Source organism: Anastrepha obliqua, chromosome 4, assembly GCF_027943255.1.
Source record: "Anastrepha obliqua isolate idAnaObli1 chromosome 4, idAnaObli1_1.0, whole genome shotgun sequence".
Taxonomy (NCBI): domain Eukaryota; kingdom Metazoa; phylum Arthropoda; class Insecta; order Diptera; family Tephritidae; genus Anastrepha; species Anastrepha obliqua.
The window spans coordinates 32,569,711-32,641,799 of NC_072895.1; the positions used below are offsets into that span (position 1 = coordinate 32,569,711).

At 37.3% G+C, this 72,089-nt stretch overlaps 3 protein-coding genes across 3 annotated transcripts; 2 read left to right on the forward strand and 1 right to left on the reverse strand.

Moving 5' to 3' along the window:
- Window positions 1–14,233: 14,233 nt before the first annotated feature.
- Window positions 14,234–16,078, forward strand: LOC129245925 (juvenile hormone epoxide hydrolase 1). Its single transcript, XM_054884370.1, has 4 exons — window positions 14,234–14,572; window positions 14,660–14,859; window positions 14,937–15,141; window positions 15,220–16,078. The coding sequence occupies exons 1-4, from the start codon at window positions 14,384–14,386 to the stop codon at window positions 16,015–16,017; spliced, it is 1,392 nt and encodes a 463-aa protein (XP_054740345.1). The 5' UTR covers window positions 14,234–14,383; the 3' UTR covers window positions 16,018–16,078.
- Window positions 16,079–32,548: 16,470 nt separating this feature from the next.
- On the reverse strand, window positions 32,549–48,690 carry LOC129245298 (juvenile hormone epoxide hydrolase 2-like). Its single transcript, XM_054883380.1, has 4 exons — window positions 48,339–48,690; window positions 47,475–47,674; window positions 33,573–33,771; window positions 32,549–33,474 (listed from the first exon to the last, which is right to left on the reverse strand). Exons 1-4 carry the CDS (start codon window positions 48,540–48,542, stop codon window positions 32,683–32,685), a joined length of 1,395 nt encoding a protein of 464 aa, XP_054739355.1. The 5' UTR covers window positions 48,543–48,690; the 3' UTR covers window positions 32,549–32,682.
- Window positions 48,691–62,115: 13,425 nt separating this feature from the next.
- LOC129245170 (juvenile hormone epoxide hydrolase 2-like) lies at window positions 62,116–70,695 on the forward strand. Its single transcript, XM_054883192.1, has 4 exons — window positions 62,116–62,465; window positions 63,135–63,334; window positions 69,473–69,671; window positions 69,770–70,695. Exons 1-4 carry the CDS (start codon window positions 62,262–62,264, stop codon window positions 70,559–70,561), a joined length of 1,395 nt encoding a protein of 464 aa, XP_054739167.1. The 5' UTR covers window positions 62,116–62,261; the 3' UTR covers window positions 70,562–70,695.
- Window positions 70,696–72,089: the final 1,394 nt, after the last annotated feature.

The following is a 72,089-nucleotide window of genomic DNA, read 5'->3' on the forward strand; positions in this document are numbered from 1 at the left end:
AAATGGGCCGCCCAAAATCAGTAATCACCGAAAACTCCATCGAAATTGTTCGTAAATTTATTAAAAATGAACCGAAATCATCATTGAAATTCAAGGAATCGGAGTTGAATATCTTCAACACATCAATTTGTCGCATTTTAACTGATCATTTGGGCTTACGAAAGGACTGTGCGCGTTTCATTCCGCACAAGTTAACTGAGAACCAAAAATTGCTCAGAATTCAACATTCGAAAGACCTCTTTATAGAGGCGATAAAAGACGAGAACTTCCTTTACAACATAACTGGTGATGAAACGTGGTGGTGTTTCCAATATGAACGTGAAATTAAGCGTCAAAGTGCCCAATGGAAGGCCCCAGATGAGCCACCACCCAAAAAATCGCGTTTGGATAAGTCAGAAATCAAGTCGATGCTCATTTGTTTTTACCATTCCAAGGGAATTGTGTACAAGAAATTCCTGTCAACGGACAAAACCACCAATTTTCTTTCTTGACTTTTTGAAGCGTTTGTTGCTACGCATTCGTCGAATTCGCCCTGAATACCGCGAAGAAAGAAGCTGACGCTTATTGCATGATAATTCACCATCTCATCGATCCACTCTTGTGACTGATTTTTTGACTAGAAATCGCATTTCAACCAACAATGACTCACCGTATTTACCTCATATGGCTTCCTGTGACCTCTACCTATTCGGAAAATTGCATTTGGCCATGAAAGGAAAACATTTTGCGTCCGTAAAGGCCATCCAAAAGGCTTTTACCGACATCCTCAAGGGCAATCCGGTCAATGACCTGAAACAGTCTTTCGGAAAGCTTTTAGATCGCGCAAAACAGTGTATCGAGGCCAGAGGAGACTACTTTGAATAAATAAACACGAAGTTATCATAACATTTGTAGTTTCTATTTTAGATCAGTCTTGTTTATTTTGGACTTCACCTTGTAATAATAGTCTAAAACTGCTTGAGTAGGCTACATGGCTGCACAATATGAATATCTTTTTAGGTCGCAGTGAACAAATAGCCATTTTATAATAATAATAATAGTAAGCAAATATAGGCTCACTGGTTCGCTGTAGGTATTTCAATACAACAGTCAACCGTGAGCGGAATGAATCCAAAAAGTCTCATCTATCAACACTTCAAAGAATCTACGAACAATTAATCGAAAGACAAAACATAAGAAAACAGTGACAAAAGGCAAAATGTAAGTGAACGAAATAAATTTTAAATTTAATTTTCATGAAATAGAAAATTTTTAAAAATAAAATCACATTAATTCGATTCCGCATTATATTCCGACTAGGAAAGGTTCGAGTTCTCTTGACTTAATCCATTCATTGAGCAATTTTGCGATGATCTCGTAAGAAGTGAAACGCTCTCCAATAAGGGCTGACTGCATTGATCGGAACAGATGGTAATCCGAAGGTGCAATGTGAGTGGGGCAAGATTTCCCAATTCAGTCCATCTAAATATTTCTGGACCGATTTGGCAATGTGTGGCCTGGCAGTGTCATGCAGAAAAACCAGTTTGTGTTGTCTACCGTCCCATTCCGGCCTTTTCCACTTTTCTTTGCGAGCTCGATTCAAACGCATTAGCTGAGGTCGGTAACGATCGCCGGTTTCAGATGGAGGCCATAATAAATGACACCCTTCTGACCTTCGGATCCCACCAGATGCACAATATAGCCATATCATGAATATTTTTTTTCGCTGTCGATGGGCCTGATTCATCTGGCAGGCTCCAACTTGTTTAACGCTTAGGGTTATCATAATAGATCCATTTTTCATCGCCAGTGACGATGAGATGCAGAGAACCTTTTCTTTTCTGCCGTTCAAGAAGCATCTCACAGGTCACCAAACGTCTCTCGATATCCCTCTCCTCTCCTATGGCACCCAGTTACCTGCTTTCTGGACCTTTGCCATTGCGTGCAAACGTTTACCGGCGTTTTACCTCTTTAGACATATCACCAAGGGTTCGACATGCGTCTGCATCCAATAATTGTTTTAGTTGAGTATCTTCGAATTTTTTCGGTGGCGCTTCGTGATCTTTATTTCTCACGTCGAAATTTCCACTTTGGAAGCGTCCAAACCATTCTTTACTAGTTGTATTTGATGGAGCGCATTTTTCTTTAAAAGGTAATCATGAAACATGACTTCCCGCAAATGTTGTTTTTTCGGCACGAACGTAGACATTTTGACATCAGATAAAAAAGGATCTTCGCGCTTCAAACGAATGTCAACTACTGCGTTCGAGACCTCACGATACACCTTCAAATCAGCAGTATATTATTAAAGAGAACACAAAAATACTATCAGCAGCGACATCTCTTTTACGAGGACGGAAATTTACTTCCATACCCAATTTTTTTTTTTTGTATTCAATTTATTGTCAAGGAAATAAAAAAAATTAAAAAAAAGTCGGCAAACAAATTTAAAGATAAAAAACAAGTTTGTGTTTTAATTCATATCCCTACTACTTGAGTCCCCTGTTCTATCCTATAATTCTCGGCTAAAGCTAATTAATTTAGAATCTCTAGAAAAGAGAAGGACAGTCCTTCCAATTCGTTCCCTTTTTAGGGGAAAAACTTTGAGACTACATTTGGGAGTAATGCACTTCGAGATCATAATTCATCATTCAGTCCCAGCCGGCTTGATTTCACTTTATCTAAATCTAATTTTGTAAAAATTTAAAGTTAATTGCTTAATATTGTATTTGTATTGATTGCTAATAATTTAGTTGCCAATTTGGTTTTTTTCTTTACATTTTTGTCTAGTCTGTAAGGTAATTTGTGCTATGGGATATTAAAATAAATAAAGAATTAAAATATTTTTGCAGCATTCGTTTAGCAATTTTTATCACAAATTGGACTAAAATTGTGTTAAAATCTTAATACAAACAGTAAGGTTTCGACTCTTAACCTAGATTTTAGTACCTACAACTTCTTGAAGAAGGTTAAGGTTGTTATGGTGGCCTCAAATATGCGTCAATTCTTCTGAGACGTGACGAATTGACGGTATGCAACAGCGATTTGGGTGGTGTCTCTCATCCTTTGGTTTTGTTGGATTACTGCTATTTCTGCTGCCACTAATGGAACATTTAGGTCTCGATAGATATTTTCATTGGTTATGTACCACGGCGCTCCAGTAACCATCCTTAATATTTTAGATTGCCTTCGTTGTATAATTGCAATATTGCCCCACAGTTGTGACGCATACGTCCAGATTGGCTTGATGATTGTATTGTAGAGGAGGGTTCTGTGATCAAGGCTAGGCCCGGAATGGGACTTAATTAGACAATGAAAATCTTTCCTTTTTAGCTTCATCTCTCCACTTTTGGCGTGAATGTGCTTTTTCCATGTTCCATACGAACTCCAAGCTATGTAACTCCTTTAGAATGAGGTATGGGTGTGGAGTTTAGATATACATACACTGGAGCTGTCGCTTCTATTTAGCGTAAGAGACACATGTTTACACTTTTGCTCATTCACTTTGATGCACCAGTCTGTCCACCACTTTACTATGTATTTCAAATGACTATTGAGTCATGATCTAAATAAACCAAAAATCTCATATATCGGTCAGTAGTGAATAATTTGTAGGCGGTAAAATTATGCCATTTTTGACATTTATAAAGTAGACAGATGTACAAGGCATGAAAAATATTGAAATTTATTATGAAAATAGTCGATCTTCGAAAAAATTTCAAGAAGTTGGTTCTGTTGAGGATAGAAAATGGACTGGCAGACCAAAAACGGGACGTTCTATTGAGAATTGTGCTATTGTAGCGCCAAGTGCTGCTGAAAAATCTTCCACACCGATATCTCGACATTCTCAACAATTTCCTGAATCGATGTTTGGTGGATTTTATCGGTAAACATCCGCATGCTGGACATTTGAACGAAGTCATTTTTCACATATAATTGTTAAGAGCCGCATTTGGAATAAGAATAGAAAGAAATCTAAGCATCTGAAAGAATCTAAATTTCTACATATTTTATTTTAAAACAACATCTAGGAGCGTCTTTTGAAAGACCCTTTAGTTCATTAACTGGTGTCATACTGATGCAGTCCATTAATTTATAATAAATAGTTACAGCAACTAGCTGTTGTGTTGCGATGTGCTATTTTTGCTTTTCTAAAAAAAACTGAAAAACAACAACAATAAAAATTAATAAAAAAAACAACAAAAATATTAACTTTATGCAGAACTTTTTATTTTATCAATATTTATTGCTATTAGAACACGTATGTGGCATATAGCTTCCGCCTGATAAAATTACACAGTGCGACAAAATGAAAATTAATTTTAAACCTTGGGGTCTTGTAGTATTTTTTCATCGACTAAACTTTTTATTCATAATTTCTAGAAAAATTTTGGTGCAACAAAATGCAAGTCTTAAGTACCTCCAGAAACGCCTTTATTTTTGAATTTTTTTTTTCCTGGTGGTCTCGTGCTTTTTCCCCATATAACGAAGCCGCGATATTTGCGGCTGGGTCATGTCCTCCAAATGGATACAAATGGTCCGGCTCTGAAAGCATTCGATGCGGTACCAGCTGGTGGTAGCAGAGGAAGTGGAAGACCTCCTCTGCGTTGGAAAGATCAGGCGGGGAAGGACTTGGCTGTCCAACTGGCGCTCTTTGTTAAAATCGGCCAAAATCGCTTAAGCGGTTATCGCGCCAGTTAAGAAGAAGAAGAAAAATATAAGACATTTAGTTGGTCTTATTATTTTTTCGTGCGCTGTATTTCAATGCCAAGAAGAAGTTAGTTGCCATTGGTTTGCTTGTTTCTGGAAGTAGTGCTTTTTGCGGCAAAGCCTTGTGTAATTATCGTTCAGATTTTATCCTAAAACTACTGATGCACTTGAAGCAAATTTTCCCGCCTCATCTCTCTGAGCTCATTTCTGCTTAAGCTTATAGAGCTGGGTATTTGTATGAAGATTTTTTAGGATATGTCGATGGAAGTGCATTTCGTATAAGCGGCAGGTCATATCTGCTATTGTAAAGTTGGCTATTACTCCGATTAAAGAAAATGAGGGAGTAAGAGGGAGTAGCTCTACATTTGACATTTTATCCGATGTGACGCTTTAGCTTACGATTTCATTGTGCTTTGAGCCGTTGGTAAAATTGAGTTACTTTCCGTTTTGGAAAAATCATCACAAGCTAATAAAGGTAAATAAGCTACTGTTGCCCGTATCTGTGGTAAACACTAATCGTACAATATAACAAATGTACGAGTGAGTAGACCACAGATCGGGAGTATCGTTAAGGGGGATCACCACTGTGAACGCGTGAAAATTAAGTGATTTTCATGAATTTTTTTTATAAGTAGGGATGATTATTTGAGGATCGGACAGATTATAATTTATTTGACATACACTGCTGGTCTTAGGTTGGACGCACGTTTAGTTGCATACAACTTTGCTTCATATTTATTTATTAAAGGACGATAGAAAAGAAGTTAATATGCAAAAACATTTAATGATACTTTAAATATAATATTCAAATGATTATACATATTTAACAAAATTGTGTTTTTCAAACATTTTCTTAAAGCTACTCAAAATAAGGCGAATTTTTCTTGGTCATTAGAATAGACGCACTTTGGCTTTTTAATTTTTATAAGAAAAGTATTTGGATTTTAACTTAAATTATTATTTGATTTATTTGATATAAAAAAAAATAATTTCAGTAATGAATACTGCCTCCTTTGTTAGTAATAACTTCATAAATCCGGTCCTTCATAGAATGATACAAAGAATCTATGTAGTTCAAGGAAATCTCGCTCCAAGCACGTTTAATATCTGCAGTTAATGTTTCTTTATCTTCGTATTGCTTTCCTCCTTCGTATACCTTCCGTGTTAGTCATCCCCAAACATTTTCAATTACGTTAAGATCTGGAGAATATGGTGGTCAGGTCATGATATTAACGTTTTGACTCGAAATAAAAGATTTTACTACTCGAGAGTTATGAATAGGAGCATTGTCTTGTTGAAAAATCCAAGGAATTGGTCCAAAGAGATCTTTTAATTTTGGAAATACGGACTCCAACAATGTTTTTGAAGCGATCGCCGTTCATCTTTTGATCGATAAAAATCAAGTCAATTGTTCCACAAAATGTGATAGCACTCCACACCATTATTCCCCCTTCTCGGCTATGGTGGCGACTTTAATATAGCTCATCTTTCCGCAAATCGTGATAATACTATTGAAATCCATCAGGGCCATCTAGTTTAAAACGTTTTTCATCAGTAAATACAACTGCACGCCAATCATTTAGTCGAGTGTCAGATTGAATAGTCCACGTCATGTATTCTTTCGCGAATTGAAGCCGGTTTTCTTTGCGTATTGCATTCAAAGGGGGTTTTTTCTTGATTTTTAGACGCTTCAGGTGTTCTGCATTTCTGATAGTACGCTGAACAGTTGATAGGCTTGCTTTTACTCCGGCCAGTTCCTTGATCTTAGCAGCAGATTTAGTCGAATTCGAAGCAATTCTAACGATTTGGCGTACTGCTTGTTTTGATAGTGCCTTTTTATCCCATTGAAGTTATTTCTATATGACCCTGGATTCTTCAAATATCTGTCAACAGTTCTGGAGCTGCGATTTATTTGTTTGGCAATGTTCCGATTGGCCAGTCCTTGCGAGTGAAGAAAGTCTACTTTTTGACGTTCCAATAAGCTCATAACAGCAGCTTTTCCCATTTTTTTCTTCAAATGTAGCTCGAAAATACTTTATTTGTTTATTTTTGATATTTTTTCAATACGAAAGTTTACACTTGTCCACGCAATACGAAGAAATTTAAGCTGTGTCTAATTCAATGACCAATGACTAATCTCCGAATATACAGTTATTTTTTCGCAAATCAACCAGATGTCAGCATTTTTTTTTCGAACACTTTGATAAGAAAAGCATTTTGGACAATTAGAACAAGCATGATAATAAATAATTGATTTTGTTTAAAAAAAACAATGGTGCGTCTAACCTAAGACCAGCCGTGTATATGCAACTATACTCACATAAATTTCTATTAAACAAATATTAAAAATTACAATTGTTGTTAATATTAATGCAATGACGTCATAAGAAACTGATGGACCCTGGTGGCCACGATACAGCGGTGAAAAATCATCTGAAAGCAAAAAACCAAAAAAATTCTTAATCTATACATCAATGGATATCGTCGTACGTGGCGGTTTTTTTTTATTTTTTGTTTGGAGAAAATGGCGCAGATTTGAAAAATTAGTTTGTGATTTTACCCTTTTTTTTGTTTTCGAAAGGCTTGAAAAAATATAAATTTTTCGAGTTCTAAAAAACGGCTATGCACAACTGTAGCCAATACATGTACAAAAAAAAATTAAAATCGGTTCATAAGTCTTCGAGAAATCGAGGCCACCGTGTTCAGAAAAGTTTAAAGTTTTCATTGGCCGTTGTAGCTCACTACCTGCACTTATTGTATTGGGTATAACTTCGTCAATTCTCAAGATTTTATATTACGTTAAACTTTTTTTTACATATTTTTGAATATATGTATCTACTTTAAGAAAATGCAAAAAATAAAATCGATTTTTTTTTTTTGATAAATCACAGTGGTGTTCCCCCTTAAAAGCCATACCCGCACAAAATCCCACGTCAACCTCCCAAAATCTGTCATTTGATATCTGCTGAGGTTTGGCTGATATACAACAAACGATTGCATAAATTGGAAAACGTACACCTATAGATTAAAATATTTATAAATTTGATTTATAATTTCAGCAATATTTATAAGAAGCTTTGATAAGATAATAATTATGCTGAGAGCGTTGAAAAGAAATCACAGAGGTAGAAACGGTAAATTGGGAGTACAAATAAGTACGCAGTGTGTGCGTGCATGGGTGTGTGTGTGTGGACAAACACCACACATGAGAATTTAACAAATGCAATAATGGGGGTATTCACACACTGATATAAAATTTGTTATTTACTTATTTCAAGTAGAACTGATGGTAAAATTTCAAATATTATAAAAGGCTAAAAGATACTAAAGCAGATTCATAGTTAACACAGCTCCATAGCGAGATATGGTACTTAATTGTGAGTATAGAATTTATAGGCAAAATCTACTTTGTAATTTTACTCTGAAATTGAAAATTTTACTCTTTAAGCTTTTCCTATATTATATTTTATATTTATACCAAAAAATATTTTCTTATAGGCCATCGAAACCAAGCGCAAAGCACTGGAGGCTGTATAACGAACAGCGGTACTCAGAGTTGCTTCAGCCTACTGCATTGTCTCAGGTGCAGCAGTTTTGGGGAGCAGTGGAGAGATACATACCTATCGACCTCATGGTCCGAGAACGAGTGGAGGCGTGGGTTTCTAGAAAAAAACGCCCCACTAATGTCGCGGAACAAACCATGCAGCGCACAGTGGGGATTTATTGACAAATTTTGTTCAAAAATGCTTACAGGATCCAATTATTGACCGATTTTAATAAATTTTATCTTAAAATGATCGTAAATGGATAATGATTTTGGACTCAGCGACCGCAAAAACGAATACATACATTTTTTCCGGTGAATATTCTTGGTTTGTCCTGGAAAAAAAATAGGTTTTAATTTTTTAGGTAGTTGGGGGATGATTTCACCTCTTAAGGGAGGCTGGAAATTTGCGTACTTGCCGAATTTGAATACATAGATTTTTTTTTTATTTTTAAAGTTTTCCCGAATTTTTCACAAAGATACATAATAAAAAAAATTGAAATTCGGGCCTAGACAATCTCTTCCAAAATCATTTACGAGCATTTTAAGAAAATCGGTCAATAATTGCCTTCTCTAGGATTTATGAATAAAATTTGTCGAAAAATCCCCATTGTGAAGCGGTGGGAAAGCCGAACGCCTGCCCAGGAGGACCAACAATCCAAGTTAGGTCAATGGGCTTGACGCGACACGAAAATGGAATATGTCGAGTATGTATGTAGAGATCCTTAGTATGAAAGTGCAGAGAATTCTGGATAAAATCGATGACTGGTGCACGAGACAAGGACTCTCCGTCAATCCAAACAAAACTACATTAGTCTTGTTCACGAGAAAACGGAAATCGACTGGACTTAGTCTTCCAGCACTGAAAGGTGTGGCACTCAGGCTTGCTGACGAAGTTCAATATCTAAGGGTGCGTGCATGTCAGAGCTGTGATAAGCGATAAGAGCGTCGATAAGAGCGAAGCGTAGAAAATTAATGCATGCATTTTAATAGAAGTGTGCATGTCGGAGCAGCGCGCTAACTCACTCTTCGCTCGCTATCATCGATAAGAGCGTAGAAATTGTAGGTTAGTAATTTCTTCGCTATTATCGATGATCGACACAGAAGATTTTATAAGTGCAGTATTTTTAAAACCTGCAATTTGGGATCAAAAAGATCCAAATCACCACAACAGGTTTATTTTGGATAAATTGTGGCAAGAGATATCCAAACAATTCAATACAACAAGTAAGTGCAATAATATGTTTTCATGTTTTTTATTGAAAAATTGTTGCTCAAATATCAATAATACATAGTAATTAATACTAATAGTAACAACAAAAATTTACCGTTTACTTTCGTTTGAGCATGTACAAGTACATATTTCTTTTTGTTTGTCGCATTAAAACGGTTATTTTTTTGTTATTGTGTCATTATTTCATATTTATTAAATTGGATTATGATAAAAGTACAGTTTGAATATATCGCGAATATTTTCTGCATTGTGATTCTGTCGCCCTACAACAGTTTGGTTTAATGCAATATTTCTAGGTACTGAAGTCCAGTTTTGAGTCAAATGGTGCTCAATTCCTTCTCTATCAATAATTATATTATGCAGTAAGCAAATGCACTTAATTATAACGTCAGCTAAGGTTGGGTTGGTTTGAATGGCTGTAGCTAAAATTCTCCATTTGGAATAAATTATACCAAAAACACATTCAACCGTTCTTCTCGCCCTTGACAGCCTAGCATTATAATATTCCTTGTCCGCATCTAATTGGTTTCTCCTATAAGGCTTTAATAAATAAGGTAAAAGTGGATAAGCTTCATCGTCTATAATTACAAAAGGTGCAATGATGTCAGAATTTGGTAACGCACAGGCATCAGGAATTTTGAGTCTTCCGTCGGTTAAAAATACAAATAAATTCGAAGCCCTAAATGTTCCACCATCACTCTGTTTACCGTAACCACCAACATCAATGCATATAAACTTGTAATTAGCGTCCACTAATGCTTGTAAAACAATAGAAAAAAAATTTTTATAATTGTAGTACATTGTTCCAGAATGTGCAGGGCTGTGTACACGAACGTGTTTCCCGTCTATACTCCCAATGCAATTAGGGAAATCCCACAACTTTTTGTATTCCTCCGCAATTTTTAAAAAATCACTTTCGTTTGGAACTTTCATGTGGCTGGGATGAAGCACTTCCCATATAACGTTAACAACTTCTTTTACAATTTGTCCAACTGTTGAAGCACCCATTCGAAACGAAAATGCTAAACTCCGAAAGGATTGACCAGTTGATAAATATCTTAAAAAAAATTTTTTTTTTTAAATTTAACAAAATAAATTTTAAAATTTGCATTATTGTTTATTTATTAAAAATATTACTTCATTGCATAAACTAGAATACTGGATGAAAGTATTGCAGCTGACACATGAACTGGTTAATAAATCAATACCTATTTATATTGAATGTAACACTGAAAACACCACGGCTAGATGTGATGACAATGCACAAAACAATGAATATCCGATTTAGATTCACAATATTCTAAATGTTTAAAATATTTCATTTTTTTTGTTATTTACCAATGAATATGTTAACTTTTCTCTAATAAAATTATTCGTACGTATGTATCTTATTGTAAGCATCAATCGCTCCTCTTGCCAGATTGGTCTGTTGTGTCAGTTTTGCCAATTATGCTGCAGTCGATCCGAAATTTGAGACAGAATATAATCGAATGTATCGCTTGTCATTCTCATATATTCGAAAAACTTTTTTGGATCCTGTCTCAAACTATTATAGAGATGGTGAAATTCTCCGAGTTCTAGTCTTGCTTGGTTTATAGGATGCGCCGAAAACTGGCGTTTTTCCCTTACAGTATTATGTAGATGATAATATGCAGCAGTAGGTCTCAACAACAACATATTTTCTTCCTCTGAATTACTCATCATTATAAATATTATAACTCTTCACTTTTCAAAACTTAAATTGCAAATGCAACTAACGCTCTTATCGCAGCTCTGTTTTATACACCACACAAAACTAAAGCTCGACGCTATGCTTTTGTCGCTGCTCTTATCGACGCTCTTATCGCTTATCGCATCTCTGACATGCACGCACCCTAAGACTCTATCTTGGATAAGAAACTGACTTGGAAGACACATGTTTCGCTGAACGGGGTCCGTGCTTTAAAGATTTTCCAACAATGCCGTAGAGCCTTTGGTAAAAACTGGAGTCTGAAACCTGCTGTGGGGCTGTGGATACACAAGCACTTATCAAAGCAATCATCTCTTACGCCTCTGTGGTTTGGTGGCGACGGACCATGGCTAAGTCCACACATCAGGAACTATACAGAGTGCAAAAAAAGTGTACGTTTATGCACTGCGGGTGTCATGAATACAACCTCCGGCGATGTCTTAAATGCTATGCTTAATTTGCCCATCTTGGATCTTAAGATACAGCAGGAAGCAATAAAAGCAATGTGTAGAGTGCATAAATATGGTTTCTGGCACTAAGACGGAGTTTCGGCACACAGAGAAATCTTTAAGATGCTATCTGAGGAGTATCCACTGTTTTTGGAACCTAAGGAGGATCTTATTCCAGAGTGCATTCAAAAAAATGTGACGGATATTATCTTTACCGATGGGTCCAAGAATGAAATAGGTTCTGAAGCCGGCCGGTACTTAAACGATATTAATAGGTATCATTACGCTAAGGAAGGAGTGGCAACAGCAGAATACATAATCGAGAGGAGATGGAGCGGGAAGCAGATTTGAGTTTTCAGTGGCAGTTAGGCTGCACTGAGAGCCCTGGAGAGCGCGACGCAAACCTCAAAGATTATTCAAGAATGTAAGAAGAAGCGTAATTCTGTTGCAACACGGAACAAGCTTGTACTTACATATATGGGTTCCAGAATACCGCCGCGTTCAAGGAAATAAAATTGACCATGATTTGGCCAACTGCAGATCAGTGATTCCTCCACAGGTACCAGAGCCCATAATCGGAATCAGTTCTACAGGAATCAAGAATTTAATCAGCGATTATGTATCCAATTTACATAAATAGTGATGGTCCAGTCTAGAACACCGCAGAACTACAAAGTCATTTGTTAGAAGCCCGAACCCAAAATTATCGAACATTCTTCTAAAACTTGGAAGAAAAGAAGTTCGTTTGATGGTCGGTATTATTACAGGACACAACCCATGGGGTCAGCATATGGCCACCATCGGAATCATTGATAACCCAATTTATCTGTCTTGCTTAACGGAGCTGGATAGCGCTGATCATTTTCTTTGTGAGTGCCCTACTTTTGCTAGAGCAAGACTACGAATTTTGGGTTCCGATGCCATGGGAATGAGTAAACTTCGAATGCCAAAGACTCTGGAAAATTCACACAAAACTAACTATTTCTATCTCTTTCTCTATTTATCTCTTCTCATCTCTTTCTCTCTGTCACTTCTCCCTTTTCCTACTTGACTATCTACCTTTTTACTTTCCAGAGCTTCGAATATCGGCTCTTTAGCCTGAGTGTTTCAGGAGTTACCAGTCTTTCGCTGCTTCTTGCCTCGCATTTTTCAAATTTCAATTTCTATGTAGGGATCAATTCTGGATAGATAGGGGCTTAACCTACTTTAGTGTCCGTGCGTGTCTCACAAGGCAACTGAAGCCCTTCGTCTGCTGAGAAGATGCTGTAAAGGAGGTATCCCGTGGCTGCTCTGATGCCAGTCTTTTAGCCGGAGCTTTGGAGCCTTTTCCATTGCGTATCACTAATGCCAGGCGACCAAATGGGTCCTACATAATTCAGAACCGGCCGGTCAATTGCTTTAAATCTCGCCAGCAAAATTTCATTGTCTTTGCCTCAAGTGCTACCGGCTAGTGAAGTAGGGGCATTGCTGCGGTTATAAAAGAGTTGGGCGTATTCGCTGTCCACTCGAATTCATTTCCCAAATCCTGCCTAATCAGAGCAAATGCAATGTGTGTATCGAGTATGCCTGAGTTCGATGTTTACTTTATAAGAAATTTTATTTATTGAACAAACTTTTTTTAATGGTAAACCTACATTTGGTACGTCTAGATAGAGCAAGGCACGGAAGGTTCGGATCGTCTCTTTCTCACCCAGATGGTTTTTGCGGAAGTCAAGTGTTTGCACACCCATCCTATGGGCGTGCCTAACTCTTAAGTAGAGCCCCGTAATAACTAAAATCAGTGTACTAAGACTGCGCATACATATTTTGGCCTAGCAGAGATTCTGGGCGTTCAGCATTGAGGATCGACCACAGTTGTCCGGTGATTCTGCTGATGGTTTCATTACGCCATCTTTCATTCGCTGCGCTTACGATTTCCTCAACGATAAGTAGCCTACATGTAAGGGTAAGCCTATGCCATTGAGCCATTTTATACGATGACTTCCCACAATGCTTTTTTTGCGCATTCTCTTTTGAAGAAGTCTTCGAAAATCTTCGTGCATTCACGCGCGCACTTTTTTTGTGGCTTTCCTTGCGTGTTTTTGACGTTTAAGTGGCTAATTTTCTTTGACCGTTCGTTCGTTGAGCAGCCCAAAGTGCACTTGAATAAAAATACGATGAAATCTGAATGTCAAACATCCCCTCGGAATGACACCCACCCAGGATGGAAAGTCATCGTGTAAATTGGCTCATTGTCTGTGCACTCATCGGTCAATTTGGTGCCGAGTTTCGCTGGTTCATCGGCTCTGCAGTTACCTTCAATGTCATCGGCTCTACATTTACCCAATTTGGTGCCGAATCTCGCTGGTTCATCGGCTCTGCAGTTACCCTCAATGTCTCAATGAGCAGAAACCCAAATTTTGTTTAGACATCCAAATTTTTACATTTCAGACGAATGGAAATAACTGTAATGACTGTAACTGACTCAAAATATAAAATTTTCCTTTTTCACCTGCTATGTGAATACCTTTAACACAAATTAATTAACAAAGAGACCAAAAGAATAGCGCAAAATTGCCGCTAGCCTAACTTATTTAGTGTGCGGACAGCAACCGACGTATGCAGTCGTAGATTTTTTAAGTTCTTTTCTGTTCCATCTTCAAAGTGTTTATCGTGAATTTCGGGCAGCTACTCAGCAACGGGGATTATTGAAATTTAGCAAAATCGAGCGAGCCGAATTGAGGCGAACAATCGTTGATATGAAGGTCGCTTTATGTGTCCTATTTCTTCTTAGCTTCGGCACTTATGTCTACCGCGAAGTAAACGATTTTCTTAAGGCGCTACCCAAACCGGAATTAGACACAAATGCCTATTGGGGGCGGGACGAGGCGAAAGACTATACGGCGCCGAAAGATATTGTGCCTTTTAAAATTGAATACAATCAAACGGTTGGTGCTGTAGCTTGTTCGAGTGTAGCTTTGAATTCGAACCTACCAAACATGGCACACTAATGCGTCCATTTGTATTCTCTACAGATTATCGACGATTTGCGCGCACAGCTCAACCGCACCTGGAAGTACACCGCACCGTTGAACAACACCAAATTCGAATACGGATTCAATACGGAAGCTCTCCAACATGTTGTCACCTATTGGCGTGATTACTATTTGCTCAAGTGGAAAGCACGCGAAGAGTATCTGAACTCTCTGCCGCACTTCAAAACCGAGATTCAAGGGTAAATGGGAAACCAAATGGTTGCTCGTTTTCTACTTTCATTTATGTTTTTTGTTTTTGTTTTTGTTTGCTACTTAGGCTAAACATCCACTTCATACACGCCAAGCCATCAGATGAGGTGCGTGAACAGAAGAAAGTAGTGCCTTTGTTGTTGTTGCATGGCTGGCCTGGTTCTGTGCGTGAATTTTATGACTTTATTCATCTTTTGACCGAGGTGTCTGACGTTCAAGACCACGTCTACGAAGTTATTGCGCCATCATTGGTTGGCTTTGGCTGGTCAGATGTGAGTAATTCGCTGCCATTTCTCTGCTTTGCGCACATTGCGCTGCCATCCCTAAATTCTATTCTTGCTTCTTTTTAGGCCGCCACCAAACACGGTTTCAATGCCGCTCAAATGGCCATTGTGATGCGAAACCTAATGCTGCGCGTTGGGTTCGACAAGTTCCTGGTGCAGGGTGGTGACTGGGGTTCGATAATTGGTGGCAATATAGCAACCCTTTTCCCCGAAAATGTGCTGGGATTCCATTCCAACATGTGCGTGCTGGTCACCCCATTGGCGCTCGTTAAGACGTACATTGCCAGCTGGATGCCAGAGCGGTTTGTGCCGGCGCGTTTCTTTGTCGGGCACCATTTCCCATTAGCAGAGAAATATAAGGAGCTATTCAAGGAGGCCGGTTATTTCCACATACAATCGACTAAGCCGGACACCATTGGCACTGCATTGCAAACCAATCCCATTGGCCTGGCTGCATATATACTCGAGAAATTCCAAACGAATACTGGGCCAGATCTGAATCAGCTGTTCAATGCCATCGACAAGGTGTACAAATTAGACGCAGTGCTAGACAATATCATGATCTACTACCTCACCAATACAGCTACAACCGCGGCGCGCTTCTACGCGGAGAATATGTCCAATGAGTATTTGAGTCTACATTTGGATCGCGTTCCGTCGCCGGTGCCTATGGGATGTGCGCGCTTCAAAAACGATCTGCCAACCGCGCCTGACTGGGCGCTCAGAGACAAGTTTCCGAATTTGATGCTTAGCACATATTACCAACAGGGTGGCCACTTTGCAGCCCTGGAAATGCCGACTATGTTGTATCTGAATTTCCAAGAATTTGTGAAAAAGGCGACGGGAGAGAAGGAACAAGCGTAATTTATTGCTCTTTCTGTTTGTAAATAAAAAGGTTTAATTAATAAATTTTGTATTAAAGAAAGTCTCAAAATAATTGTTATGTAAAGTGTGATCGGATTGGAAGTACTTTTTCCAATAGGGTGTTTTTGACAGATCACGCGTGACTACTGTGAAACTAACTACATACTTTTTTCCGTATTCATTGACATTTCATCATGGAAAGACTTACGTCTAAGCAACGTTTCTCGTTTACAAACCGTACAATCGTATTACGAAAATCGACGCTCTCTGAAAAGTGTTCAACGCGCGCTTAGGCCAATTTAAAGTGTTTAGTACTGAGACTCATTTCTGGCTTAATGGCTACGTCAATAAGCAAAAATGCCATATTTGGGCTGAAAAGCAACCCGAAAGTACTACATTCATTGAAAACAACCGTTTGGTGCGTTCTTGCGGCCTATGGGCTGGAGAAATAATTGGCCATATTTCTTTAAAGACGGGGCTGACGCCAATGTAATAGTGAATAGCGAACGATATCGCGCCATGAAAAAAGACTTTTTGATGCCGGATACTGGAAATTGAAGCCCGTGATCTCCACAACATTTGGTCCTTACAAGACGGCGGACGGGGCTATTTGCCATACAGCCCGTGAAACTTTGTATTTACTGCATCGTCGTTTCGGTGAGTAGTTTATCTCTCGTCTCGAAACCACTGGATTGGCCACCAAAATCGTGCGATATCACACCTTTGAACTTTTATTTGTGGGGGTATGGGGATATGCAAAGTCTAAATGCTTTGTGGATAAACCAGCTTCGTTTGAGACAAGGAAGCCCAGATTACTAAAGTTCTTCACGAGATACCGACCGAAGTCATCTAGCGAGTCATTCCAAATTGGTGTTTACGGATGGCCGAATTATAGCGCAGTTGTGGCCAACATTTGCGGCCTTAAAAAGTGAATGTCATGAGTGGTTCTACAAAAAAATAGTAAAAACTTCCCAATCAATTTGTGTTTTCGTTGTTTTATTTCAATTTAAAATCCGATACCTCTAAATTGATCAACCTTTATAAACTATTTCTTAGTAAAAGTTTTCTTGGTTCTCCTTCATCTGAATTTTGACATATGTGCCTATTTGTCAAGTGATTCTTTCGTGTAGTGGCAACTTTTGTGCAAAGTAGATGGTGTCCAAATCTTCTCATAAAAAATTATCTGCCATTCGGCGACGGCATGCAATTGAGCAATTTCGCGTGAAGTAATCCAATTAAGTTGGGCATTATCGTAAATTTTTGTATAAAGTGGTTGATTTTTATAATAAGTAGTAAAATTAAAAAAATAAAAAATAAATTTAAAAAGTTACAAAAAAAAAATTTTTTAAATAAAGTAAAATAAAAAATAAATAAAAACCAAAATAAATAAAAAACTAATAAAAAAAATTTAGAAAAAAAATTAAGAAAAAAAGTAAAAAAATAAATAAAAATATAAAATAAAAAAAAAAGAATTAAGAAAAAAAATAAAAAATAAATAAAATAAAAATAAAAAAAAAAAATTATAAAAAGTATTAAAAAAAATTTAAAAAAAAAGAAAAAAAAAAAATTTTAGTATTACAATAAAAATGAATAATTTGGGACTTATTTAATGTTGAAAGTTTTAGTGTAGATTTTTTTAAGTGAAATACCGACGATTATTTTTGAAGTTTCTATAAATTATTACCTTTTTCTAACTTTTTAGGATGAAATAAGCTTACAAAATCTTTTGTTTTGGAAAAATTTAAGCTTACATTCTCGCTCAGTTGAGATGATTTTTTAGAACAAATATTTAAATTCATAAATATTTCTATTCATAAAAATAACTGATTTTTGGAAGTATGGAAGTCGGTACTGCTCACGTAAATCTTTATATTTTTCAAAAATATTTAGGCGGTAGTCTCAAATTATGATAAATTTTGTTACTCCGATTTAAAAACTGTATCATTTTTTTTATTTATTTGTATTTTTCTTTTATGGAGAGTGATACACCCTAATGTGAATTATAATAAATTTTATTATTCCGATTTGTAAATAGTATCAAATCTTTTTTTTTTTATGAAGAGTGAGACACCCTAATGTACATACAAAATTTTCACCATTTATAATTTTTAAGTGTTTTAATATTTATTTGAAAATATTTAGGCGAACGTCTTGAATTACAATAAATTTTATTATTCTGATTTAAAAACAGAATCAAATCGTTTTTATCTAGAGAGTGATAAACCCTAATATACATACAATTTATATAATTTTTAAATGTTTTAGTATTTTCAAAGGTATCAAATCATTTAGTTTTTATGTTTTATGATACACCCTAATGCAAATTATAAAAACTTGTATTACTCCAATTTAAAAACAGTATATAACTTTTATTTATTTATTTGTAATTATCTTTTATGGAAAGGCATACACCCTCATGTAAATACACATTTTTTATGTTTCGTAATTTTTAAATATTTTAATATTTTTCAAAAATATTTAGTCGAAGGTCTCAAATTATAATAAATTGTGTCATTCGATTTAAAAACAGTATCAAAGCCTTTTTCTATTTTAAATTTTTTATGGAGAGTGATACACCCTAATATTGTATATGTTATAATAAATTTTATTATTCCGATTTAAAATCAATATCAAATCTTTGTTTTGTATATTTGTATTTATTTATGGAGAGGGATATGCCCTAATGCACATATCATTTTTTATGTTTTATAATTTTTAAATGTTTTAGAATGTTTCAAAAATATTTATGCGGAAATCTCATATTAAGAATAACTATTATTAATCCGATTTAATAAATAGTGTCCATTTTTTTATGAAGAGTGAGACACTTACAAAATTTTCACGTTTTATAATTTTTAAGTGTTTTAATATTTATTTGAAAATAAAAAATTTTATTATTCCGATTTAAAAACAGTATCAAATCTTTTTTATCTGGAGAGTGGCACACCCTAATGTACATACAATTTTGTATCTTATATAAATTTTAAATGTTTTAGTATTTTCAAAGAGGATCAAATCTTTTTTTGGTTTTATGGATAGTGATACACCCTAATGTACATATATTTTTTATGTTTTATAATTTTTAAATGTTTTAATATTTTTCAAAAATATTTAGTCGGAAGTCTTAAATAATAATAAATTTTGTTAATTCGATTTATAAATATGGTACACCCTAATGTACAATGTTTATTCAAAAAAGTTAGGCGGAAGTTATAATATATTTTATTATTCCGATTTAAAAAAAAACAGTATCAAATCTTTTTTTATTTAATTACCGCACTTTTGGCCTGCTTCGCTCGTTAAGTTAAGCATTAAAATGATGTAATCAGATATCCAAGGTCTAAAAGGCGACTGATGTTCTAACAACGGCCTTACCCGAGAGGCTATAATAATAATAGTATAATAATACTTAATAATAACAACTATAACAATAAGTAATTCGTAGAGAATGTATCACAATTATGTCTTCAAATTAAGTCTAAGGGAAAAGCGCGATTTGTTCAAAATATATTTATCTAGCGAATTAAGTCGCTTGTCGATATTCATAAGGCAAGTGATCTTGCAAGCTAAGGTGAACATTCATCGGGTGCTTGTTTTTGAGAGCTGACAACACAAAATGATAATACAAAACTGAATTTTTGCTGGAATGGATTTTTTTATTAACATAATTTGGTTGATAATTTCATATGTCCGCCGCGGCTACGAGTTGCATGGTGCGATGGTAATAAGGCTTCAGTTCTTGCACGAGCTGCATTTTATTGGCACGCAAGCCAAAATCTTTACATAAAATTTTCCACGTAGTCGAAAGACAAAGGCAAAAAAGTTGAGAACGCAGGCGAATCGACATTTCGGCATCTTCGCCAATACTTATTTGTTTTTTGTTCTGGCGTTAAACGATTCATGATGACTTGCCAAACTTTGCTGAACAGAAATGTCAACACAGTTTGCTATTATCAGCAGTCAAATCATAGTTATCGATATCGATAGTTCTCGTGCAGATAAAAAAACAACAATGCAAAATGTGTAATTGTTTAACGTAAATATACCGTTATTTCATCGACGCATAGCAATTTTAAATACCTTGACAACGGGCGAAGAAAGTGAGAATATGAGAGAAATGAGAGCAGCGACGTTAGCGAAGGCAACAACTGCATTGCTGTGAGTGCATGCGATGGTGTGTGCGTGTGCAAAATATTATCATAGCAGAGTCAAGCGGGTGACAATCACTTAAGAAGATGACTTGGTAAAAAGGGGCGGAGACATTCTGCAGCATTGAAAGCTTTGCTGAACTTGAATTGAAAGCTCTGATGGTAGATTCTAATTGTTTTTTATACATTTTTTTTTACATTTTTCAACTACATGGTTTTTTAGAGGTAGCAGATCGTTACTCTAGTGCAGGCGCTAAAGGACATTGAGTATGCAAAATGTGAGGACCGCACTCTATAAATAGTTTTGAACTCAGAAAAGCTTGCAGATTATGATTCTGGATGTTGCCGGGAGATTTGATGGTCCATTTTTTTTTTTACCCCACCCCCTTAGTATTCAAGTAAATGGACTGAACAAGTGCTTGGAAACCATTTCAATGATTGTTTTAGTGATAAAATTCAATTATTTCTTATGATTAAAGATAATTTTAGTTAGTCGATAAAAAAAAATAAAACACATATTTTTGATAAAAAGAGGTTGTCTGTAAAGTCGGTTTACTGACGATAGTTTAACGTGATAACGTCATAAGAAAATACTGATTGAATGGTTGCATTTTTCAAAAGAAAATTTTAATTTTATTTGTTTGATAGATATTTTGTATGAATATAGAGAATGAGTTAACATTAACATAACATAACATAACATAACATAACATAACATAACATAACATAACATAACATAACATAACATAACATAACATAACATTACATAACATAACATAACATAACATAACAAAACATAACATATCATAACATAACATAACATGCTGTTTAAGCAAGGTAACGACGCATGAGCAAGATAACGACGCATTTTTTGGTGCGTGCAGCCGGCTACATAGAATTATAAGACGTTATCACGTCAAAAAATAATAATTACATTAAAACAACAGGTATTATTAACAAACTTGGTTTTATTTTAAATTCTTCAAGTAAATCAAATTAATAATAATCAATAAGAAGGCATTTGCAAATACAAATACGTGAATTTATATGTGTACATACGCGCATATACATACACATATACGCTCACTTAAGTAGGAGAGAGCAAGATGTCGAACGTTGCCGTTCGTTTGCTTTATTTGCTTTGTCGTTCGCTCCGCGCTTTCGCTTGCAGTTCATTCAAGGTAACGGCAATGAGCAAGATAACGACAAATGAGCAAGGTAACGGCAATGAGCAAGGTAACGACACATTTTTTCGTGCGTGCAGCCTGTTAAATCGATTTATAAGACGTTATCACGTCAAAAATGATTTAATAGGAAAAAGAACATTTTAACATAAGTCATACAAAAAAATACAAATAATTAATCTCTTTTATTTTGGAAGTTATTATTAATACACTTGCACAACGAAATACAATTTAGTTGTAACTTTTTGCAAGAACAAGCTTTTGTTTGACAATTAGATGTACATTTGCAGGGTTGAATTAACAATTCCGGTAATGGTCGCTTCGTCAATTGTCGTGGATACAATTTACCATCTTTTTTTTCATAGCCTAATAAGGTGTAATCAATAGGCTGTAGTACTGTTTGGTCAGAATTTATCCATATATATGTTTGTACTGAAGCTCTTAACAAATGTAAATGTATAGCATCTGATGTGCAAATTACTTTTAATAAATGAAGCCGAAGCCGATATTTTGACAAATTAATTTATAGCGAAGTTCACCAGCAGTTAATGTTTTTTTGAGAAAAGATAGGTGCAAATGGTTTCTAATTCCGACAGTTCGCCTGTTAGGTATGGATTTCCTAAATGCCTAAGACCAGAAAAGACCACAAAATCCAACGACGCAGCTTTTAAACTTTTTTTTTTTTTGAGCCCAATCTGCTAGTCGAATCGCAACCACTTAGAGAGTGTAATGCTGGCAAAATACGAGAAATATTTTCGCCAAGGGATTGAGCAGCTAAATGACACCCTGAAATGTATTTTTTCTTATAAGAACCTTCAAACCATAAACCTTTCTTCATTGAAATCATTATTATCTATAGCTCCATGAAGAAATAACGACGAATTTCGAACTATATTTTTAGGAATAAGTAATTTTCTGTCTATATCTTCACACACAATTGACCTTAGTACTTCTTTATCGATGTTTTTTAATACTTTGTAATTAATGCAATGACCAAATTTATTCATCATATTGATTAAATTTTTCGATCGAGTCAAATGATGAATAGATTGAGCTAAAGCAATATGCTTTAGAGTCGGTTTCTCAGTAATCGTGAAGTACTATATATCATGAAATACTGATAACGCTCGTCGATCGTAATTTTCACTTAATTTTTTATTTTTAGCACTTGCATAAAAATTTGTCAATTATTCGGTAAATGATTTTTCTTTAAAAATTGTTCAATTAAAGTTTCATCACATAAAACCCCATTTGGTATTACTTCAGTACTTAATACATATTTCTTTACGAAGATGTTTTGCCACTTGAACAATGGAGTTTGTTGAAGTTACGGTACGAATATGTTCAATGATTTGATCCAGTGATATGTTACCCATAAACACTAATGATGATTTCGATCGATCATTTGGATATGAAAATAAAACGTTTTCACCATACTTATCTATTAGTAGTGATTTAATATCACGATTTTCTACAACTGCATCTTCTATGTCAGTGAGTTCAGCTAGTCGCTTAGCTAATGATGACACTTCAAAAGAGTGAGTTGTTAATTTATATTTTATTTCATTAATCAGCTTCTCAAATGCCTCTATAAGAATGTCATGAGGTATTTTATTTGGAGGTCTACCTGCTTTAGTTGCTGAGTTTCTTGGTAGTCGTAGATAACCACGATAACAGTGTTTATGATACCTTACTTCCATTGCAAATAAATCGGCTGGATGTTCGCAAGTGTCAATTTGTGTAAAAACATCATCTTGTCTTTTTCGGGCAGTATTTAAGATTTGTTCCGCTGCTGACATTTCGGAGCACAAATAAAGTGCTTTGTTTTTATTTCTTGTTTGTTTACCCCAGATTAAACATTTTAGATCTTTATTAAATTTTAAATTTGTTCTTGATGACCTTCGAGTGCCTTGAGTCCTGACACACTAGCTTCTGTAGAGCAGGTAGAAATAGAAAAATTCTCCTGCTTTTGTAGTGCCAAATCTCGACGTCTTATCTTTTCTTCGCTAATGTAACTTGCCATACAAGTTCGATGCCAAGTAAATTTGTATTCAGTAAAGTCTGCATTATTTTTAATTTTCTCACTAATGTCAGCTTTTCTCCGATCTGCTGCTTTCTGAATATTTATAAATGATTGTGGTTTTGGATTTATCACTAAATTACCCTTTCATCACAAAACAAACACGAAATTTCGTATAGTTTTCGTTTCTTTACATTTATCACTTCTAAAGACATTGTCCATGTGTTTATTTAAACAAAACACTAATAAAACACTGAATTATAAGAAAACTTAGCTAAAATAATTATGTGATTACGAAAAAATAAACCGTCATGCGCCACGAAATATTTTCTTCTGACTAATACGAGTGCTATGCCGCAATAAAGCTTGGACAAGGTGAAGGGGGGGGGGAAAGGGAAGGGACCATCACGGCTGCCGGCAACATATTTTTTGTTTTGTGTAGGGTCTCAAGTAAAAGAATTTCAGCATTGTTGCCAGTCCTCACACTTTGCATACTCAATGTCCTTTAGCGCCTGCACTATACTTGAATACTAAGGGGGTGGAGTAAAAAAAAAATGGACCATCAAATCTCCCGGCAACATCCAGAATCATAATCTGCAAGCTTTTCTGAGTTTAAAACTATTTACAGAATGCGGTCCTCATATTTTGCACACTCAACTCCATACAGCCCCCGCTCTACTCGGCTCTGTGACAGAATCTGCCGATGGGCAGAGGTCACTTAGGTCACGAAGTGGTTTGCTTACGAAAAAGCTGAGATTGTGTTGGTGGAGATACGAGATAAAATTGTGCTAGTCATATACGAAAAAAATTTACCAATGGAAACATTTCATTGCCATCTCACCAACGACTGATTGGACGAGTGTGCGAATACGTGTGGAATGTTCGTGCAGAATTCGGTTGCAGAATCTATCAAGTGAAGTGGCAGGCAAAGTTTTCCTCACCAGCATATAGTCCGGGAGCCAGGGGTCAATTTGGACTGCGTTTTTATACCGTTAAATTATTGACTATACTTGTGACTTAGCTTTCATGAATACCGAAAGTGAATGTCAGCTGGCGCACCCGCGGTGGGTGTGATTGTGGGAGGGTACGAAACGTGTCGAAAAAGAATTTCTACCAACTCATTTTATGCCGGCTGAAATTTTTTTCATGTATTGTTGACATTTAGTAGAATAAAAAAAATAGTCAGCTGTGCGGTAGAGGGGGGAAAACACGTCAGCTGGACAGGTGAGCTTGTTAAAAAAATTGAAAAGTAAAACTTCTTTATGCCGATTGAAATTTTTTTACATAATTTTGGACACATATAAAAAAATAATAATGATGGTCAGCTGCGTTTATAGAGGTGGGAAGTCCGTCAGCCGAAGCAAGAATGTATCACTGCGTTCAGCTGACGTATTTTCCCCCTCTATGGCCCAGCTGACTAATTTTTTTATGCTACTAAATATTAACAATACACAAAAAAAAATGCGGCCGGTATTAAATGAGTTGTTAAACATTTTTTTCGACACGTTTCGCAGCATCCCACGCACGTACCCACCGCTACTGGACCAGCTGATGGTTGGTTTCATCATCCATTGGATGGCGTCTGCCTTCAGTATTAAAATCAGTCGGCATGAAATGATGACATCAAAATGACCCCTGGCTCCCGGACTAATAGCTAAATAATAATAGCCTGGTTATCTACCATCCCCGATTCATTTACTTTACTCTAACCCCGCCATCGTCATCACTTCCCCACCCACAAGTCACTACAGTAAATCACTAAAGTCGGGTGACATAGTGTTGCATCTGTCAGTCATGTCGGAATTGTTGCTGGATAGATTGGACGATTTGATGACGGCCCAGAATATTTAAGAAGAAACAAGAAAATTATCTCAAGTAAGTGGACGAAGATATTTTAGATCTCTGGTTATGTGCTTGGCGAATCATATACAGTTCGTTGTTACTAGCGGAAAATGGAATTTGGCGACAGGGTTGCCACTTTGAATTTTTTTTCATTATGAAAACTTTTACGATGCAATAAAAGAAGTTACCAAAAGTTATCAACATTATTCCAAAGTTACCAAAGCTTGCGAAAAATTTTAGAAACAACAAAAGCTTAACTTTTCATCGTTCTAATATCAAGGGAAAAATTACTGAAAAACATAAAAAAAAAATAATTTTAAAAATGAAATGAATAAATAAATAATTGGCGCGTACGCTTCTGTTAGGTTTTGGCCGAGCTCCTTGTTGTTTTTTTTGTAGCAGCATAAACATTCCCCATACTAACATACTGGGAATGCTGCTGGAGTGACAGTCCTTGGCCCGATATAAACCCGGGTCGTTTCGGTAACGTAGAGCCGACTGTCGTGGAAACGTGGCCGAGCTCCTCCTTTTATTTTGTGACCTGCGAATATTGTTCCACAAATGGAGGAACCTACAGTTTTAAGCCGACTCCGAGCAGCAAATGGTTTTTTGTAAAGCGCTTTTTCATGGCAGAAATACACTGGGAGGTTTGCCATTGCCTGCTGAGGAGCGACCGCTATTGGATAATACTTTGCCTATAATTTTGCTGCGAGATTCGTACCTGGGATCATTTTAGTAACACCTAATACACAAATCTTTACATCCATTCTCCAGTTTGATTATTTCCACATGCACCCACTTCCACCCATTACTAATATGAGAATAATCGGATAAATGGAAAAAAATTGTCACTGTTTTGCAATTATTTCTTAGTAAAAGGCAAATAAATTTGAAAATTTTATTTGAAGTAGCAAAATACTTAAATCAGAACTTGCGAGCATTTTTTGTCGAGTAATCATTGCTACCAAAAAGTTACAAAGTCCAATTCGTTGAAAGTTGCTAATTTTGGTAGAGTTCTAGCAAAATGGCAGCCCTGCTCGGCGAGTCTCACCGCGCTCTCCCATAGGACTCCAAAATGTGGTGATATGGGTGGGGTAAATTCCCACCAGACGGCGTCTTAAAACTCACAAATGTGAGAGCTCCAGCAGGACAGCAATGGAGGCTAAGCCAGAAACTAAGTGACCTAGATTACGCTGAAGACATCTGGGCTAGGGCACAAACGTTAGCTGACGCCACTGCAAAGCTTAACCAACTAGAAAAGAATGCAGGTGCAGCCGGTCTTATAATAAACTTCACAAAAACTAGGCTTATGAGAATACAAACAACAAACACCTCTCCTCCTGAACTTACTACCAACGAAAACGCCATCATTATTGGAGATGTGGATGGGTTCTGCCACCTCGGTAGCCAAATCACAAAAAATGGTGGCGCAATTGCATATGTAAAGCACGAGCTAGGTTTCATAAGCTTAGCAGATTGGGGTGATCTCGCACACTGCCACTAACAATAAAACTTAAAATTCTCAATACCAGCGTAAAATCGGTACTCCTATATAGTTCTGAGACCTGGCTTATGTCTGGCCACATAAGTCGACGTCTTCAAACGTCAAATGCCTCAGAATTATATGGCGTTTCTTTTGGCCGAGAACAATCTCCAATATGGACCTTCTTCTGCTTACTAAAAGCTGCCCAATTAATTCCCAAGGAAATAAAAAGACAAAAATGGAATTGGATTTAACATACTGTTGGTAGAGGAGGCGATAATGTTGCCCAAATGGATTTTCAATGGAAGTTGTAGCAGAGGTCGCCACGTCAAACTCCAACCGAAGTCCTCCTACCGCCACCTGGAACCAAGTCAGATACAGAGCAGCCCAGAGAAATCGTTGGAGAACATTTTTTCTGCCCTATGTTTCGACTGTTCGCAGTTTTTTCTTAAATAGTGTTTTATTTTCAATTGAGAATGTCATCTCCATGATACAAATTTATCAAGGAAGATAAAACAAAGTAGCTACCAATTTTATTTCACCCAATGCTGCACAGAGTTTGTGATATTTAGACCCGCTATATCCGCAGGCGTAGCGAAAAAATGAGAGCCCAGATGTCTAAATCTTTGCCAGACGAGAGCAGGGCAGCTGAGAAGGTGTTGAGATGATTCCACCTCGTCCTCAAGACAGCGTCTGCAGAACGGACTTCAGGCAATCCGAAGTCTCACCGCATGAGCACCTAACGGATAATGTCCGGTAAGGATACCCACCAAATCCAAGAGCTGGGGCTTTGTTAGCCGTAGGAGTTCCCTCGAGTGTCCCCGATCTACCCGTGGCTAGAAGGATTTCGCGACCTTGCACGTTTGCGCACTAGCGAATACTGGTTTCAATCCAAATTGTTTGCCTTAATCGCTTCAAAATATTCTCTATCGGATGTGGCTAGTGAGCAAATATTCAGTACTGCAAGTCAGCACCGATAGACGGTGCAGCGCGCAAGGTGAAAATGCCAATAAGGTAGTGTGTCTATATTACAATATAAAATTTATCAACTTTATGTGAAGATTAAATAACTACTACTTAAATTTTAATTTTTTTCATTTTTTATTATTTTTACAAAGATAAATTTATATTCTGAGTTGAAATGAATGCATTAAGACTTTTATACCTTTTTTGCATTTGCATTAATAAGAATACTGGATATTTTAAAGTTCATCTTTGTTTATTACTTGACCATTTAAAATGTTCGGTTCGGCCTTAATGCTGAAAACAGTGAACACCGTAAACGCAATCCCGACTCAGCTGTTCCGATCAAACTAATGAGAACCCCATGTAAATGAAAAGTTCCTTCCTTCCGTAACGTAGCACCGTAGATTTTATTTCACTATCTTTAAAAAAATCCCGTAATACCGACTCAGCTGATTGCTCTCTCACCACACAGTGTTGCCAAGCAGTACATTTCGAAATCATTTACAAAATAAGCTTGGAAAAATGATAATTTTTGTTAAAATAGCTTAAAAATACTGTTGAATAATGTTAATTATAGATAAATGAACTATTTGCATTTGTTGGTGTTTGGCTTTGGTTTATTAAACAATGAAACATTTTAACTGATAACGCGGATGTGTGAAAAAGTGTGTAAGCAAAAATATCAATGGCAACTTTGTGTAGATACAACCAAACACATACACACACAAACCGATGTATTGTGTAAATATGTATTTAAAAGAACGCAGTTGTTCTCGGGGGTGAGTTTTTGTGCACGGTAAGGGACTGCGGTAAGGGATTCCGTGCGGTGTTCATTGTTTTCAGCTTAAGCTCCACAGAGTCATGGCGCTCTCATTAGTTTCATCGTAGCAGCTGACACGGGCGTACGTTTACGTTGGATAATGAGTTTGAGCACCCTTAGTTACCAGGTTTAGTTGTTGTTGACCTTACGGAAATGTTTGTTTTGCATGCTTTGTCACTAATTTCAAATCTGATAAAATTTAACATAAACTATGAAATTTAACGGTTATGTGTTACATTCTCTGGTTTTACGAGTTGTTAGTTTGGCCAAATGTTAATTTTAAATTTATTATTAACGCATGGAAAAAAATTCACAAATAAATATAAAAGTATTAGCTGGCTATCGAATTAAACATAATAATAATAGCTGGGTTTTTCATATGCGCATCTGCGAAACATTAAGTGCATAGGAAAAAATATATAGAAATTGCAGAAAGATTACACGGTGCTACAGTGAATCAGAACTTTTGAAGTGACACGATAAGCACTGTAGATCTAGCCGAGAACGACGCGGAACCGTGTTCAAAAAATTTTTAACTCCCTCAAATTTTTTATTTATCGTTAAAAACCCGATTTTGGGTGTTTTCCGACACTTAAAAATTCGTAGCTCGTCTGCATTTCATTCGATTTCCAATCTTGAAACAGATTTGTTGAGGTAAATATTAAGCCTTTTGACCTATGTCTTCTTCTTTTCACGCTAAGCAAAAATAACCATTGATTTTTCAACACAAAACTTAAATTGTAGTCAATTTTTCCAATTTTTGCGAGTTTAACGAGATGTTGTCGATAATATTGAGATGAAAGGTTTATTTATTAGTCGAAAATCTAATAACTGTGGCCATTTCGAATGTAAAAAGCATTTAATTTCGAAAATCGATCAAAATGTGTCGAAGCAACGAATGTTTTTGTAAAACACAAAAATCAGTAAACCGAAAGTTTTGTTCACTACTTTCATATTTGCAAATTTAATGCGGTTCTCCGTTATTATTCGCGAAATACGTGTAGAATTAAGTATATTTTCTCATACCTCTGTCCATTTTGAACCTAGTAAGCATTATTTCATTAAAATTGATAAAAAATTTCCCAAGTGAAGAACGTTTTTTTAGAAATAAAATAAAAACAATGTGAGACAATCGAACCCATTGTGCTGCTTTTCCGCATTGCAAAAGGAAGTCATTTTGATTAGCCAACCTATCCAAACTCGACGTGGCCTTGAATAACGTATCCTAATCTCACTTCACTAAATAGAACCCTACGTAACACAATTGAACCGATTGCATTGTACTTCTATGTGTACGCGAGTCCAAGAAATACTGATTTCAAATGTAGGAAAGCCTCCGAGTCTTTATCTAAACGTTTCACAAATTGCTTCATATATCCCAATTTCAGGTGAAGTGGTGGCCAAATAATTTTATCAGTATTTGCCAGCGGAATATTGACAACGTTCCTGGTGGCCATTCACCGCATTTGTAGTGATCTTTTGCGCGACTATCCCATTCACAAAGACAACAAGAGTATTTTGTGTAGCCTCCTCCGACTTTAAGGTCGGACACTATTTGCCATTGGTGTGTTGTGAAATTGACCGACTAGAATTACAGTGAGGCATGCCGAAGAATCAGTTAGGCCCGAATCAGGCTGGCCTTACTGAGGCACGCCTTACTATTACCTTACCAGGCCCACGTTAGGCAAGGCAAAGATTGGCATGCCAGAACAATACCAAATTTGGTTGGGGCCACGAAAATCTGTGGCAGTGTCTCACTTAAGCATAAATTGGAATCCCTAACTGCTTTGTAGAAGGGCATCCGGAGTATTACCGAAGTTCGGTTTTTCGAACCTGCGCCTAATGAGGCAGATGTGTGGCGATACCTTTCGGGACTTGGGCCTAGTTTGGCTGCCTTATGCGGTGCAAATTTGGAATGCGGTCTGCCTTATTTGCGCCTAATCACCGCCTTACCAAAATTTCTAGTCGGGTGATTAAACGTTCAATTTTCTCCATCGTTGCATAAATTTCTTTCATGTTAGTTGCGTATGCGACTGGAACTGATGGTAACTGTTTCTTATTCTGCAACAATTCTGCTTTCAAACCTTCAATATTGATTAATTTTAGGTGTCACATAATTGTTATTATTTGTGAATTTATTTATATATGGGAAAATGTTTTTGAAAAATTACAAAATGGGGGACTTTTGAAAAAAAGGTATGTTTTTCGGGTGGAAATCAGACTGTAGTATGGAAAGTTAGGCCTGAAAAGAAACGAAAGTAACACCTGCCAGAATGACAAGCCTACAGGATACTAATCAGTTTAAATTTTTCGTTTCAAATGTCCTGAAGAGCAAAAATCCTGTTGACAAGCCACTTATTTTTTTTTTTAAGACGCATACTTTGGTGCCACACCACTACAAAAAATATGTAAAACAAAAAATTTTTTTTGTCTCCTATTTGATGTCAATATAACATACTATAAAATCAAAACGATCGCATTTTATTTTCTTAAAACAAAAATTCCTGAAAAATATCTATAAAAACGAGTATTTTACCTTAATATGTTGCTTTAATTTCTTTGTGTACGGATACTTTTTCTGGCAAGTGTATATATGTACATACAAAAGCAATAATCTCACCTAGTAATTATATTACAATTATCGGAAGCACTCGACACCTGTCCATCAATTACTAGAACAGACTTTAATCCATAATATTATATTAAAATTTTGTTCTACATAGCAGAGGTGACGACAGCATTAACTTAAGCGGAATTAATTTAGTACTTTTGATTTATGCGATGTAGGAGATAACGAATGCTGGGAATAGTGCAAATTAAATACATAAAAGTATAGACTAGAAAATGCGAGCGGCTTGTCAACTGGTTTACTACAAACCAGATCATATTAATAAATTTATAAAAAGTATTCCTTATTCCAGTGTACTGTTGCTGGCTTAATTGCCTACTTGGCAATTAATTTAATTTGGAGACCTTTTAGTCACTAGCGATACCAGATGGAGACCGATCTCTGTAAATACTGAAAGTAGAAATCATGTAGGATGTCAGCGCTTTTGGCGAATCTAAACAGAGCTTAGGAATCCTTATTTTGTGAGGATGTGCGTCCAATAGATTATGATCTGTTAGCATACCTTTGATAGTTCTGCAGTACTTTCGTGAGAGCGTAAGCACGAATTGAGTCAGTTTTTTGTACTTTGACTTTTGCTGTTTTGCATATTGTTAGATTAGTCCACCTAGCTTCCACGCCCTTTTTCATGTAGTCGTGCTTTTCGTTGCATACTGTATTTAGCAGTTTTTGTATGTCGTTCTCTTGTTCAAATGGTAGTCTAACAGCATTTTTTGCTATCGTTTGAATTTCATTTCCCCATAATGCCTTTGTGACCAGGTACCCAATAGACATGCAGTCTGGCAGCTTGGCAGGCTGGCTTATCCCTAGTGCCCGCTATCACTCATTACAAAGTTTTAGTGCCGTTTGTGTAGATGTGAAAAGTGCTACGGCACGGCTTCATGCCTTTGTGCCATCTCTCCTCTTCAATTGTAGTACGAAACCTTCTTTCCCAATTAAAGTACGGAGTCATGTAGTCTGTGTAACCTGAACTCCTCTTTCCTATTGAGCTGTGTCCGAAGGTTCTACAGGTGAATTCCCTAGCAGCCACTAACCTCCCCGCGGATTTCGCTGCCAGATTTTCCGCCATAAGGTCAATAGGTGGTATGTTAAGTATTATTTTCAGCGCCGCCGTTGGAGTGGTGTTCAAAAAAAATATAAAAACACTATGAACTTATTTCCCAACCCAACATTTAACCTGCAACGAAGTTATCAAGGCGACTGCAGGTTTATCTTAAAAAAACATTAATAAATAATTGGCTCTTGCACCCTTTCTGGGTGTTCGGCCGAGCTCCTCCTCCTGTTTGTGGCGTGCGTTCTGATTTGATTCCACAAATGGAGGGACCTACAGTTTCAAGCCGACTCAGAACGACAAATGTTTTTAGGAGGAACTTTTTCATAGCAGAAATACACTCGGATGTTTACCATTATTCCAGTAAAATAAAGATAAAAGAAAAGATGTGTTTAAAAAATGTGATTTTTGGCAATGTATTGAGAAATGTTCAAAAACCAAAGCCTATAACTGTTGAATGAAGAGAAACTTTTACATGCGCATTAATGATTAAATCATAACTTTGTATGTTTCGTTATGGATGAGTTACTGAACGTTAAAAACTTTATTGATGAACTCCACAAAGTCATTGTACAGTAGCAGAGGTTGTTCCATTGCTGCATAATGGCCGCCGTCTTGGTGATAGGTGCTATGCACAATATTTTTGAACTTAACTCCAAGCTCAAGATCTGTTGAATGCATCATATCATGCAGAAAGCGTGCACAACCGGTGGGCGTGTTAACGTGAACGGCATCCAAATTCAAAGCTAATTGTGCGAAGTTGAACGCTTCCGAGTACAAACGCTGCGATGTAGTTATCGATTTTGTTACATAATAAATCATTACATTATCCAAAAGCTCATCTAATGTAAAACGCTTAGTTAGGCCACCATCCTCAAGTTTTTTGTATTCCAAATTCGTCCAGGTGGAAAATTTCTCTAAGATATACGCAGCTAAGCCGACCGGATTCTGCAAGAGCGCTGTGCCAATAGTGTCCGGCTTGGTTGCTTGAATATGGAAATAACCGGATTCCTCTAGAAGGAAGCCTACCTCTTCGCCGAATGGTTTGAAGAAATCTTTATGTTCGTCTTTCACAAAGAACGAGTGGAACCACATACGCCAAAATTTATAAAATTGTGAGATTTGAAGTTGGGTACTACTGCACATATTCGAATGATAGGCGAGCACATTCTGAGGTCTCAGGGTAGATATTTGCATGCCGATTATCGAGCCCCAATCACCGCCTTGTACCACAAATTTCTCATGACCTACACGCAACATCAAATTACGCATCACCAATGCCACTTGAGCTGGGCCGAAGTTAATCTTTGAGGCACCCTAAAAAACAAGAAAACATTTATTTTTCAGATTTTGAATAACAAAGATTTACTAAGCAGAACATAGTTCGGAGCGAATGATGTAATAGATTTATGTACCTGAGACCAACCATAGCCAGGTAAGCTGGGCACGACCACTTCAAAAACATATGGGCTTTTGGCGTTCGCTTTTGTCAGCATGGGAATAATTTTGTAGAATTCAAGTACAGATCCTGGCCAGCCATGAAGCAGCAGCAGGGGAATTACCTTCTTCCCTTTGGCGGTTTTGGGTTTCACATGGATGTAGTGAATGCGCAAACTGTAAATACAAAAAATAAAAAAATTAGTATTAAAAATATGAGGCTGAAAGGGACATAGGGAAATAGGTAGAGTCATTATTTTATTTATTAAATTTTTTAGTTCTATTTATTACAAATATTATGTATGCCTATATGTGTGCTTATAAAGGGTGATTAATTTAGAGCTATCGGATTTTACATTGAAATAAATCAATGAAAATTCAAATGGATTCGGGAATCCTTATTATTTTTGTATAGAATCATTCATCACATGCACTTTTTTAAAGAAAATTCCTTTCAAATGTTGGCCGCAACTGCGCCATAATTCGGCCATCCATAAACACCAATTTGGAATGACTCGCTGGATGACTTCAGTCGCTATCTCTTAAATAACTTTAGTAAACTGGGCTTCGTTGCCTCAATCGAAGCTGGTTTATCCACAAAGCATTTAGACTTTACATATCCCCACAAATAAAATTCCAAAGGTGTGATATCGCACGATTTTGGTGGCCAATCCACTGATCCGAGACGAGGGATAAATTACTCATCGAAACGGCGACGCAGTAAATCGATTATTTTATGGGCTCTATGGCAAATAGCGACGCCTTGTTGCAACCAAATATTGTATAGGTGACGGGCTTCAATTTCCGGCATCTGGCATCAAAAAGTCGTTTATCATGGCGCGATAGAGTTCGCCATTCACTTGTACATTTACGCCATCCTGGTCTTTAAAGAAATATGGACGAGATTCCTTCGACCTCTAGGTCGCACCAAACGGTTATTGTCAATGGCTGTAGGCTGTTCTTGAAAGTCTAGTCCGAGTCGAGATATAAATTGCTAACCGAAACGCCAACGCAGTGAATCCTCGAAACGTTGATAAAGTGTTTCCCAATAACAGGTGTTACAGGTGAATGGATTGCGCTATCGATGATTAACGATTTTTTACGGCCGGAATTCGATGGCATTGATCTGGACAACATTTATTTTCAACAAGACGGCGCTACGTGCCACACAAACAACAAAACCATTGATCTTTTACGAGAAAAGTTTCCGGACCGTGTTATCTCTCGAAGAGGTGATCACAATTGGCCAGCGAGATCTTGTGATTTAACATCTTGTGACTTTTTCTTTGAGGTCTCGTAAAAGAGAAGGCCCATGCCAACAGCCCAGAGCCGATTCAAGACCTCAAAGATGGAATTCGTGAGGCTATCGAGGACATAGGGCAGCCACTTTGCAATTCGGTTATGGAAGATTTCATGAAAAGGATATTGTATTGTAAGCGTGATCGTGGTGGTAATTTACCTGATGTTATTTTCCTCTTTATAATGAAATAAACATCCGATCATTTATATTAAAAAAGAGACCCAAATTGGGGGACATCAGAATTCGTTTTAGAGGTATGGTTCCTTCGCCAAAGTTTCTTATTTTGATCCCTAGAATATGATTTTCACAGAGCAATGGGCGATTTTTTTGCCTCCCCACAAATCGACCCGGCCTAATATATGTATATGAATATATATGGCCTTGAGTCGGTCTAGAAATGAATCTCAAGCTGCCCGAATGTGTGTTGCAGGTATTTTGGCCCACTCGCGGACAATGGCTTTTTTCAGTGCCTCGAGACTGCTGGATCTTTTAGATCGGACCTTGCTCTCCACAATGGTCCAAAGAAAATAATCCATCCGATTCGCGCCTGATGAATTTGAGAGCCATTGTGTGGACGTTATGAATCGATTCACTCGAGCTTTGTGAGATGGTGCCGAGTCCTGAGATGGTGATGAGTTCATGGTCTGCCACCGAAATGTTTGTGTGCCCACGGCTTCATAGCAACCTCCAGAATACTTTCCCGATAATATTTCGCATTTAACTTGACGCCATTACCTATGGCGGGTGTTGCCTCCTGGTGGCCAATCGATGACTCAAATTCTCGTATGAACGGGAGTTTACGAATTGCGCAATTTGTGAACTTTTCTCGTCAGAAAACACAAAGTTCGGAAAATGACCGCTTTCGGCCAAGCGAAGCAACTCCTTCACTCTCTCAAGTCTGACTTGTTGCTGTTTTGGTGTGAGATGATGCGCCTTTTTTACTCGTTGTAAGGCTTGACTTTGAGATCATTTTTCAGTATGCGGTCAGATATATTCAGTTCTTTTGCCATTTGATTGGCTCCTCGTCGGGGATTTCGCTCAAGTCGCTTCTTCACTTTTTGAACCATTTCTCGTGACGTTGCAGTCTTTTGGTGACCACCTGGATGACGTTTCGCGATGCTGCCAGTCTCATTGTAACGACTAATGGTGCAATAAACAAAAACTTTATTTATTTTAGGTGCTTGAGCTCACGAACAATCGCTGGTTGTGATTTTCCAACCAAATATAATCAATCACACTGTTACGTTTGAGATCCATTACTGATTTTCTTTTTTCGCGTTTACTCTCGGCAAAATGCTTCCGCGCGCTTGTGAATACTCTGGACTGTAATTTAGCTAACTAATAGACAACCCGTGCGTCAGCTGCGCGAGCGATCTGAATTTGGTTACACTTCTGGTGCCGGACCCTGAATATGCCTCCCTGTTGGAGTTCGAAAGACTATTATTAGATGCGTTTATTATTCGGCTCCAGTTCGCAGAGTTAAATGCATTTTTTACATCCACAGTAGTAATCGCGCAATATTGTTTTGTGCCTCCTAGCCATCTATTGCTCTGTAGCGCATCTTTTGCGATATTGCACATCTTAGAGATCGCATCAATCGCGCTTGTCACAGTGTGTATGAATGTAAGTATAACATATGCTCAAGTGTGAGCTCTTTGGAAATTTTATCTGTTTGCATGACATTATTATTTTATTTATTACTAGCAACGGCTTTGCGCGGGTATAAAATATATACCCTATGTCACTCACTGAAAAAATGATTAAAATCGATCCAGTAGTTTTGGCTTATTCATTACTGCCCGTAGCCCGCACGCGTTAAAGTTGGAGTAACACAATACCCCTTTCTTTACAGCATGAAGATTTCCTGCTATCTTTGGAATATCTAAATTCATACCCTACACTTTTACATATTTACTTTTTGCATTTTTACATATGTATTTATTTCATTTTGACAACAATTAATATATTACAGAATGTCTTTATATACAACGTTCATAGCTTTCTTGTCATTAGACAATACAAACATGTTTTCTCTAGAGGTTACTCTTGAAAGAGCGACATACAGTTGGCCATGTGAAAAACAGTCAACGCTCAAATCTAAGCCTGCAACGTTGAAGGTTTGACCCTGAGATTTATTAATGGTCATTACAAAAGATGCCTTTACCGGAAATTGTTTTTTTTTTTTTTTTCTTTTTTTTCTTTTTTTTGCCTCCTTTATTAATTACACCTGTCGTATGACACTAAGTAATTCTTTCTGCAGCTTGGATTTTATAACATTAATCATTATCAATATTACATTTGGGTTAAGTTGTTGTGTGAGTTTACAAGTGTAGGTATGTGCATAGCTTTAAATTATTCTAGTTATCAGCTGAGTTGGGGTTGGTCGTTTGAACCGCCTAGAGTTTGCCCTTTCTGCTGTTGGGAGTTGTCGCATGTCATTATTGGAATGGTTCATTAAACGGACAATATGATTTGTGCTGCGTTTGCGGATGATTTCTGCTATTGTTTCGATATTGAGATCGCGATGAATGTCTTCGTTTGGGATGTACCAAGGTGCATTGGTTATAGTTCTGAGTATTTTTGATTGTAGTCGTTGAATAATGTTAATGTTACTTTTGCTTGCAGTACCCCAGATTTCTATGCCGTATGCCCAGATTGGCACAATCACAGTTTTGTATATAAGTATTTTATTCAGCAATGACAGTTTCGAGCGCCTGCCAAGTAGCCAATATAGTTGTCGGAATCTGTTTTTTACCTCATTTCTTTTCATCGTAATATGTTCTTTCCAGAGAAGTTTGGAGTCAATAGTCATTCCAAGGTATCTTGCTTTGGTGTCTATTGGGATTTGTGAGTGGTTTATTGTCAGATTCTTGTGTCTTACTTTCTTGTTGGAATAAACTACATGAATTGTTTTGCCGCTATTGATTTGTATACCCCAAGCATTAAACCATGTTAGTGTTTTGTTCAAAATTTGTTGTAACTTGTTTGTTGCTGCTTCTAAGGTTTTATGAGTTGCCAATAGGGCAGTGTCATCTGCAAAAGTTGCTATCATGTCGATACTTGCAGGCAGGGGAATATCAGCTGTGTACAGCACATATAGTACAGGCCCTAGTACACTGCCCTGAGGTACACCGGCTTCCATGAGTTGAATATTAGAGTATTTGTCTCTATATTTCACATAAAAGAATCTGTTTGCTAAATAGCTTTTCATTAACAAATAGTAGTCGAGTGGAAGATACTGTTTAAGTTTAAATATTAAACCCTTGTGCCACACGCTGTCGAAAGCTTTCGCTACATCAAGACACACAGCAACACATGTATTTCTTTTGTCAATTTCTGATAATATTTTATTTGTTACTCTATGTACCTGTTCTATTGTTGAGTGTTTTTTACGAAATCCAAATTGGTGTGAGGGAAATAAGTTTCGCGCCTGTAGAATGGGGTCAAGGCGGTCAAGTATAAGCTTCTCAAAAAGTTTAGATAATGATGGTAATAAACTAATTGGTCAGTATGAAGAAGCTTCAGAGGCATCTTTATTGGGTTTGGGTATTGCGATGATTTCAGCAACCTTCCAAGGCAGTGGAAAATACTTCATTCGTAATGCTGAGTTAAATACATTTCTTAAGTACAGAGTTGCTTTGTCAGGTAACTCCTTTAGAATCCTTCCTGTGATTCCGTCATATCCTGGGGATTTATTTACGTCAATTTTTGTCTCAATTGCTATACGAATTTCTTTTGAAGTTATTTTCTTGATTGGTATGTTTATGTTATTTGTGAGGTGGGCATGAAATTCAGAATTGTCAATGTCTTGGTTGTTATGTTGATTTGTAAGTGTTTTTTTAAAATGATCAGCGAGTAATTGGAAATTGTAAGCGTCTTAATTGGAATGGTAGATCCGATGGTATCAGAGGGATTCGGGGAATCAATACATCTTCTCCGGTACCATATCCTGTGAGTATTGTGCACTCTATTATGAAAGTTTTCAGTGATTTTACCAGCAAATGCGTGCCATTGCAAAGTTTATGTGGATTTAGGTTTCTTAATAAAAATCAGGACAACCTATTTTCAGCTCCATTTTGTGAGGAGGGAGTCCAGACGGGTTCAAAGAATTTAGGAATTCTGTAGGGAAATGAACAGCTTCTTCCAAATCGAGAACAGTATCGACCGAGTAGTATATTTTCGTCGGCGCATCAATCTTTGAAATAATCAAGTTATTTACTTTATCTACTTGTTCGTTAGTTGGTGACAGAATAGCTCTTTCTTTAAACCAAGATATTGTCTTATAACTTATGTTATCAATGTCTGGATAGACATTGTTGACTAACTCTTGGATGTTGTCTATCAAAACACAAAGGTTTTCTAGGTTAATCCTTCCCTCACTTTGTGTTAATTCTCCATTGCCAACTTTTAGCGGCTTCTCTGGAAATAGCCTGTTCTCACGTGAATATGACGAAACCCTCATATTAGTTGTAAGCTCTAATTTATTGACATGCGACCAAAGGTAGGATCTTTTTAGCGAAGCATTTATTTCGTCAGCACGTGTTCCTCGAGTCACAACTGGTAGGATTTGACGGAAATCTCCTGAGAACAGAATTGTACATCCACCCATAGGTGAATTTTTGTTGCGCAAATCGCGCATTGTCCTATCCAGTGCTTCCACAGACGTCTTGTTTGACATGGTAGCTTCGTCCCAGACTATTAATGAGCAGTCACGCATCAATTTTCCTGTATTGCTCTGTTTAGAAACACTACAGACGCTGTTATCATCATCGGTGGCGATTTTCAGCGGTAGCTTGAATGTAGAGTGTGCGGTTCGGCCTCCTTCCAAAAGAGTAGCGGCAATGCCGGATGACGCAACAGCTAACGCAATTTTTCCAGTAGATCTCACTTTTTTTAAAAGCAGATTGATTAAAAATGTTTTTCCTGTGCCTCCTGGGGCATCAAGGAAAAATAATTTCCCTTCATTGTTATCAATTGTTGATAGTAATGCAGTGAATACTTTTTTATGATCGATGTTTAATCGTGGCTCATCTTGAGCTATATTTTGTAAAAGTCTCGTTTGATCGTATGATGTTTCTCTTGTGTATTCGGCACTGTTAGTTAAATCAGAGTTAGTAGTATAAGCTGGCATCGGCAGCCCAAAATCCTTGATCGTTTTACCCGAAAGTAATTGCACTATTTTGTTTAATTCAAATAATTCTTCGTCAAATATGTTTTGGTCATTTTGTACATCAACAGAGTTTAACTCTTGCCGTCGCCGAATCAGAATATCACTGGCCATATTTTCTTGGAATTTATTCCATAGACTAACAGAATCAGTTACTTCACAAAACACTACTATGACGGCAAATAAATATCTTAATAATGTAGCTGAACTACAAACAGCTGCTTCTGATAACGTATTTTCCCAGTGAGAATCGTCTTCCAAGAGCCCCATAGCTTTGCATGCTGCTTGATAAGTATTGTAAATAACACCTTGTAAAGTGCTTAGGTGAGCAAAGGATGTCCGGCCTTTTACAATATGAAGTAACATTCTCAGATAAAAGCATTCGCTGTTGTTAGGATGAATCACATACGTCACCATACGATGTAATTCAACATTAATGAGGTGTGGTTGACAGCGAACAAACACACAAACAGCTTTTTTTGGAAAAAGAGCTGCTTTTGTTTAAACAATTTTGGTTAAATAACAAATAAATCAATTATTTTTTGATGCAGGACGAAAGTAAATATTTCAAAGTTAAACTTCAAGAAAGTTTCATTTTGTTTGGTTGATTCGTTTATGATTTATGGCCGTGAAAATAAAAAATTTATGTTTTTTTGCCACATTTTGACCGATTGCCACGCCCCCTTTATATATTTCTTTACATTATATTGATATAAACCTTCCTCTTCAATCAATCTATCTTTAAAAAAAACCGCATCAAAATCCGTTGCGTAAAGATTTAAGCATTCAAGGGGACATAGGGACAGAAAAAGCGACTTTGTTTTATAATATGTAGTGATTTCATTATTGTAATTTGATTCGACCCGCTGCTTATATTTATTTTATTTTCACCCATGGGTAAACAAAGCTGCAGTTGTGTGCACGGGGTATGAAAACACACGATAAAAATACAAGCTAAGCTCATTTCACATCGACTGGTAAGCTTCTCAGAAGCAGCAGATTCAAGTGTGACGCCACACATTCTGTTTATTTTCGTACTGTCCACAGCGGCGTCATTAAAAACGTAGAAAAATTTAGAAGATGTTTTGAGTACCAATCTCCTAGTAATTCGTCTTTTCCAGGTCTGAACTCATGCCAACAAGACTCGGAACATTATTTGGTGGTTCATGTGATAGCTACAAACATACAGGGTTTGATTGAAAAGTAATGAGCCTTCCCGCGCGGACCGTCTGCCAAGCGGTCAACCGAATCGGCTGGTGGGAGAAAATGATCGTTGGACCTTCCCCTTCGACTAGAAACCGGTCCCAGTTCGCTGGCAACAGCGGTGCAGTCAACATCGCTCTGCGCGTGCAAGCTGTTTTAAAAGTGTGGTAGGATTTTGCAATGGCGAAAATGCAGCGATCGTTGGAGCAACGTTACTCGATCAAATTTTGCGTAAAGCTAAACAAAACGAGTACCGATACCATTGGGCTCATTACTTTTCAATCAAACCCTGTACGTGCATATCTGTCGGAAAGAGTACTTCTATACGATACAGATAATGGGCCTAAGAGATAAGCAGTGAGTAGTGATAAGCAGAGTACCGCAAGAATTTGTACTGGGCCCGATCCTATGAAATGTCCTATATGATGCGGTACTGCAACTTCCAATGCCGAGAGAAGTGCAAATAATAGCATACACAGACTATATTTCGTTGACGATAATTGCCAAAACAATTCCTCGGATTCAGAGCATCTGCAGCGAGGCAACAACAAGGGTCAAAAAATTGCTATCGGCGGCTACACTTCAGCTAGCAGGACAAAAAACAGAAGCAGTACTCGTTACGAGCAGAAAAAGATTAGAAAAGATCACAATAAACATTGGTGGGTTTAACGTCACAACACAAGAGGCACTAAGATATTTGGGTGTTATGATCGATGCTCGCTCGACTAAGCTTCAAGGAGCACATTAAAAAAACATGCGGAAAGGCAGACATGGTGACGGCGGCACTGTGAAGGATTATGGCCAACATTGGTGGTCCCACCCACAGCAGAAGATAAAGTTACCCAGTCTACACTCATGTATGCAGCACTCATATTGGGAAAGCTCTGATGCAAAAAATCATACGCGAAGAAGGCGGAAATAGTTTTTAGACTAAGCACTTTAGAGTTGCCTGTGCTTTCAGGACAGTGTCATATGAAGCGGCGTGTGTCATATCGGGTATCATGCCACTAGATATAATGGCCTCTGAACTGGGTAGAGTCTACGACAAAGCCAAAAGCCTAAACAGGCGACCAACGGCGGTAGAGCGTAAGGAGGAAAAACAGGGGATCATAAATTAGAGGCGAAATCGCTGGGACCTAGCGACAAAAGGGAGATGGGTGCGTGAACTCATCAGAAGCGTACAGGCATGGGTTGACAGAGTGACACAGATTACTACGAGTACCTGACACGGTTCCTGATGGGACATGGATGCTACAGAGAGTATCTTCAAAGTCTCGGCTAGGACGACGCAGCAACGAGCAGTCTCCTCCTGCGGCAGTTGTAGTGAGAACTCGGAACATATTTTCTTCCTCTGCCGGAGATACGTATCTGAAAGAACGTCGATCGAAGAAATGTATAAAAGAGAGAGCAACCCCAGGCATTACAATATCACATGCTGCAAGCGACGATGGTGTGGGCCGAGATGAGAGAATGGTCCGCGAATGCGTTACAGGAAATGCGGGAAGAAGAATGGGAATGCAGTAAAGAAAAAAGGCAAACAAGTAATGAAGGGTAGACAGAGAAAGGAACAAACAGGGTTGCCCATATTCGACGGACCCATGTGTTTTTTGGGCCCATTCCAATCGACGAGGCTTGTCCGCAGGCAACAATCTTTGCGTCAATTGAATCTTATACGGGAATAAATGCAAATCAATGCAGATAATTCGTTGTAAAGTAGTCCGAGAAATGCCCAACTGCTGAGAACGGCGATTTTGCGATGTCCTTGGCGACGTCTCAACACTGGCCCGTACAAGAGCAATATTCTCATCCGATCGCCTTTGATTCGATTCGATTTTGATTTGGCCTCTTTGGATTAGAAAGAGCATCACTAGTCGAAAACCTTTCGTACAAACGTTTAATGATGTTCTTAGAAGGCACACTTTTCACATTATTTAATTTTTTATACGCACGTTGAGTTTTCACAATTCACTTCTTTTGTTGAATGTAAATTTCAACAATTTGGAAGTGCTCGCGTGGCGTGTAATGTTCCATGGTAACAATCTGGTTGGGCTAACGCTTCCAACGCGGTGTATCATTAAGCGATCTGACGTCTCTGTCAAAAGATACAGGGTTGCCAGATGGGTCCGCCGAATATTAACAACCCGTATATGAAGAGTTAGTAGTACGTAGGTGTACTGTTTCGCAAGTCCAGTTTAGTAAGTCCCGAATTAGGTCCAGGTGAGTGATCAGTATGAATCGTGCCCAGCCGCCTATGATGAGGGTGTCTATGTAAGATCCCCCTTTGGATAAGAAAAAGTATAGGGCTTTATGCCCAATTTTAGAGTGTAAACGGAATACACCTTAGTAGTTGAACTCTTATCGCGCATTTATTCTCACTTCACTGCTCTGTTGCTATTTTCATTCACGCCATACACAGGTAATGAGCCGCCTATTTCGTTCGCCCTAACTCTGTGCTTGGCCTATTAATTACCTGAGTTATTGTTATGATCATTTAGCCGTGGATAGGAGCTCAGCATTCACAGTCATTTCATATTTAACCCATGCCTTGATCTTGTGGAATGCGAACTTTAAATTGAATTACAATTGAATTAGCTGATGTGATTAAAATAATCTACCTTATTAGTATTTTTATATGCTTCACGGCGCAACCATCTGGACTGAAGGTCTAAGTTCAAAATCCAAAAATGTATTCGTAGATTTGATACCGTTGCTCTGTTGAAAAAGCAAAAGCAGTCATGATGACTTGCACAAACTGCGCTGCTCTGTTATCTTTCACAGTCCAAAAGAACAGACTCTATGTGTGTAAAGTGTACACATTTGTATGTGTGTATAAATGTGACTGTACATACCAATACCCATAAGCGTACATGAGTACCCACACATTTTGTTTTTGCGTAACATTTGTGTTTGAGTAACTTTTTACTACTAAATATTTTGAGTGTAGAAATATTTACTTTGACCTTTACGCACTCCATTGCTTGTCTGTTTGTATACCGCAGCTGTCCAGTTCACAATTGTGAAATGATGGACGTACGAAGCCATTTGCTAAAATTATAAACTTTCCAATAGGATGATTAATTTAACGAGTGTGCTTTCTAGACATATTGAATTCTCAATAAGTGCAACTCTGTTCATGAAGCAAATAAGCAGTTGTTACAAATTCTCAAGTTTTGGTGTTCATGTATTCAAAACACTTGCAAAGCAGGGGAAAGTGAGAGAGCAAAATGCCATGTTATTTTGAGGAGAAGCTGTTTTTTTTTTTTTGTTTAGTTGATAAGAATTTGAATGTGAGAATAACAGCCAATCGCAGAGTAAAAATGCACACGAACTAATATTGGCGAATGGAGTCAAAGTTCTAAATTTAAATACAAATTTTGATTAAAATGGAGATTGTAAGTAAATATATTGTTTATCAAATTTATTAAGTTTCTTCTTTCATGTGATACTAAGCTTGTTGTACTAGGACGTGGCACAAGTGAAAAAAATTGTACCTTTTGTGATTTTTCCCTCCAACAATTTAATCAGTTGTTCGTTAAACTTGCAGCAAATTGTTACTGGTTTTGCGTTTATACACTTTTCTTGATTTTTTGCTCTTTGAGAGAGAATTCTCCGAAGTTAAGTTGCAATGTCATCCCGTGCTTTGCGCAATGTGTGCCCGATCCATTTCCACTTGCGACGCATAATTTCTATGCGAACTGGCTTTTACCCGGTAGCCGCCCAAAGATCATAATATCAGCCCGGAGATGTGAGTTGATCTCCATGCCTTGTCTAGCATACCAAATGGAACGCGTCCCTTAGATATTCGGTTGGATATGTCAGTTGTTGATCCGCCGTTTTTTGAAATTATGCTCTCAAGGTAGCAAAATTCATCTACATCTTCAAGCGGCGTGTCGGCAATTTGAAGGGCTAGCGTTTCAGTGGTATTAATCCGCATTACTTTGGTCTTTGCTATGTTAATTTTTAGATCTATTTGTGCTTCTGCATGGCATACCGCTTGTATTAGGTGCGCAATTAAGTTCTCGCTGTTTTTTTTTTTTTTTTTTTTTTGATGAAAATGCAACTTTATTCTGAAAAAATTGTTACAAGTGAATCATTGAAAGTATTGCCCATCGCTGGCTACTACGTTTCGCCATCTTTCTGGTAGATCTTGTATACCGTCGCGGTAAAACTGTTCATCTGTTGAGGCTATCCACCGATCAAGCCATTTTTTGATGGCTTCATATGAATGGAACTGCTGATATGCTGATCAGCTGGACCATGTGCCATTGATCGGAACAGGTGATAATCGGACGGCGCAATATCTGGAGAATATGGCGGGTGGGGTAGGATTTCCCATTTCAGTGTTTCCAGGTAGGTGTTAACGGGTAGGGGCAACGTGAGGCCGAGCGTCGTCATGCTGTAAAATCACTTTTTCATGCCTCTCCGCGTATTGCGGCCGCTTCTCGCACAGTGCTCGGCTCAATCACATCAATTTAAGTCGAAAACGATCCCCAGTGACGCGCAAAATATGCACTAAATTTTGTTTTTGTCTTACAACTTTTGTTGTTGTAATTTATTTTTTTTGTTGTTTTCCAGTAATTAGTAGAGAATCAAATACTAATTTAAAAAACATGAAATTAAAATATATTGTTTTGTTATAAAAGACTGAAATAAAGTGCATATTATAACAAAATGCTTTGTACACTTTATTTTGACGCTCACAGTATATAACTGAGCAAAGTTTACATTTGAAATAAATAGTCTGCATTCTATTAATCTTGGTCAACCCAATCCAACTTTCATATCAATAAATAAGATTTTGTACCATTTACTGACGTTTACTTTACATTTACTTAGATTTCTTATAGACGATTCCGTCACTTTCCACTTAATATCAAGCAACAACATTCATTTACGAGTGAAAACTCGACCTGTTCGGCTCCCGCCTCCACATCTATCACAACCGAAAAAAAATCTTGCACAATCGACATGAGGGACAACGGAAGCTTTAAGCGAGGCTGGAAACCAGGACTTTCCGGCTTCCAGCTACGAGACTCAGAGACTGTAAGCCCGTCCTTTTCGGTCATATGGATACTTATAATTATATTTCATTTGAACAAATAATTAGTTTCTTTAGCACTGGCCAGGAACTAAATTTCTTTTCACATAAAATTTGTAAACTTATTGTTAGTTTCTTATAAAGGGTGGAAAAATTTTAAGGGCCGATGTTGAATGTGAACCACACCTAAACGTCAAGCTTTCTTCTGCGTTCCATTTGACCTTTTTCAATTTCAGACTAACTCAATTTGAACTATGGAAAGATATACAATTGAGCAACGCGTTAAAGTTATTCAGGCTTATTATGAAAAGGGGCGTTCAAAATGCATATCGCGCACTTCGTGAAGAAAATCATCTTCAGTGATGAGTCACATTTTCCCCTCAGTGGATTCGTCAATAAAAACAATTACCGCATGTGGGCGGATGATAACCCAAGAGTGATTGCCGAAAAACCAATGCAAAGAGTGACTGTCATTGGGCCGTATTTTCTCCAAAATGAGGCCGGTCAGGCAGTTACTGTGAATAGTGTTCGCTATCGTGAGACGATAACGAACTTTTTATGGCCCGAATCGGAAGATATGGATGTGGGCGATATATGGTTTCAACAGGACAGTGCCACTTGTCACACAGCTAACGAAACAATGGCTCTTTTGCGCAAAAAATTTGATGGCCGAATAATCTCACGTCGACCATGTGATTTGACACCGTTGGACTTCTTTGTTTGGGGTTATTTGGAAAAAAAGGTGTACGGTGATAAGCTAGCAACAATTCAAGAGCTAAAGGATTAGATAATTCGGCACATTAACGGCATAGAACCTCAATTATCCCTCAGCGTCTTCGAAAATTTGAACCATCGAGGCCGCGGCGGCCATTTGGCCGATATTTTGTTTCATATGTAATTGAGCCATACCAGTATTATCATAGAAAAGAGAGATGACAATAACTTCTTAAAAAAATTGCATTTTATTCAAAATCAACACCGGCCCTTAAAACTTAACCACCCTTTATAAGAAAGATTGCATAAATAAAGAAAATGAAAAAAAAAAAAGATTCACCATGAGAAGTTAAATGAAAGTTATTCGAGTAGCTCATAAACAGATACTTATATAGGTGTGTATGTATGTGTATATATATGTATATGTACATGTCTAGCGCTAAACAAACGATGCTCACCCCTGAATCTGCGTCTCATAGTGCGGGAATTGTTTGAGAAACTTTTCGCGTTCACTCCACTTAGGCAGGTAAGTGTCGCGCCAGTATGCGACCACCGTTTCTAGGTATTTCGAATTGAATCCATATTGAAAACCGATGCCTTCCAATGGCTCATGCAATGTTAGAGGGCGTGACAATTGTGCTTTCAGATCTTCAATTACCTGTTTTAAAGAAGACAAACAAATAGTTCAATTGAAATAAAAATAAATTAAATGCAATGTTTAATTATTGTTAAGTAATTCAATTCACAAATATATGTGCGCATGTATGTATGTAGGTATGCACATTGACAAGCTGACAGTTGTTTTCTGGTGATTTTAACTGCTTCAATTTATTGAGATAAACTAGCTTCCCCTGCCGCATTTACGACGCAAAAAAAAACAATGGCAAATATAACAATAAATTCATTAAATGTTACCAGCTGGTTTTCTAGATTTATATTAAAGATATTTAACTTAAGTCATAAAAGTTATGACACACATACATACATATACAAATGCCAGAGTGTTTGTTATTTCAAGCTATCACATTATGATTATACAAATCAAGTTGTCACACCGGCAATTATTCTCAAATATACACACACACGTTTGTCTAATAGATCATGACTTGCGTTTTTTCAGCATAAAATTTCTAGCCGATTAATTGTTGAACAACACTAATACATTTTATTTATATTCACATACGCGTCTACTCGACAATAAACGCTAGAAGGTTGTGAAATAATAAATCAATAGTTGATGCGCATCTGCCGGCTTATTTGCATAAAAAATCACTACACACACATGCGCATATATATATTTACATTGCAGAGTGTTTTGTTACCTCCGGTTTCACGCTTATATCAAATTCCTTGATTGCAGTATTCTCCTTATATTTAGCAGCACTGCCGGGTCCCCAATACTCGGCATCGCTTAAGTCTGGCACGGGTGCTGAACTTAATAGAAACTGAAATCTATGCACAAACACTGCCAAGAGCACCACAAAGGCCACAAGCAAGATGCGAACTATTAATCCTACTTCGACCATTGCACTTTCGTATCAGCCCAAAAATAGAAAGATGAAGTGAAAAGTTTCCACTCATATATTTAATTCTAAAATCAAAATATTTAAACACCAAACGAACGGGAATACGAGCCGCTCACATGACATCTATGGCTCACATTCAGCGACGAACAGAAACTGATGGCTGAGAACGACAACGGTTCTACATGAGTGAGGTGAGGTAGTGTTTTCTTCACTGTTTGTTGTTGTTGTATGTACTCTAAGAGGGTTATAAAGTGAATGCAGAGAGAATTGTATGATGACGAAACCGAATGGTAACAGCAGTTATTCAAAAATAACAACAATACGTCTCTAAGTGCAACTAGGCTTCTAATGTTAAATTTTAAATAAAAATCTTAATACTGTAAAATACTTTTTTTTGTTAAAATGCATGCATACATATGTATATGTATGTACGAGTATATTAGGATGAGGCAAACAATGGTTTTTATTTCTTACTGCTGCCAGAGAAATTTGTTTTGTCAAAAACCAAAGATTAATACACTTAATTTTTATTTTTTTTTTTTTTTATAAAGGGTGGTGAAGTTTCAAGGGCCGGTGTTGATTTTGAATAAAATAAAATTTTTTGAGGAAATTATTGTTATTTCTCTTTATTATAATAATATTGGTATAGCTCAATTACCATCCGATGGTCCAAAATTTCGATGCCGAATTATCTCATCCTTTAGCTCTTGAATTGTTGCTGGCTTATCGACGTACACCTTTTCCTTCAAATAACCCCAAAGAAAGAAGTCCAACGGTGTCGTTGACGTTTAGGTGTGGTTCACATTCAACATCGGCCCTTGAAATTAAACCACCCTATATGTATATATTTTAGATTTAACAAAAGTGAAATAAAACAAGATAAATATTTTTTAATTTTATTTTTAATTTTTAATATTTTCTTATAATCAATTATATTTGATATTTTTATAATCAATCAATATATTTTTTATAATTAATTATTTTTATTTATAATAATTATAATTTTTATATATTCATGAGCTTGAAATATTAGCAAAAAACGAAACAGTGATAAGATTTATAAAATCTCAGAGGATAACATGGCTCAGACACGTGTGTAGAATACCCAAATAGACAAAAACAAATCGAAAGTCATTTTAGTTACGCCCCATTGGAGGCCGAAGAAGAAGACGCCCCAGAAAGAGATGACTCGAAGACGTAGAAGTTGACCTTAAAAAGCCAAACGTGCGGCGGTGGAAGGAGGTGACCTTAGATAGAGACAGATGGCGCAAGTTTGGAATGAAACAAGGGCTCGTTAAAGACTATGATGCTATGAAGAAGAAGAATATATTTTTTTTAGTATTTTTTTATATAATATTTTTGTGGGTTTTCAGGGTTGCTGTAGAAAACAATTAATATATTTTTTAAATTAAGCATAACGCGCTTGACGTAGCCGAATGGGTTCGTGCATGACTGCCATGCGCTAGTGCTCAGGTTCGATGTGTCATGCATGGAACACCAAATGATCGAAAAAGTGGTGTCCAAGAGTGGCCGCTCCTCGACATAAAATGACAAGCCTCCGAATGTATTTCTGCCACAGAAAAGCTCTTCATAAAAAAACAACTGCCATTCGGGGGCGGCATAAAACTGTAGATACGTCCATTTGCGGAAAAACATCAAGGCGTTTACCACAAAAAGAGGAGGAGCTCGTTCCCACGACAGCTGCTTCTACGTAACCTGAGCGACCCGGATTTATATGCGGTCAAGGACTGTCACCTCAACAGCATTCCCCGTATATGCATGGCGAATGCTTATGCTGCTACAAGAACAACAACAACAGGAGGAGCTCATCTAAACACCCAGTGAAAGGTGCAAGCGCTAATTATATAAGGGGCTAACTATATATCGGTTGTTTTTCTAAGAGTTTGAGAACTTAAAATTATATTATAACACAAAGCAAAAATATTGGTGGAATGAATTTTTGACGTGATAACGTCTTATAATTCGATTTAACAGGCTGCACGCACGAAAAAATGTGTCGTTACCTTGCTCATTAGTGTTACCTTGCTCATTGCCGTTACCTTGCTCATTAGTGTTACCTTGCTCATTGAAGTTACCTTGAATGAACTGCAAGCGAAAGCGCGGAACGAACGACAAAGCAAACAAAGCAAACGAACGGCAACGTTCGACATCTTGCTCTCTCCTACTTAAGCGAGCGTATATGTGTATGTATATGCGCATATGTACATATATAAAACGTATTTGTATTTGCATATGCCTTCTTATTGATTATTATTAATTTGATTTACTTGAAGAATTTAAAATAAAACCAAGTTTGTTAATAATACCTGTTGTTTTAATGTTATTATTTTTTGACGTGATAACGTCTTATAATTCTATGTAGCCGGCTGCACGCACCAAAAAATGCGTCGTTATCTTGCTCATGCGTCGTTACCTTGCTTGAACAGCATGTTATGTTATGTTATGTTATGCTATGTTATGTTATGTTATGTTATGTTATGTTATGTTATGTTATGTTATGTTATGTTATGTTATGTTATGTTATGTTATGTTATGTTATGTTATGTTATGTTATGTTATGTTATGTTATGTTATGTTATGTTATGTTATGTTATGTTATGTTATGTTATGTTATGTTATGTTATGTTATGTTATGTTATGTTATGTTATGTTATGTTATGTTATGTTATGTTATGTTATGTTATGTTATGTTATGTTATGTTATGTTATGTTATGTTATGTTATGTTATGTTATGTTATGTTATGTTATGTTATGTTATGTTATGTTATGTTATGTTATGTTATGTTATGTTATGTTATGTTATGTTATGTTATGTTATGTTATGTTATGTTATGTTATGTTATGTTATGTTATGTTATGTTATGTTATGTTATGTTATGTTATGTTATGTTATGTTATGTTATGTTATGTTATGTTATGTTATGTTATGTTATGTTATGTTATGTTATGTTATGTTATGTTATGTTATGTTATGTTATGTTATGTTATGTTATGTTATGTTATGTTATGTTATGTTATGTTATGTTATGTTATGTTATGTTATGTTATGTTATGTTATGTTATGTTATGTTATGTTATGTTATGTTATGTTATGTTATGTTATGTTATGTTATGTTATGTTATGTTATGTTATGTTATGTTATGTTATGTTATGTTATGTTATGTTATGTTATGTTATGTTATGTTATGTTATGTTATGTTATGTTATGTTATGTTATGTTATGTTATGTTATGTTATGTTATGTTATGTTATGTTATGTTATGTTATGTTATGTTATGTTATGTTATGTTATGTTATGTTATGTTATGTTATGTTATGTTATGTTATGTTATTTATGTTATGTTAAAGTATTTATATTATGTTATGTTAATGTTAACTCATTCTCTATATCCATACAAAATATCTATCAAACAAATAAAATTAAAATTTTTTTTTGAAAAATGCAATCAGTATTTTCTTATGACGTTATCACGTTAAACTATCGTCAGTAAACCGACTTTACAGACAACCTGTTTTTTTTTATTATATTCTGGTTGATAATCTGGGGAAATACGTCAGCTGAACAGGTGAACTTGTAAAAAAAATTGAAAAGTAAAACTACTTTATGCCGATTGAATTTTTTTTACATAACTTTGGACTCATATGAAAATATAATAATAATGGTCAGCTGCGTTTATAGCAGTGGGAAGACCGTCAGCCGAAGCAAGAATGTATCATTGAGTTCAGCTGAAGTATTTTCCCCCCTCTACGGTGCAGCTGACTATTTCTTTTTTTATTCTTCATGAAAGCTAAGCCACAAGTACTGTCAAGAATTTAACGGTATAAAAACGCAGTCCAAAATCGGCCCCTGGCTCCCGGACTATAAAGTTTGAATACAACGTAACTATACCTCTCCCAGCGCTCGAACGCAAAGAATAGAGTCGTCACGGTTGACGATCTATAATTTAAGAAATACTTCAATTTACGTTCTACAAATTGTTTGACATATTCTTAAAGGATTATATTAACATTTTATGAAAAAAAAAATTTTTTTTCGGAAATTTAAAAGGTATCTGCCCCCTTAAAAAGAATGCGCAATTTATTACTGTGATCGCTTACATTCTGTATTAAGAATTAAAGAAGAAGAAAAAAGATCAAGGCGATTTCTATTAAAAGAATCTGATTAGTTGAAAAAGTATAATTATTTACTTCTACTTACCGAGACATAATACAGGGTTTGATTGAAAAGTAATGAGCTTTCCTGCGCGGAGCGTCTGCCAAGCGATCAACCGAATCGGCTGGAGGGGGAAAATGATCGTTGGACCTTCCTCTTCCACTGAAAACCGGCCCCAGTTCGCTGGCAACAGCGGTGCAGTAAACATCGCTCCGCGTGTGAAAGCTGTTTTAAAAGTGTGTTAGGATTTTGCAGTGGCGAAAATGCAGCGATCGTTGGAGCAACGTTACTCGATGAAATTTTGCGTAAAGCTAAACAAAACGAGTACCGAAACCATTGGGCTACTCAAGGAGGCTTACGGGGACCAATCTCTGTCCAGTGCCCAGGTAAAACGGTGGCACAAGTCGTTCAAGGAAGGCCGGAGTTTATACCTCCAGGAAGTACTGTAAACGGGGTATTTTACAAAGAAGTGCTCCTTCGGCTGAAAAACCGCGTCGCCCGGGTTCGGCCCGACCTCGTCAACAATTGGACCCTTCATCACGACAATGCGCCGGCGCACACCGCCTTCCTCTGCACCACTGCGCTGGCCAAGATGGGGGTTCCGGTGCTTCCCCACCCTCCATACAGCCCAGACCTGTCCCCTCTGGACTTCTTCTTGTTCCCGCGCCTGAAAAGAAAGCTGAAGGGGAGGCGTTTCGACTCCATCGAGGCGATCCAACAAACTGTGACAGCCGAATTGAACGCGATTCCAGCGGGTGATTTAAAAAATATTTCCTGCAGTGGAAGGACCGCTACCAGCGGTGTATTGACGCTCAAGGGTCCTATTTTGAAGAATATTAGTTGTATAAACCAAAAGGTTTAATAAAACTGCTTAAAAAAAAATTAGGCTCAATACTCTTCAATCAAACCCTGTAAATTGAAAACTTAAAAGCCTTTTTTCTCGAATTTTTGATTTCTTTAGTTATGACGTTCTTCCAGCAAACGAGCGAAACGTACGACTCATGTACTTATGCCCATGTATATTCACATATACTTGCTTACATACATACATGCGTGATGCCTATATTAATATACAATAGCACAAATATTCTATATATGCGACTGTTTACTTAAAAAGCTGCGGAATTAATTTGCATATCCCCATATTTAATTATAGAAAAACATTTGTATAATTTTTATTATAGTATTTTTTAAGTTAAATTTCTGAAAACATAATAAATTACCAGTTAAATTCATGCAAAATCAAAAAACAAAAAAACAAAAAACATGCATGCGAGTATGTGCTGAGTTTGACAAAAACTGCAAGTCACTGTTGGCTCGTTGAAATTGAGAACACAAATCTTATCTGAGATTTGTATGAGTATCAGACAGACGAAGAAGCATACATACCACTGCACATATACATAAATGTATTTATTGTCATTGGCATTGAAATTTCAGCGGAGCAATCGTTTGTTTTGTGATTTTGCCGGTTGTTTTGGCTCTCACAATTACGTAATAGTACGTATGCCTACGTACATAGGTATGTGTGTGCTACACTGTTGGAGGAAAAATCTGATGTATTGAAACTAAGCGCTGGTGCTATGAGTTGTGATAATTAAGTCGAGGTAAGTTTGTTATACATCGTTTACACTATTTTTACACGAATTTGATTGAGCACGAGTTAAAAAGAAAAAAATAACTTTTTTATACGAATTGTTTGGTTTTGACACGATTTTCAATGCTTTATAAGTACAGTTAGTAACAGAAGTAAGTATACACCGGACACGTTTTCAATTTTCCCCCCAATCGATGCCTAAGTTATAACAAAATTGTGCTTACATGAATGAAATACAAAAATCATATTTAATCCAAATAATGACAAAATTTTAAAACGGAACAAAATTATAGCTTTTTATATTAAACTTTATAAAAATTCATGTCTCAAAAGTAAGTATACTACAGTTCATCATATTATTAATTTGTGAAATCAAAAACATAATTAAAATCAAATCTTAGTATTTGGTAGGTTAACTATTAGACTTTACAATCGCTTTAAGTTGTTGATTTCACCAAGTTTTCAGTTACAGCTGGTGGTATTTTATTCCATTCCTCTTGAAGGATGTTTTTCAGTTGTTCCTTATTTCTAATGGGGTGTTAACGTATTTGCTGCTTTTCACGGTCATCAGATCCACAGATACAGGGTTGCCCATATTCGACGGACCCAAATGTTTTTTGGGCCCATTCCAATCGACGAGGCTTGTCCGAAGGCAACAATCTTTGCGTCAATTGAATCTTATACGGGAATAAATGCAAATCAATGCAGATAATTCGTTGTAAAGTAGTCCGATCAATGCCCAACTGCTGAGAACGGCGATTTTGGGATGTCCTTGGCGACGTCTCAACACTGACCCGTACAAGAGCAATATTCTCATCCGATCGCCTTGGTCGTACAAACCTTGGTCGTACTTTTCGTACAAACGTTTAATGGTGTTCTTAGAAGGCGCACTTCTCACAATATTTAATTTTTTATACGCATGTTGAGTTTTCACAATTGACTTATTTTGTTGAATGTTAGTTTCAACAATTTCTCCTGATTTTCCGCACGACTAAGCTTTTTACTCTGGGACTTAAGAGCGGCGGACGCCCACAGCGCTCTTTATTAGTGGTGCTTCCCGCATTTTTATACAAGGTGGCGCAAAAGTAACCTTGCGATATTTTCTGGCTGTAATTAAAAAAAATGAAAAACTTTGATTCTTCTTGTGGATTATTTTTATTTGGTCTTTTAATTTTTTTTACATCAAGTCGAGAATATGATGTCATGTAAATGGCCGCCGCCACAGTTGATTGCCATTTGAGTCCTTTTTATGGCATTTCCCGTCACTTTGGCCAAAACTTCTGGCAATAGGTCCTCACATTCTTGACGGATATTGTCTTTAAGAGCTGCAAGAGTCTGGGGCTTGTTGACATAAGCCCGCGACTTCAAAAAGCCCCACAAAAAGAAGTCTGGAGCGGTCAAATCAGGCGATCTTGCTGGCCAGTGCAAATCGCCAAAACGGGAGATTAGGTGCCCGAGAAATGCATCCTTCAGCATATCGGTTGTGGCACGTGCAGTGTGTGCCGTTGCACCGTCCTGTTGGAACCACATGTTTTCCAATCCCAATTCATCAAAATGCGGCAAAAAGAACTCGTTCATCATTGCTCTGTAGCGCTCACCATTCACAGTAACCGTTTGGCCCGCGACGTCTTCGAAGAAAAAAGGTCCGATGACTCCTCCAGCGAAAACAGCACACCATACAGTGACTTTGAGCGGGTGTAATGGCTCTTCGTGGGTTACACGCGGATTTTCAGTGCCCCAGAAGCGTAAATTTTGCTTATTTACGTACCCGCTAAGATGGAAATGGGCCTCATCACTCATGATTATTTTTGATGAAAAATCATCTTCCTCTTGGTGGTGATTAAGGATGGCTTGAGCGTATGTTAGACGCGATTGGCGGTCAGCAGCTAACAGCTGATGCACCGTCTGGACTTTGTACGGAAACATCTTCAATCTTGTACGAAAATTCGCTGTAAAGACCGTCGACTGATACCCATTTGCGTGCCACATCGTCTGGTCGATGTCGACGGCGCTTCCATGCCATCCTCGGCTACAGCAGCAATATTCTCTGCAGAACGGCTACTCCGGGGTCTGCCACGCTTGGCAGCATCTCGTGTTGTGCCAGTCTCTTCGAGGCGAGCGGCTAAACGTCGCAGTGTTTCACCAGTAGGTGTTGGATGGCGAGGATATCTGCGACGAAATTCACGTTGCGCCAAAGTCACCGACCGATTATTGGTCAAATAAATAGTCAGCAATATTCCGTGTTCTGGAGCAGTGTAGCGTAACATTGTTTATTAGCGTGTATTTCGCATGTGTTTACTACACAAATGTCCAAACAGAACTGACATTAGGGGCCAGTCGCAAAATTTATAGCATTTTCTGATAGGAGGATTACTTTAGCGCCACCTGTTATTTATTCACAATCTTTTGAACTGTAGCAAAACTCCTATCTATCAAACGACCGATTTCTCGTCATACAATTCCATAAACCAGGCTCCTGTATACTATTTATGTTACTAACTGTATTTCTGGAATCTAATAGAGGAAATAGAGGAAGATTTTTCGACGCATGTACGAAGCGTTTATATTAGTCTCAGAAAAAGTCTCCGAGCCTCGGTATATTTTGCACTCGCCATTTAATAATTTATTTCTTTTAATTTTGTATATTTAATGATTTAAAATGTAGCATGAAATAAATTCTTAAGTGAACTTTAAAAAGAATTTTTTAATATTTTTTTCATCTAACTTTCTTTTAACGCAAATTTTTTTGCGAACGTATCTATCGCGTAAAAAGAGAATTAGGTGTATCTCCGAAATTGGCCGGTGCGTACACTCATCAAGCACACATACGAGGTGTGTCCAAAAGGTACTGCGAATTTTGTGTTTTTTTTTTCAAAAATTATTTATTTATTCATTAATATCGATTTTGTTCCCTTCAAAGTAGTCCCCATGAGATATTATGCACTTGTGCCAACGTTTTTTCCAATCTTCGAAGCACTTCAAAAATAATTTCTTTTTATCTTGTTCAGCTCCTCCCTCGATGTCGTCTTTATCTCGTCAATCGTAGTGTAGCGTCGTCCTTTCATGGGCCTCTTCAGTTTCGGGAACAAGAAAAAGTCACAGGTGGCCAGATCTGGGGAATACGGTGGCTGTGACATGATTAGTGTGTTGTTTTTGTCCAAATAGTCGCGCACAAGTAACAATGTGTGAGTAGGGGCGTTATCGTGATGAAAGAGCTAAGTTTTATCCTTCCACAAATCCGGGCCTTTCTGGCTTATAACTTGCAGGTAATATTCCTTATTGACCGTTTTACCCTCTGGCAAGTCATGATGTAATGTAATATGCTATCATATGATGGAACATGGCATCATATGATGATCGTATGATACGATTTAATATGACATCAAATAATATGGTATGCTAAGATACGATATCATAAGATATGATATGATGCAACATCGTATGTTGTGACATCGTGTAATGTCATACGATATGATATGATGATATATGATATGGTATTGATATGAAATGGTATGATGTGATATCGTAAGCTATGACATGATGTAAAATCTTATGATATGATATGATGATATATGATACCATCGACATGATATCATGTGATATGTTATGATATGATAAATAATGACATAATATGACGATCGTATGATACCATATGAATTGGCATCAAACGATGTGGTATGCTAGGATACGATATAATAAATATGATATCAAATGATAAAATATCGTATGCTATGACATGATGTAATATCATATGATATGATATGATGATATATGATACCATCGACATAATATCATGTGATATGTTATGAAATGATAAAATATAGCATCATATGATGATCGTATGATATGATGTGATACCATATGGAGTGACACCGTAAGTTAATATAGGATATTATGTGATATTATAAAGGGTGATCAATTTAGAGGTATCGGATTTTAAATTGAAATAAAACATCGATTATTGTGTAGAACAATTCATGACATTTTTTTTTAAAGATAATACCTTTCAAATGTTGACCACAACTGCGCCGTAATTCGGCCATCCATAAACACCAATTTTGAATGACTCGCTGAGACTTCGGTCGGTATATCGAGAATAATTTCAGTAATGCTGGCTTCCAATGCTTCAAATGAAGCTGGTTTATCCCCCATCAAATAAAAGGTCAAAGGTGTGGCCGTCCGCCGTCTTTTTAGAACCAAATGTTGTGGTGATCACGGGCTTCAATTTGCGGCATCAAAAAGTGGTTTATCACTGCGCGATAGCGTTCGTCATTCATTTCTGCATTGGCGCCAGCTTCGTCTTTGAAGAAATATCTATGTGCCGATGATTCTTCCAGCCCATAGGCCGCACCAAACGGTTGTTTTCAATGGATGTAATGGCTGTTCTTGAATAGATTCGGGTTGCTCTTCAACCCAAATAAGGCGATTGTGCTTATTGACGTGGCTATTAAGCCAAAAATGGGCCTCATCATTGAACAAAACTCAGCTCCAAAGGCGCACCACGAATAATTTTCACAGAACGTCGATTTTCGTAGTACAATTGTACGATTTGATGATTTGATTTGATTTGATTTGATTTCCATGATGAATTGTCAATTAATACTGAAAAAATTATGTATTTAGTTTTACAGTTGTCACGCGTGAGCCATCAAAAATTCCTATTGGAAAAAATACCTCCAATCTGATCACTCTTTATAAAATTATATTATATAAGACATCATATGTATGTGATATTATGTCATCATAGAATATGATATGGCATCATACGATATGACGTCATGTGATATACCATCAAATGATAGGATGTGATATACCATCATATGATATGATCTAATATCGTGAGTTATGATATGATGTAATATTTGATGTCATATCATAATATGACCCAAACCGTATAGTTCCTTCTCACATTCCCAGTTCTCACATTCCTCGTCTAAACTACACGTAATTCCATTTTCATCAAACCATTGATGCCCACTCGAGCAAAAAAATATATTTCCGTTTCACTTATTTGCTTTTTTTTTTTTTTTCGAAATCTTATCTATATGCCACTTTCACTTCTTTCTCTCCTATCATTTCACTCTACATATGCACTTAATCGCGCATCATTCTTTTTGCCGATCTCGCACTCTCTCTTTCGTTCGCTGTCGCTTATATTCATCTCGTCCATCAACGCCATCCAATCATTGCAAATCGTCATTTAATGCACGCTATTATCAAGAATTATTTTCACATTGCCTGTCGCAATTGCCGCAAATTGTTGCGGTGGCAGCAGACGCACCACCGCTCGAATCGCCGCTGCAATCGATACGGCGTAAGCCCAACAGCGGCGATATTTCTGACGCTGATGAATCTATTACTGATGGCATTCACACAACTTCAACTCCACCCACTTCTTCTTCCATTCAACAGTCTAAGGCGCCCCGTCTTTAAAAAACGCACGAACTTAAGGACTAACCAAAAAAATGTCCTATAGGTCAAAAAACAAAAAAAAAAAAAACAAGAAATATCGGCTATTTTTAATATCTACTATTGCCGCCAACGCTTTGAAAATTACCATTGAAATGGCATAGGAAAAATGAATTTTCCGTAAATTTGGTATGAAATGCTTACAGATCAACATAATCAGTCTCCTCTTTTTAATTTTCCTTCACGAACATCGGTCCTTATGGCTTTGTAATTTTTTCGGTCCTTATTTCTTTTTCAAATGAGAGCGGAGCTGTCGTTACGTCGAATGGCGACCGCTCCTGCACTGCTGACTAAATTTTACTCTCGAAAAATTAATTAGCTAAACATCGACGACATTTGGTTCCAACAAGACGGCGCACGCTTAAAAAGTTATTTATTGCAATATTCAAGCCAGCATTGACGCCATGCGGCCAGATATGTTGAAAAAAAAAATTGGAAAAGCTTATCGAATGATCCACGTAACTCATAGCCACGCCAGATATATGCCGGATATCATAATTAAAAAATAAATAAATAACAAAAATAAATATAAAAACAGACTATCAACCAGATTATAATAAAAAAATTTATTCCACCAATATTTTTGTTTTGTGTTATCATTTTAAGTTCTCAAACTCTTAGAAAAGCAACCGATATCTAATTAGCCCTTTATATAATTAGCGCTTACACCTTTCACTGGGTGTTTAGATGAGCTCCTCCTGTTGTTGTTGTTCTTGTAGCATCATAAGCATTCGCCATACATATACGGGGAAGGCTGTTGAGGTGACAGACCTTGACCGCATATAAATCCGGGTCGCTCAGGTTACGTAGAAGCAGCTGTCGTGGGAACGAGCTCCTCCTCTTTTTGTGGTAAACGTCTTGATGTTTTTCCGCAAATGGACGTACCTAAAGTTTTATGCCGCTTCTGGATGGCAAATGCTGTTTTATGAAGAGCTTTTCTGTGGCAGAAATACATTCGGAGGCTTGTCATTTTATGTCGAGGGGCGGCCACTCTTGGATACAACTTTTTCGATCATTTGGTGTTCCATGCATGACACATCGAACCTGAGCACTAGCGCATGGCAGTCATGCACGAACCCATTCGGCTACGTCAAGCGCGTTATGCTTAATTTAAAAAATATATTAATTGTTTTCTACAGCAACCCTGAAAACCCACAAAAATATAAAAAAATACTAAAAAAAAAATATATTCTTCTTCATAGCATCATAGTCTTTAACGAGCCCTTGTTTCATTCCAAACTTGCGCTATCTGTCTCTATCTGTCTCCACCGCCGCACGTTTAGCTTTTCAAGCTCAACTTCCACGTCTTCGAGTTATCTCTTTCTGGGGCGTCTTCTTCTTCGGCCTCCAATGGGACGTAACTAAAATGACTTTCGAGTTGTTTTTGTCTATTTGGGTATTCTACACACGTGTCTGAGCCATGTTATCCTCTGAGATTTTATAAATCTTATCATTGTTTCGTTTTTTGCTAATATTTCAAGCTCATGAATATATAAAAATTATAATTATTATAAATAAAAATAATTAATTATAAAAAATATATGGATTGATTATAAAAATATCAAATATAATTGATTATAAGAAAATATTAAAAATTAAAAATAAAATTAAAAAATATTTATCTCGTTTTATTTCACTTTTGCTAAATCTAAAATATATACATATAGGGTGGTTTAATTTCAAGGGCCGATGTTGAATGTGAACCACACCTAAACGTCAACGACACCGTTGGACCTGTTTCTTTGGGGTTATTTAAAAAAACAGAAAAGGTGTACGTCGAAAGCCAGCAAAAATTCAAGAGCTAAAGGATGAGATAATTCGGCATATTAACGGCATAGGCTGGTAATTGAGCCATACCAATATTATAATAATAAAGAGAAATAACAATAATTTCCTCAAAAAATTTTATTTTATTCAAAATCAACACCGGCCCTTGGAACTTCACCACCCTTTATAAAAAAAAAATAAAAATTAAGTGTATTAATCTTTGGTTTTTGACAAAACAAATTTCGCTGGCAGCACTAAGAAATAAAAAACATTGTTTACCTCTTGCTAATATACATACATATACATATGTATGCATGCATTTTAACAAAAAAAAAAGTATTTTACAGTATTAAGATTTTTATTTAAAATTTAACATTAGAAGCCTAGTTGCACTTAGCGACTTATTGTTGTTATTTTTGAATAACTGCTGTTACCATTCGGTTTCGTCATCATACAATTCTCTCTGCATTCACTTTATAACCCCCTTAGAGTATATACCATATAACAACAACAAAGAGTGAAGAAAACACTACTTCACTCATGTAGAACCGTTGTCGTACTCAGCTATCAGTTTCTGTTCGTCGCTGAATGTGAGCGGTTGGTATTTCCATTCGTTTCGTGTTTACTGATTTTTATTTTAGAATTAAATATATGTATAAGTGGAAACTTTTCACTTCATATTTCTATTTTTGGGCTGATACGAAAGTGCAATGGTCGAAGTAGGATTAATAGTTCGCATCTTGCTTGTGGCCTTTGTGGTGCTCTTGGCAGTGTTTGTGCATAGATTTCAGTTTCTATTAAGTTCAGCACCCGTGCCAGACTTAAGCGATGCCGAGTATTGGGGACCCGGCAGTGCTGCTAAATATAAGGAGAATACTGCAATCAAGGAATTTGATATAAGCGTGAAACCGGAGGTAACAAAACACTCTGCAATGTAAATATATATATGCGCATGTGTGTGTAGTGATTTTTTATGCAAATAAGCCGGCAGATGTGCATCAACTATTGATTTATTATTTCACAACCTTCTAGCGTTTATTGTCGAGTAGACGCGTATGTGAATATAAATAAAATGTATTAGTGTTGTTCAACAATTAATCGGCTAGAAATTTTATGCTGAAAAAACGCAAGTCATGATCTATTAGACAAACGTGTGTGTGTATATTTGAGAATAATTGCCGGTGTGACAACTTGATTTGTATAATTATAATGTGATAGCTTGAAATAACAAACACTCTGGCATTTGTATATGTATGTGTGTCATAACTTTTATGACTAAAGTTAAGTATCTTTAATATAATATATATCTAGAAAACCAGCTGGTAACATTTAATGAATTTATTGTTATTTTTGCCATTGTTTTTTTTGCGTCGTAAATGCGGCAGGGGAAGCTAGTTTATCTAAATAAATTGAAGCAGTTAAAATCGCCAGAAAACAACTGTCAGCTTGTCAATGTGCACACCTACATACATACATACACGCGCACATACATTTGTGAATTGAATTACTTAACAATAATTAATTTAATTTAATTTATTTTTATTTCAAATCAATTATTTGTTTGTCTTCTTTAAAATATATAGGTAATTGAAGATCTGAAAGCACAATTGTCACGCCCTCTAACATTGCATGAGCCACTGGAAGGCATCGGTTTTCAATATGGATTCAATTCGAAATACCTAGAAACGGTGGTCGCATACTGGCGCGACACTTACCTGCCTAAGTGGAGTGAACGCGAAAAGTTTCTCAAACAATTCCCGCACTATGAGACGCAGATTCAGGGGTGAGCATCGTTTGTTTAGTTCTTAGCATGTACACATACATACATACACACCTATATACGTATCTGTTTATTAGCTACTCGAATAACTTTCATCTAACTTTTCATGGTGTTTATAATGAGTTTTTTTTTTCATTTTCTTTATTTATGTAATGTTTCTTATAAAGGGTGGTTAAGTGTTAAGCGCCGGTGTTGATTTTGAATAAAATACAACTTTTTTAGGAAACTATTGTCATTTATCTTTATTATGATAATACTAGCATGGCTCAATTACATATGAAACAAAATATCAGCCAAATAGCCGTCACGGCCTCGGCGGCACACCTCCATTCGATGGTCCAAATCTTCGATGACACTGAGGCATAATTGTGGATCTATGCCGTTAATGTGCCGAATTATCTCATCCTTTAGCTCTTGAATTGTTGCTGGCTTATCGGCGTACACCTTTTTTTCAAATAACCCCAAACAAAGAAGTCCAACGGTGTCAAATCACATGGTCGACGTGAGATTATTCGGCCATCAAATTTTTTGCGCAAAAGAGCCATTGTTTCGTTAGCTGTGTGACAAGTGGCACCGTCCTGTTGAAACCACATAGCGTCCACATCCATATCTTCCAATTCGGGCCATAAAAAGTTCGTTATCATCTCACGATAGCGAACACTATTCACAGTAACTGCCTGACCGGCCTCATTGTGGAGAAAATACGGCCTATTGATGCCGCTGGCCCATAAACCGCACTAAACAGTCACTTTTCGTGGGTGCATTGGTTTTTCGGCAATCACTCTTGGATTATCATTCGCCCAAATGTGGTAATTCTGCTTATTGACAAATCCACTGAGGTGAAAATGTGCCTCATCACTGAAGATGATTTTCTTCGAAAATTGGTCATTCACTGTTGCCATTTCCTTCCACCACTCTGACCTTTGACGACGCTTGAAATGGTCAAGAGGCCTTAGTTCTTGAGTCAATTGCACCTTGTAAGTGTGTAAATGCAAGTCTTTATGCATAATGTTCATCAACGACGAGCGTGAGAGGTTCAATTGTTGGGCACGACGACGAGTTGAGGTGGACGGCTCTTCAACCACACTATCGCGAACAGCGGCAATATTTTCTGCAGTACGAGCTGTACGAGCATGCACTGGTGTTTTCACATCTCCTACAGTCCGGTTCGCTCAAACTTTTGCACAATCCGATTGTATGCACATTTGGATGATTAAATTGACCGAAAAAATCACGAAGTACGCGATATGCATTTTGATTTGAACGCCCGTTTTCATAATAAGCCTGAATAATTTTAACGCATTGCTCGATTGTGTATCTTTTCATGGTTCAAATTGAGTTAATCTGAAATTGCAAAATGTCATATGAAATGCAAAAAAAAGCTTAACATTTAGGTGTGGTTCACATTCAAGATCGGCCCTTGAAATTTAACCACCCTTTATAAGAAACTAACAATAAGTTTAGAAATCTTATGTGCAAAGAAATTCGTTTCCTGACCAGTGCTAAGAAACTAATTATTTGTTAAAATGAAATATAAGTACGTATATGACTAAATCGGATGCAAATGTGATGGAAGTGAATGATTGGAGGGAGCCAGAAAGGACGGGCTTACAGTCTCTGATTCTTCGTAGCTGGAAGCCGGAAAGGCCTAGTTCCCAGTCTCGCTTAAAGCTTCCGTTGTCGCTCATGTCGATTGTGCAAGATTTTTTTTCGGTTGTGATAGATGTGGAGGCGGGAGCCGAAAAGGCCAAGTTTCCACTCGTAAATGAGTGTTGCTGCTTGATATTAAGTGGAAAATTACGGATTCGTCTATAAGAAATCTAAGTAAATGTAAAGTAAACGTCAGTAAACGGTACAAAATCTCATTTATTGATATGAAAATCGTATTGGGTTGACCAAAGGTTAATAGAATGCGGACAATTTTTTTTCAAATGTAAATAACTTTGCTCAGTTATATGCATACATTTATAGTCTAGACAGGGTCTGGCTTTAATCGGGATTGACGGCTTAACTCGGATCCGGGCAAGGACTGTCACCTCAGCAGGATTCCCCATATATAATGGATATGTATGGGGAATTATCTAAGGAATTAAGTGCAACTAATTCGGATTGAATGTGTGAAGAATGAGGAGCAACAACCTAGCCACTACAGCTCAGGCTGCTGCGGAAACGAATCGTGCCCGAGACCTTTATCGCACGATACCTCAAAGACGAGGACAGTGAGCCAACAACATCTAAGGGCAAGCAAGTCAACATCTGGGAGCGCTATTATAAGAAGCTACTTTCAGCCCCACCCTTGCAGCCTACTTTGTTATGTAGCGGCCAACGTCGCATTGCAAGACGTAACATCCCCACGATATGCCCGGATAAGCCCAAGATAAGCGCTAGGATCTTTCTGCCCTTATTGAAGGACATTTGGAACTCTGAAAGAATACCATCTGAATTAAAAGAAAGGATTATCAGCCTTCTCCTGAAGAAGGGTAACCTATCTGAGTGCAAAAATTGGCGAGGAATCACGTTGATAAGCAGGGTGAACAAAGTAATAGCACACACAATTCACAAAGGTTTTCCAACTCATTGGATCAGGGACTATGCAAAGAACAAGCAGGCTTTCGTCCCCACTGCTCTTGCGTCGATCATGTAAACTCCTTCAGAGTGATCGTGGAGTTGAGTGGCGCTCGCCTCTTTACCTCTGCTTCATTGACTTCAAAAAAGCGATCGACACTCTCAAACATTAAGCAATCTGGAAAGCTCTTGAATGCAAAGGAGTGCGTGAGAAAATTGTCACCATCATAAAAGAATTGCACTTGTTAGGCAAGGATGTCTATTATCTCCACTCTTGTTCAACCTAGTCCTGAACGTAGCAATGCGTCAAGCGTTTGCGGTCAGCAGATGCATTTCCTGGGGCTTATGCGGCCGGATTTAAGACCTGGACTATGCGGACGACATTTGTTTACTATCGCACAAATACCCAGATGCATCAGCTAAACTATTTGCAAGTGTTTTTGAATACATGAACACCAAAACTTGAGAATTTGTAACAACTGCTTATTTGCTTCAATATGTCTAGAAAGCACACTCGTTAAATTAATCATCCTATTGGAAAGTTTATAATTTTTGCAAATGGCTTCGTACGTCCATCATTTCACAATTGTGAACTGGACAGCTGCGGTATACAAACAGACAAGCAATGGAGCGCGTAAAGGTCAAAGTAAATATTTCCATCTCTCAAAATATTTTTGTTTTTATTTAGTAAAAAGTTACTCAAACACAAATGTTATGCAATAACAAAATGTGTGGGTACTCATGCACGCTTATGGGTATTGGTATGTACAGTCACATTTATACACACATACAAATGTGTACACTTTACACACATAGAGTCTCTTCTTTTGGACTGTGAAAGATAACAGAGCAGCGCAGTTTGTGCAAGTCATCATGACTGCTTTTGCTTTTTCAACAGAGCAACGGTATCAAATCTACGAATATATTTTTGGATTTTGAACTTAGACCTTCAGTCCAGATGGTTGCGCCGTGAAGCATATAAAAATGCTAATTAGAATTGGTAGATTATTTTAATCACATGAGCTAATTCAATGGTAATTCAATTTAAAGTTCACATTCCACAAGATCAAGGCATGGGTTAAATATGAAATGACTGTGAATGCTGAGCTCCTATCCACGGCTAAATGATCATAACAATGACTCAAGTAATTAATAGGCCAAGCACAGAGTTAGGGCGAACGAAATAGGCGGCTCATTACCTGTGTATGGCGTGAATGAAATTAGCAACAGAGCAGTGAAGTGAGAATAAATGCGCGATAAGATTTCAACTACTTAGTTGTATTCCGTGTGCACTCTAAAATTGGGCATAATGCCCTATCTTTTTTTCTACTTTTTTTTCTGGCCATGGGCACTTCAAGCCATATCTGCAACAATTTAAACATGCCAGCGTTGCATACTACCAATTCTGTGTCAATAACGCCGAAGGAGCGTGGACGGTGAAAATCTGCTGCCATCTCCGCCATAGCGAGTTCAACAGCAATTTCATTACCTTTTGTTCCAGAGTGACCCGGAACCTACTAAGTTGGTTAAGGTTGCTAGGGTCTTAGTACACTAGTTTTGATTCCACAGATTATTTAGCTAGTGCTTTTAATACAACTTGACCGTCCGAGTATATAGCTATGTATGCACCCTTGTACCCCCATATTATTTGTACTCGCACAGATTGAAATTGCTTGAATTTTAGCCTGAAAGACGCTGGGCCATCTGCCCATTGTTTCGGAGCTTTTCGTGTGTGGACCATAGATCCACGCACCGACGCCAGTATCTGTTTTCGAACTGTCCGAGAACCATTCAAGAATTCTAAGATCGACCCAAGGTCTTCCCAGTTCCCATTAATCGCGGTCTGAGATTCAAGATTTCAAACCTACGATTAAAAACGCATTTTGGAATCATATGCAAGTTAATGAATAGATAATATTCTGATCCGGTAGTATTGTTATGATACTCGTATGACCAAAATCAGCAAGACCTTTCCCAAGTAAGATTTGCATTTTTAATGCACTTCTGGCTGCACATTTTTTGAGGAAAATATGCAGTGGGGATAGTCCTACAATGGCTTCTACAACAACAGTGGGACAACTTTTCATGGCACCAGTTATTGCCAAGCAGGCTTGTTTTTGAAAACTCCCGAGTAGTTCATTAGTGGTCACTTGTTTGGCTTTCATTTTGTAGTCTAGATCCTACGTTCTGCCAAAAAGGCTTCGTTATACCCACATGGTTCTAGTGGCGTTTTCTATATGGTTTTTTATTAAGAGGTGTTATTGTGATATTCAAAGAATCGGATGTTTATTTCATTATAAAGAGGAAAATAACATCGGGCAAATGACCCCCACGACGACGCTTACAGGACAACATCCTTTTCATGAAACTTTCCATAACCGAATTGCAAATTGGCTGCCCTATGTCCTCGATAGCCTCACGAATTCCATCTTTGAGGTATTGAATTAACCCTGGGCTGTTGGCGTGGACCTTCTCTTTCACGAGGCCTTAAAGAAAAAGTCACAAGGTGTAAAATCACAAGATTTCGGTGGCCAATTGTGATCACCTCTTCGAGAGATAACACGGTCCGGTAACTTTTCTCGTAAAAGATCAATGGTTTCGTTGCTTGTGTGGAACGTAGCGCCGTCTTTTTGAAAATAAACGTTGTCCAGATCAATACCATCCAATTCCGGCCATAAAAAATCGTTAGTCATCTCTCGATAGCGCAATCCATTCACCTGTCACACCTGTTATTGGGAAACACTTTATCAACGTTTCGAGGATTCACTGCGTTGGCGTTTCGGTTAGCAATTTATATCTCGACTCGGACTAGACTTTCAAGAACAGCCTACAGCCATTGACAATAACCGTTTGGTGCGACCTAGAGGTCGAAGGAATCTCGTCCATATTTCTTCAAAGACGAGGATAATGTAACAGTGAATGGCGAAGTCGATCGCGCCATGATAAACGACTTTTTGACCGTGATCTCCACACCATTTGGTTGCAACAAGGCGTCGCTATTTGCCATAGAGCCCATGAAACAATCGATTTACTGCGTCGCCGTTTCGATGAACAATTTATCCCTCGCCTCGGGCCAGTGGATTGGCCACCAAGATCGTGTGTTATCACACCTTTGGACTTTTATTTGTAGGGGTATGTGAAGTTTAAACGCTTTGTGGATAAACCAGCTTCAATTGAGGCAACGAAGCCCAGATTACTAAAGTTATTCACGAGATAGCGACTGAATTCATCCAGCGAGCCATTCCAAATTGGTGTTTACGGATGGCCGAAGTATGGCGCAGTTGCGGCCAACATTTGAAAGGAATTTTCTTTAAAAAAGTGCATGTGATGAATGATTCTATACAAAAATAATAAAGATTGCCCAATCAATTTGAATTTTCATTGTTTTATTTCAATTTAAAATCCGATACCTCTAAATTGATCACCCTTTATAAGCACACATATAAGCATACATAATAGTTGTAATAAATAGAACTAAAAAATTTAATAAATAAAATAATGTCATATGTCCCTATGTCCCTTTCAGCCACATATTTTTAAAACAATTTTTTTTAATATATTTTTTTTTATTTACAGTTTGCGCATTCACTACATCCATGTGAAACCCAAAACCGCCAAAGGAAAGAAGGTAATTCCCCTGCTGCTGCTTCATGGCTGGCCAGGATCTGTACGTGAATTCTACAAAATTATTCCCATGCTGACGAAAGCGAACGCCAAAAGCCCATATGTTTTTGAAGTGGTCGTGCCCAGCTTACCCGGCTATGGTTGGTCTCAGGTACATAAATCTATTACATCATTCGCTCACAACTATGTTCTGCATAGCAAATCTTTGTTATTCAAAATCTGAAAAATAAATGTTTTCTTGTTTTTTAGGGTGCCTCAAAGATTAACTTCGGCCCAGCTCAAGTGGCATTGGTGATGCGTAATTTGATGTTGCGTGTAGGTCATGAGAAATTTGTGGTACAAGGCGGTGATTGGGGCGCGGTAATCGGCATGCATATGGCTACCCTGAGACCTCAGAATGTGCTCGCCTATCATTCGAATTTGTGCAGTACTACCCAACATCAAATCTCACAATTTTATAAATTTTGGCGCATCTGGTTCCCCTCGTTCTTTGTGAAAGACGAACATAAAGATTTCTTCAAACCATTCGGCGAAGAGTTAAGCTTCCTTATCGAAGAATCCGGTTATTTCCATATTCAAGCAACCAAGCCGGACACTATTGGCACAGCACTCTTGCAGAATCCAGTCGGCTTAGCTGCGTATATCTTAGAGAAATTTTCCACCTGGACCAATTTGGAATACAAAAAACTTGAGGATGGTGGCCTAACTAAGCGTTACACATTAGATGAGCTTTTGGATAATGTAATGATTTATTATGTAACAAAATCGATAACTACATCGCAGCGTTTGTACTCGGAAGCGTTCAATTTCGCACATTTAGGGTTGAATTTGGATTCCGTTCACGTTAATACGCCCACCGGTTGTGCACGTTTTCTGTATGATTTGATGCATGCAACAGATCTTGAGCTTGGAGTTAAGTTCAAGAATATTGTGCAAAGCACCTATCACAACGATGGCGGCCATTTTGCAGCAATGGAACAACCTCTGCTATTGTACAATGACTTTGTGGAGTTCATCAATAAAGTTTTTAACGTTCAGTAACTCATCCATAACGAAACATACAAAGTTATGATTTAATCATTAAAGCGCATGTAAAAGTTTCTCTTCATTCAACAGTTATAGGCTTTGGTTTTTGAACATTTCTCAATACATTGCCAAAAATCACATTTTTTAAACACATCTTTTCTTTTAGCTTTATTTCACTGGAATAATGGTAAACATCCGAGTGTATTTCTGCTATGAAAAAGTTCCTCCTAAAAACATTTGTCGTTCTGAGTCGGCTTGAAACTGTAGGTCCCACCATTTGTGGAACAACATTCAGACGCACGCCACAAACAGGAGGAGGAGCTCGCCCGAACACTCAAAAAGGGTGCAAGAGCTAATTATTTATTAATGTTTTTTAAGATAAACCTGCAGTCGCCTTGATAACTTCGTTGCAGGCTAAATATTGGGTTGGGAAATAAGTTTATAGCGTTTTTATATTTTTGTTTTGAAAACCACTCCAAAGGCGGCGCTGAAAATAATACTCAACATACCACTTATTGACCTTATGGCGGAAAATCTGGCAGCGAAATCCGCGGGGAGGTTAGTGGCTGCTAGGGAATTCACCTGTAGAACCTTCGGACACAGCTCAATAGGAAAAAGGAGTTCAGGTTACGCAGACTACATGACTCCGTGCTTTAATTGGGAAAGAAGGTTTCGTACTACAATTGAAGAGGAGAGACGGCACAAAGGCATGAAGCCGTGCCGTAGCACTTTTCACATCTACACAAACGGCACTAAAACTTTGTAATGAGTGATAGCGGGCACTAGGGATAAGCCAGCCTGCCAAGCTGCCAGACTGCATATCTATTGGGTACCTGGTCACAAAGGCATTATGGGGAAATGAAATTCAAACGATAGCAAAAAATGCTGTTAAACTACCATTTGAACAAGAGAACGACATACAAAAACTGCTAAATACAGTATACAACGAAAAGGACGACTACATGAAAAAGGGCGTGGAAGCTAGGTGGACTAATCTGACAATATGCAAAACAGCAAAAGTTATGTGGAGAACAAAGTACAAAAAACTGACTCAATTCGTGCTTACGCTCTCACGAAAGGACTGCAGAACTATCAAAGGTATGCTAACAGATCATAATCTATTGGCTGGACCTGCGTACAAGATAGGCATTGCTAACACGGGCAAATGCAGGAAATGCAGAAAGGATGTTGAGGAAACTTTAGAACACCTTCTGTGCGTTTGTCCGGCATTATTAAAAACGTGTTTAAAATGCCTGGGGGCCCTATTATTTGAGGGTCTGGAGGACGTCTCAAAAGTGGATCTCCCAGCTCTGCTTAGATTCGCCAAAAGCGCTGACATTCTACATGATGTCTACTTTCGGTATTCATAGAGGACGGTCTCCATCTGGTATCGCTAAGGACCAAAAGGTCTATGCGTGGCTTGTTGCCAACCAGGCTAAGGAATATTTTTAACAAATTTATTATGATCTGGTTTGTAGTAAACCAGTTGTCAAGCCGCTCGAATTTTCTAGTCTATACTTTTATGTATTTTATTTGCACTATT

Excerpts from the sequence above, each read along its gene's own strand:
- LOC129245298 (XM_054883380.1), bottom strand. The coding sequence starts at position 48,542 with ATGGTCGAAGTAGGATTAATAGTTCGCATCTTGCTTGTGGCCTTTGTG. Across the intron at positions 33,772-47,474 it reads TATGAGACGCAGATTCAGGG|TTTGCGCATTCACTACATCC; the intron begins GTGAGCATCGTT and ends TTGTATTTACAG. Across the intron at positions 33,475-33,572 it reads CTGGCTATGGTTGGTCTCAG|GGTGCCTCAAAGATTAACTT; the intron begins GTACATAAATCT and ends CTTGTTTTTTAG.
- LOC129245925 (XM_054884370.1), top strand. The coding sequence starts at position 14,384 with ATGAAGGTCGCTTTATGTGTCCTATTTCTTCTTAGCTTCGGCACTTAT. Across the intron at positions 14,573-14,659 it reads AAATTGAATACAATCAAACG|ATTATCGACGATTTGCGCGC; the intron begins GTTGGTGCTGTA and ends TATTCTCTACAG. Across the intron at positions 15,142-15,219 it reads TTGGCTTTGGCTGGTCAGAT|GCCGCCACCAAACACGGTTT; the intron begins GTGAGTAATTCG and ends GCTTCTTTTTAG.
- LOC129245170 (XM_054883192.1), top strand. The coding sequence starts at position 62,262 with ATGGTCGAAGTAGGATTAATAGTTCGCATCTTGCTTGTGGCCTTTGTG. Across the intron at positions 62,466-63,134 it reads ATATAAGCGTGAAACCGGAG|GTAATTGAAGATCTGAAAGC; the intron begins GTAACAAAACAC and ends TAAAATATATAG. Across the intron at positions 63,335-69,472 it reads TATGAGACGCAGATTCAGGG|TTTGCGCATTCACTACATCC; the intron begins GTGAGCATCGTT and ends TTTTATTTACAG.